This window comes from Sparus aurata, chromosome 4 (genome assembly GCF_900880675.1).
Source record: "Sparus aurata chromosome 4, fSpaAur1.1, whole genome shotgun sequence".
NCBI classification, from domain to species: domain Eukaryota; kingdom Metazoa; phylum Chordata; class Actinopteri; order Spariformes; family Sparidae; genus Sparus; species Sparus aurata.
In genome coordinates, this window is record NC_044190.1 from 8606162 (window position 1) to 8678250 (window position 72089).

The window sequence follows — 72089 nt, forward strand, 5'->3', positions numbered from 1 at the left end:
ACTGAGACATATTGGCAAACATAGCAGTGGTAGCAGTGGTAGCAGATGGGTGCATGACAAAGGTCTGAGACTGAGAGTGTGTCTGAACTGATGCTAAGGATGGACAGATGAATGTATTGATGCTGAGCGATGGAGAGATAGATGGTGGGAGAGTGAAGTGATGTGTGTGGTGGGTGGGGGGTGGACAGAGGACAGAAGGCCGGTGCTACTCCTAAAGCCTGATTTGCCCCCCCCTGGGGACCCTGCAGTGTGTAGGTCAGCCCCAGGGGGTGTGTGAGGGTGGGCCTTGGGGTGCAGAGGAGAACGTGAGGGCTCGGCCTTTAGGTTGGGCCTACCAGAGAGTGCACCAGCCGCCACGCCCTTATTTACTGCCTGAAATGTCAGTACAGATGGCCATGTGTCAAGGTGGGGGCTGCAGGCTTAAGGTTGGGGGCGGAGGCCAGATATGGAGAGAACCACGGGGTCGGATGTTTTACTACTACATCCCCATTTGAGACTATTGAAACTAGGGGCTGATCTGAATGCTCAAAGCCTCTAAAGTTGCCATGGTGATCAATGTCTAAATCAATATTCGAAGGCTTCCATTATGGAAGAGTGAGAAATTCTTTATTCTTTATTTTCATTCATAATCATATTTCAATCTGCAGGATCTTGTACTCATTAATAGATACCAGCCACCTAATAATTTGAATTTGTTTTGGAGCGACACCAAAAGTTAATGGGGTCTAAACTGCACTGAGTCTCCTCCATCTGAGTTTTGTGGAAATCCATTCAATAGACTTTGTGTAATCTTGCTTACAAACCAACCAACCAACAAACCAACAGGAACAGGTGAAAACATAACCTCCGTGGCAGAGGTAATGATACCACATGTACATGGTTAAAGAAACAAAAACATTCTATATCTTGTTGAAAAGAACAAGTTCAATACTCTTGTCACGCGTGAACAACTGCTCAAGACGGACTCATCTGTCATTAGATTCAGAATGACTAAAATAGCAAAGTATGTACATAAATAACGACCTTGGAATATTCATGGGAAATCTTTAATAAGCTTCTGTAGCCCTAAAAAATGGTGTCCAGGACAACCTTAAAGGTGCAATAAGCAAGAAGTAGCCGCTTGTCAAACTTAAGCTCCAAACAAATAGGGGGCAGCATGTCATCAGAGCGGCTGCTAATGATGGTAACTGTAGCTGCCGTTGAATTAAACATATCATGTACAGCTCAATTGACTGAGCATTACTGTCGCAATGGTCAAACAAAAGACAGACACGGGCGTCTCTGCTGCGAGCGGTCCAGTTTTCACAACTGATGAGATGACATCAACGCCAGCAGTGTTGTGCTAACTAGGAGACAAGGTTGTACGCTCGGTGGCTTGGCATTGAGTGTTCTATCAGATGGCTGCCTCTCAGGGTGGGGGCAGTCTGGACTGAACCTCCATGGTGACCTCTGATTGATTAAGAGGCCAGCGCTGTCACTTGGCTGGCTTGGGGCACCATTTGTCACCTGACTGTGCAGTCCCGTTGAGAAGCTTCGTGTCCTCTGCGTTCAGCCCTTTTTCCTCTAAATCCCCAACTCAGCCGTATCCGCTCGGGCCACCCATGTCAAAAATCTGTTCGCTCTGGTGCTCAGCCTTTTGGATTAGAGTAAACACCAAATGGCATGTTGAAACATAACGAAACACACAAGACTTGAAACACTTTCTCTTCTGTTGAAACGTTGAAACTGCATTTGTCTCGGGCTGCTTTTTGAATTTAAAGACAAACTCAATTATCTTTTGTCAAGAAATAGTAAGTAATAGAAAGGCTGTATCATTATTTTATGTTTTGACTGATGTACTCATTACCAAGAAAAAAAAAATGTAATTATCTTTCTGCTTGGATAGCAAATGATTCTGTACACAAGCCGCGTTGTGATTTGAATTACAGGTAATTACAGGTTTCTCATCACCACAATTTGACCCATGAAAGAGAGACAGCTAACATTAGCCGGACCCCCTCCTTTGTGTAATTACAGAGCACTGGGTGTGCAGAAGCTGCCGATGACTCAGCAGAGGTTCATACAACATGAATGAAAAGTTATGTCCAGGGCTAACATGAGACAGCTAGGCTAACAAGCCTCCGCTTTCCCAGTGGAAGCTCGCTCAACAGCACCGTGGTTTCTTCCAAATGTAGATTGTTATTTAAGGGACAGATGTCTTACATTGCTAATGGAACATAAGCAATACTAATACTCAATATTCAGAGGCTGTAGATGACTATGATTTGCTTCAGTCAGTAGTGCACCACATAAGCTGGCAGCACATTATAGTCAGTGTTGCCAGATCTCGCAAGAGAAACAAGCAGCCAGTTCTGTGGAAACGAGCCCAAAAGAGGCGACTTGGCTCTCAGAAAACCAAACAAACAGAATGAGAGAGAGGCCACTTGATCAGTCATATGGACGAAATGCACCTCAGACGTGGCTATTTCAAAAACACTGTAACTTGTTATTTTACATTTTTCTTTTTAATTCTAAAAAAGTAAATCTGCTGGTCAACAAAAAAAAATGAGGGATGAATAGATGAATTAATGAAAACAAACAAAAAAAATAATTTGTTAGCAACAAACCAGAAATGATATTAGTCAAGGCAAATGGTGGGACGTCTTGTTGGCTGTAAGCAGTGAAAGAATGTAACTAAGTACTTACATGAGCACCATTGTTAGGTACAAGACTTGTACTTTAACTACCATTTTCTGTGACTTTGTACTTTCGCTCCGCTTCATTTTGACGACTTCACTTTGACGACTTCACTTTCTAAACTTCAGTTACTAGGTACTTTACGGATTGCATGCTGCAAGTTCAATATAGGACACCTTTTATTTTATTAATAATTATATACCTGTATCACTTTTACCAGAGTACCATTCTAAGAAGATATCTCTGACTTAAAAGTAAGTACTTTTGTGTACTTTATACAACACTGTCTGTAAGCCTCATTGATGAGAACACTGCTGCATTTTGAATATGTTTATCATTGCTGGCATGCTGAAGAAGATCTGCATGATGTGCACGTATTTCACACTTAGAGATTCTGCACACTGCCGTTGAATTCCCCCCCCCCCCCCCCCCCCACTTGAGGTTGAATCCTGTTTTTTAATCCACTCTCTTTCTCCTACTCTTTGTTGTTTTCCCCCTGTATTTCACCCACTCATTTTCCCTGACAAAGTAGCTGAAGAAACTCCATCAATTGTGCGATTTGTGATTCGAAATGTCTCATTCACTGACTGGCACCTTTATGTATAGATATAGTTGTCGTCGGATCCTGCGACGAAGCTATTGTGCGTTTAAATAACTTCTAAGGCGGCTATAGTCGAGAGAGATGGGAGACATATGGGGAGCAAACCCGAGTAAGGAACTACTCAGTAACAAGCCTGCAAAAACCCATGCAACCCATTAATAGTTGCAAGCGACTTTACAGAAAAACAATTCCAAAGTTGCTTGTAGTGAAGGGATTTGATCACTGTGATTATGGCAACACCGGCCCTCAGTGGTCGGTAACCTGCTGTGTCCAGAGAAGTGAAGCTCTATCACACATAGGTAGATATAATAGCACAGGAAAAAGTGCAGCATGCTGAACAGTATTATTAATATGTCCTTCTGCAAAAAGTGAGCAGAATAAAAATTCCCGTTCGACTTTAAGTAAAGAACAGTTCGTAACTGTTTGGATCCAAATGTCAAACTTATATTATCGCTCCTCTGTAGGTGAGCTGCATGTCACAGATTCGATGACTTTGCCTTCCAATTTTTGTCATCAGCCGAAAATTCCTCTTAACCAAAGGTCGGAGAAGGGTGAGAAGTTTTCCAGCCAGCATTAATTCACCGGCTGAAAGAAGGACTGAAACTTATATCTGTAATTTGCAGTGAAATGACCTGTGCCCTGTTTGCACATATTGCTCCCTCAGCTTCCTTTTTTTTATGAGATTATTTTGCAAGATGAGGGGAAAAGGAGGGAAGCAAATCAATTTTTGTCACGAGTTGTTTTCTGCTCTAAATTTAAGGAAATTACAGTATCTGGTTTGCTTTGATGAAATCATGATGACTGCCACATTCACTCAAGGAAATGTGCAGAAAGGTATGAAATAAATTCTGATATAATGTAATTGTGTTTATTAGAGTTTTCTTGGTGAAAATGAGAATGCTAATCATATTCATAGCCAGTGCTGTGGGTAATTTGCAGCCTGCGATAAGCTGCCATATCAATGTGAATTGTTGATGATTGAGTGACACACGTGACATTTCCGACTCATTATTTATTGATCCCATTTCAGTTCCCGTCTAAATGTTTTAATCTGCTCGGCGATCGAGGCACTAGGAGAGCACTAAGGAAATGTTCCTGGATTTGAGCTGATGGTGACACAGTTGCCCTCTGTCTTATGTCTGAAATGGATGATAATGTGAATATAATGCAATGCCACCTTGACACCATTAGGACAGTACTGGCATCAATTAAGGACAGTAGTCCTGGCCCGAGCCTAACACTGACATTCACTTGGTGTGGGAGGGAGCCCGTTGTTAGGGGGCAAAAGTTTTATTACTTCTGGTAATGATAATAAATGCCTCCTCCCACACACTCTGCCCTTCATTACTGCATTGATCCCATAACATCTCTGCTTAAATCCATCACTGTAGCTCCGTTAATGAATGCTCCAAACATAGCAGTCAACCGCACGGATGATCCAAGACCTTGTCACGTTCCCGGTAATGGAGTTAATGAGCTAACGGAGAAGAAGTCGACGTTTTCAGGAAGGAAGGATACGACTTTATTTAGGGTCGAAGGGGGGATAGAAGCGGGATTTAACCGACTGAGCTTTAACAGGAAAGGAAGAGCGGCAGAGGTTGCTCCGTTCACACGCTCTGAAGTAGGGGTCTATTCCTGTGTGCGATCTGGCTGGCGCTCATACATAGACAGACATGCACACACCAGACAGGTGCTGTGTGTGGGACCGACTGTATGGTGAACAGCTGTGTGTAGGAGCTTGTGCTCGGCGCGCTGGGAGGTAGCTGTTGCATTCTCCGACCTTACCACCGGACGCAGCATTTGACACACACACACGCACACGCACGCACACACACACACACACACACACAAACACACAGGCAGCTGTAGGGTGCCATTCAAGGGCCCCAAAGCCAACTGCAGCCACCCACACAGAACTCACTCTCTCCGGCATGATATTTTACCTGTATTTCTAACAAAATCAGAGAATCAACAACTGGAGCCATTTAGAATTGGTTCCAAATGATTCGATCAACAATAACTGTACGCCACCAAGCTGATCCATTCCACTTGTTGATGCTGCGGTGATGAAAGCTAATAAACTTGTGACAGCACTGGTGTTACTGATTACACCAGGCTTTTTACAAGAAAAGACACTCAGTATGTGTAGAGTGCTACTTTAATGTACTGCTAATTTAAACGGAATATTTCCGACTGATGCCGCTTCACATTAAAAGTGTTTAATTGGTGAGGTTCGAGGTTCATAATGAAGTACGCTAGTCAAAGGAAATGTGTCTAGCTCTTACCGCTATTGTTAGTCAGAAATGCGTCCACAGAGCAAAACAGTCATTTTTTTGGCATTTGTTGACATAGGATCAGTGTAAAAGATGCCAAGAAATAATTTTAAACAGTAATTCCTTATTAACGTTAACAGGTAACCTACATTGACTTAATACCTGCTATCGCTTTTCCCTGACAAATTCTTCACCATCATCGACTGGGTCAACTCTCACTACCATCGTCACGTGATAACTAAAATGTGCCTCAACTTCAGTTTTTAATGTCGGACATCAGACTGATTATCGATCAACCACAAATAAAACAAGGTCAAAGCCGTGGGAGCATAATCTAATCAGTTTATAGCCGAACAATGACGTCAAATGTATGTGTCTGTGCTGCTGAAACTTGAAACAAGATGGAGTCGTGGTGGAGGGGAAGAAGTCCAGTGTGTGGCTTCATGCCACAAAGAAGGATGGCAGCAGGGCTAGTTGTAATGTCTGTAAAAAATGTATATCTCAGGTAACGGTGGAAACACCTGCAATTTGCTGCAATATCTTCCTACATGTCATGAGCTTAGAGTAGAGGAATGCTGTGTACCTTACATTGTAGGCATAAAGGCATGTTGTTCCTACCAAGCAGGACGTCTTAATAACGTAATAACATCACCACCATGCAGACAAAATTAGCTTCTTTTTTTTTCTTTGACTAAGAAAACCTAAAAGAAAAGAATGCTGTTAAAACGTTCCCTCATTTTAGACGATGGTAGACAGGCTGTAGCTACAGCTAGCACTCAGGCTACATTGATCAGGAATCAATGAGAGAATCAATAAAGAATCAGACTGAAAGCAGAATCGATAATGGCACTGCTTTCAATAAAATCTCCTCAATTTCCATCCCTAAAGAAGATGACCACATCCCAAAACTGAGGGAAAATCCTGCAGCCATATATCTGTAGTTGCTCTGTCACAGGTCCGACACCAGCTGGACCCCCGACCTGCCAAAGGGAGCACTTAAATCACAACTGTTGGCCCAAATATTTACCTCCCCCTACCTAACCAGCACAGAAGTCATAAGCCCAAGCATCAAACCCCTGTCCCACCTCCCATCCTGGCTGTCAGTCGCCGGCTAAGTCCTCCTTGGAGCTCGGAGGCTATCAGGGATTTAAGGGAAAAGCCCTTTATCCAGGGACTTTCTCTACAGGCTAAGGCCAGCGAATGTCTCATGTCAGCAAAACACCGTAAATGCCTGCAAATGGCATCTTTCCTGCTCTCAGAGGTGGCAAACAAACTTTCTGGGAGAGCAAACACATGGTGTGTAGTTTATGAGCAAATTGAATCATTGGAATGACTGTGGAACAACGGCTCAATTTGCTCTTTATGGAGCTTTGTATTTATTTTTATTCTACACCTGTGGCTGTAAGCATACATTTCCATATCCTTGCAGCCATTTTCTACTTGAGTAGGAGTACGTTGAGGTTATGCAGGTGGGATGAGATGCTGCATGCTGATTAACCCTTAGGTAGATTGCACAGGCTAATCTGGGGAATTAAACCCTCAGGAATGCCATCGGCTTTCAGATCCAGACCAGGTGTCAACACACAGTCTTCAGCTGTGTGTGTGTGTGTGTGTGTATGTGTGTGTCTGTGGAGTGTGAGAGGAAATGACAAGAACGGCCTCGCCTGCATGACAATGGCAAATGCTGGGTTTTACAAGGAGGACCAGTATGCTGGAATTCACTGGGCCGTGCTCATTTACATCAACTGTTCATGTGCATGCAGAGACTTTCAACTACGGAGCAAATGTTAATGCTCACACCCACATCATGCCTGTTCTCTCATACCAAACACACAGTTCCCCGCCACGGACTCTGCCCACTGTATCTGCTCCATTTACTGTTTTATCAGCTCCACGATTACTGTTTCCCTGATCCAGCGTGTACAGACAGAGTCCAGTAAATCTGCGAAACACAAGAAGCCTGACGAACAGTATTACTAAGAATATTGCGTAACCTCTCCTATAATTTTACTGTTGCTTGACGTATCTGACTGTGACTCTGCTCTCTGTCCAGTCGGTTGTGACGGGCCTTATTACCAATCAGCCCAAATGTGAAGAGTTGAGAGACGGAGCCAGTGTCACTTGTCCCTTTAATAAAGGTGGCATTAGGAGAGGCAGCAGGGAGGAGAGCAGCTGGAGAAGGTAATCCCTTCTCTCCAGGTCAACCAGCAGACAAGCTGTAGCAGGCCCTGCTAACTCTGGCCCAATTAACACACACCAGCAGGGAAATCTTTCCCTCTCAGACCCAGCGCACACCCAGTTCTCCAGACAGCCAGTGCAGGGTTAATACTTTCCAGCCTCCACACTTGGGGGTTTGACCGGCTCCAACATGCTTGGGCTCCTGCTTCCCAGCTTCTGTATCACTCCGCCTCAGGGGATCACGAGATAGATGTTGAGTAGATGGGATTAGATGGGATGCAAGATTATTTTTTTTCGGTGAAATTTCCTCATAAATGTGTCAGCGTTTTACGTCAGTCCTGTTTCGTCACAACCAGATTTCTTTTAACACACCTGGAAAAGTCATAGATTGAGTCATTTTGTAAAACGCAAAAATGCTCCATTCAAGAAATTCAACAGCGTCATTTTCATCAGGTCGTCAACAGCTTTCAAAGGGACTTTTCGGTCGATAGCGGCTCCAATGACAGCTCTTCACAGTGAGGTTTGTAGGTTAATCAGAAGCCCCTTTATACAGCCTGTTTGTGAAACCCACAACCAAGAGATTTACCTGTCCGATTTGTGAGATGGTTGATTGTTGAGTCTCATTCCCAGCTCGTCAAACACTGACACTGCGTGTTTCCCAGGTTGTCGAATATTGATGCTTCGGGTTGGTAGATAGAGCTCGCCTTTAACCCAAGGCATCAAAATTTGGCAGGTCGGGAATGAGACTTAAAATCTAAAACCATCTTACAAATTGGAACTTTAAAAAAAGGAGCGAGCTAACTCAACAAAGTAGCCTAAATGTCTGCAAATTGTGGAGGCAACCAAGTCCAGGAGCTCCGTACCCTCCAAGCAGAAGAGGAGATCAGCCACCACAGAACAGGGATGGCCGTATATATGCTGTATATGCCTCTGCTGATTTGTTCAGTGTGACAAAAACAAAACAAAGACGGCACTAGAGAAGAGGCTTCATTGTGTTGCATTTTAAAGGTGCACTATGTAGTTTTGGAGAGATTTTAATCAGAAGACACAGATCTTCATTGACTTGATTTATTTGATTTAACTGACCTTAAAGGACAACACAATTTCATAAATTTTTACTTTGTTTATATGTGGCGGCTCCTCCTTGAACCGGCACCTTATCGTGGTGGAGGGGTTTGAGCACCCGAATGATCCTAGGAGCTATGTTGTCTGGGGCTTAATGCCCCTGGTAGGGTCTCCCAAGGCAAACAGGTCCTAGGTGACGGGTCAGACTAAGATCGGTTCACAAGCCCCTAATGACGGTAAAAACATCAAGGACGTTCACATCGCCCGGATTGGCGTCACCGGGGCCCCACCCTGGAGCCAGGCCTGGGGTTGGGGCTCGCAGGCGAGCGCCTGGTAGCCGAGTCTTTGCCCACGGGACCCAGCCGGGCACAGCCCGAACGAGCAACGTGGGCCCGCCCTCCCGTGGGCTCACCACTTGCGGGAGGGTTCAGAAGGGGCCGGTGCAGTGGGATATGGGTGGCAGTTGTGGGCGGGGGCCCCGGCGACCCAATCCCCGGATGGTGACTCTAGCCATGGGGACATGGAATGTCACCTCGCTGGGGGGGAAAGAGCCTGAGCTGGTGCGGGAGGTTGAGCAGTACCGGCTAGAAATAGTCGGGCTCACCTCCACGCACAGTCTGGGCTCTGGAACCCAACTCCTTGAGAGAGGCTGGACTCTCTTCTACTCTGGAGCTGCCCGCGGTGAGAGGCGGCGAGCTGGTGTGGGCTTGCTTATAGCCCCTCAGCTCAGCCGCCATGTGTTGGAGTTTTCCCCAGTTAACGAGAGGGTCGCTTCCCTGCGCCTTCGGGTCAGGGATAGGACTCTCACCGTTGTCTCGGCTTATGGGCCGAACAGCGGTGCAGAGTACCCGGCCTTCCTGGAGTCCCTGGGAGGGATACTGGAGAGTGCTCCAACCGGGGACTTCGTCGTTCTACTGGGGGACTTCAACACCCACGTGGGCAGCGACAGTGTTACCTGGAGGGGTGTGATTGGGAGGAACGGCCTCCCCGATCTGAACCCAAGTGGTGTTTTGTTACTAGACTTCTGTGTCACAGTTTGTCCATAACGAACACCATGTTCAAGCATAACGGTGTCCATATGTGCACGTGGCACCAGGACACCCTAGGCCGGAGGTCAATGATCGACTTTGTGGTCGTGTCATCTGACCTCCGGCCGTATGTCTTGGACACTCGGGTGAAGAGAGGGGCTGAGCTGTCAACTGATCACCACCTGGTGGTGAGTTGGATCCGCTGGCGGGGGAGGAAGCCGGACAGACCTGGCAGACCCAAACGTATTGTGAGGGTCTGCTGGGAACGTCTGGCGGAACCCTCTGCCAGGGAGATCTTTATCTCCCACCTCCGGGAGAGCTTTGACCAGATCCCGAGGGAGGCTGGGGACATTGAGTCCGAATGGACCATGTTCTCCACTTCAATTGTTGACGCGGCTGTCCGGAGCTGTGGCCGTAAGGTCTCCGGTGCCTGTTGGGCGGCAATCCCCGAACCCGGTGGTGGACCCTGGAAGTAAGGGTTGCTGTCAAGCTGAAGAAGGAGTCCTACCGAGCCTGGCTGGCCCGGGGGACTCCTGAGGCAGCTGATGGGTACCGGCAGGCCAAGGGCAGTCGCGCAAGCAAAAACTTGGGTCTGGGAAGAGTTTGGGGAGGCCATGGAGGAGGACTACCGGTCGGCCTCGAAGAAATTCTGGCAAACCATCCGGCGCCTCAGGAGGGGGAAGCAGACCTCAACCAACACTGTTTACAGTGGAGGTGGGGAGCTGTTGACCTCAACTGGGGACATCGTCGGGCGGTGGAATGAATACTTCGAGGATCTCCTCAACCCCACGGACACGCCTTCCATAGAGGAAGCAGAGGCTGGGGACTCAGAGGTTGACCCATCCATCACCCAAGCCGAAGTCACTGAGGTAGTCTGGAAGCTCCTCAGTGGCAAACCACCGGGGGTGGATGAGATCCGCCCTAAGTACCACAAGTCTCTGGATGTTGTGGGGCTGTCTTGGCTGACACTTCTCTGCAGCATCGCGTGGCAGTCGGGGACAGTGCCTCTGGACTGGCAGACCGGGGTGGTGGTCCCCCTATTTAAAAAGGGGGTTGGGAATGTGTCCTATTTAAAAAGGGGGACCGGAGGGTGTGTTCCAACTATCGGGGGATCACACTCCTCAGCCTCCCTGGGAAAGTCTATTCCAGGATACTGGAGAGGAGAATTCGGCTGATAGTCGAACCTCGGATCCAGGAGGAACAATGCGTTTTTCGTCCTGGCCGTGGAACACTGGACCAGCTCTATACCCTCCACAGGGTGCTCGAGGGTTCATGGGAGTTTGCCCAACCAGTCCACATGTGTTTTGTGGACTTGGAGAAAGCATTAGACCGTGTCCCTCGTGGCATTCTGTGGGAGGTGCTCCGGGAGTACGGGGTCGGTGGCCCTCTGTTAAGGGCTGTATGGTCCTTGTACGACCGGAGCAGGAGCTTGGTTCGCATTGCTGGCAGTAAGTCAGACCTGTTCCCAGTGCATGTTGGACTCCGGCAAGGCTGCCCTTTGTCACCGGTTCTGTTCATTATTTTTATGGACAGAATTTCTAGGCGCAGCCACGGGCCGGAGGGGATCTGGTTCGGGAGCCACTGGATTTCATCTCTGCTTTTCGCGGATGATGTGGTCTTGTAGGCTCCTTCGAGCCAGGACCTCCAGCATGTCCTGGGGCGGTTTTCAGCCGAGTGTGAAGCGGCTGGGTTGAGAATCAGCACCTCCAAATCCGAGGCCATGGTTCTCGACCGGAAAAAGGTGGCTTGCTCCCTCCAGGTTGGGGGAGAGTTCCTGCCTCAAGTGGAGGAGTTTAAGTATCTTGGAGTCTTGTTCACGAGTGAGGGAAGGATGGAGCGTGAGATTGACAGGCAGATCGGTGCAGCGGCCGCAGTAATGCGGTCGTTGTATCGGTCTGTCGTGGTGAAGAGAGAGCTGAGCCGAAAGGCGAAGCTCTCGATTTACCAGTCAGTGTCCGGGGAGAGGGAAGTCTAGGTGTCCCTGCTAAGGGAGCTGCCCCCGCGACCTGGCCCCGGATAAGCGGACGAAAATGGATGGATGGATGGATATATGTGGCGGACCCTGCCACATTTCTAGTTTCAAACAGTGTTCTTGGACCTTATTTTCCTCTGAAATCAGTTTGTTTATTTCTTTATGGCAGGAAAATTCTAGTTTTAGTTTTACCTCTTTAATATTCTAAATATGTACGGCCTTAGCTGTAGGCAAGAATAGAAAAAACCCCCCAAAAGCCAAATAAAACCAAAATCATCTGCATGAATAAATACAAGAAGTGAGAAAATGTGTTTTGTTTTTATTGCAATTTAGGTATTTGTTGTGAAATGTTTTTGTAACTGTAAGATTTATGACAACTTTTGTCTTATTTCAATAGTTTTGCCTGACATTCCCGTCATAAAACACTGTACACACCAGAGCACTTGCTGAGGTCCAGTGAGGAGAGAATCCAGCGGTCAGACGAACTTACAGGTTGTGAACAAGTCAACAGCCCAGGCAGATAATCTAAACCACTTTTCTCCAGGTAAAGCAAAGAGGAAACGAAAAGTGATGGATGTGTGCAGGAGACAGTTCGGATAATGGTTTTACCATTTGCCTTCATTTTGTCTTGTGTCTAAAGTGGGGTTTTGTTTGAAGCTGACTGTCTGATTGCTCTTGTTTTCTGCTGCGCCAGACTACTTTTCAGCAATTCCTCTTGATTCTGGATCTCAGCACTCAGCTTTGTGAGCACAGTGTTTTTATTATTTATAGAGATGATGGCCAAAACTATAGAAATAAGAGTCGGGTTGTAATAAAACAGAATTACTCTTTAACAGCTGTCTGTCTTTACTGCCACTGAGCTGACAGGCAGCTCCACGTTGACCCTCCTGCCTCGCCTCTTGACTGCGGCTACAACGCCAACGATTTCGGAATATGTGTTAAGCTTCCTGACTGTTGCCGGCCAGGTGGAACGTGAAACGCACACCGCCGCGAACACATGGAGACAGTCGTGTGTGGCGGCGGGACAGAGATGTGCAGCCCTGGCGTCTGACCCCTCACACACTCCTCCACAACAACACTCATCCATTCCCCCCCCCCAACCCCCCCCGCCCACGCATGCCCTTCTTCAAGTGTGTCTCCAGCTGAATGGCGGTAGGGGGGCTCTGCAGGCGGGAGTGAGGGTATCAGGTGTCATTTAAAAAAAGCCGTTGTCGGGATTGGCTGAAAATGGAGCATGACTTTATTCAGACTAAATTGTAGCCTGGTGGAAGCGGCGTGGCCTCTCGGTGCCCTCATTGCAGTGGAGTGGCCATTTCTGTACAGCCCTAAGAGTCGCTTTAATGGAACTCTATTAAGTGCTCTGTTTTTATGGGATTGATTTCTCCTTCCTGTTGCTCCAAATGAATATTTCGATAGATTTCTCTGCTCCTGCTGGATGCCAGCTGCCATTGAATAAAAATAACATCTTATGTCTCCCACAGGTAGATTATATTGAAATGAAGTAAACCTAACTCGCTTCTCTGCGAAATCATCTGGCTTTAGCGGCACCACACAGCTCTACACACACACACACACACACAATACACACTTTTCTCTCTCTCTATTAGCTGACACACATATGTATGTTCACACACACACACACACACACACACACACATGCACGCAGCTGGTGGGGATTAGGATGGAGGAAGCAGAGTGAACACACAGGGTTTCAGAGTCACAACAACGGCGCTGGACTTGACCTTTGACCTGCACGGCCATTCATCTGTTGATAGCATCAGTCAGTTCCATCGGACAGGTCCAGAGTGGGTACAGGCCATTTACTCCGGAACGACAGACTCTTTACAGGGAATAAAAACCCCTATCTTTGACAATACACACTCCCCTCGATAACTGATTTAACTTAAGATAGTGATGACTGCAGAGGATAAGGCTATATGATAATTAATGGCTTCCATTAGAGGGAAAGCCCTTCCTCTGCACTTTTCCTGCTGGATGGAGTGCTGAAGTAGCTTAGCTCTGAGTTTCTGTCCTACCTGGGGCTATAGACAAGTGGTATCCTGCATGTTAAATAAAGTCTCTCCCCCCTCGGAGCCCCTCCTCTGTGGTTCCCATTCCTCAAGTTAAATCAAGTCTTTCCCCTTCTCTTCACATCTCTGCCTCCTCCTCTGTCTCCACCCAGGCATTGTTAATGGGCTCATATCTTATATTATAATATCCCAGTCATCTACATCATATTACATTTTCCTCCCAGTTTGTTGAGTACGCTGATAGAAAGGGAGCAGAGGATATTTCCTCTGATGAAGCCTGAATAATTAATACTGTCTGTGTATGCTGTATGTTATGAGCGTATGTCTTTATCTCTGTAGCGACACACTTAAGTGTACATGTGTGTGTCAGTGTACTGTTGTTGTGGGGTGTTAATTTTATCTCCCATCGGGCCGCTGGCCGTGTCGTAGATTAAGTAGTGTCATTTACCAAAGGTTACAGCTGCAGTCATGGATACCAGCAGATGATAAGTCATACCAATGAGCCTTAGCCGAGGTAACTGCGCTTTATATTCATCACTTCTCGCCATTTCTCCGTCTCACTCTCTGACGTCCTTCCATTTCACCCGTCTGCATTTCTTTTTAACCTCTTTGTTTTTCAGTCTCTCCTCCTTTCTTTCAGCTCTCTGAAATCCTGCTAATTCCCACATCCCTCTCTTGATACCGAAGAGCTAACCAGCATGTAGCCGTCGGAAGGTTATAATGCAGCCTGCCATTTTCAGTGGATCACGGTATCCTCACCACTATATCATACCCTACGCTATGGAGGTATGGAAATGAGACAGCTGCTCTCAACGGGAGCTCTCAAAACAATTGTCTATACTTCACAGGCAGGGATGCTGCTGGGCCAGTGGCCAGTGCCCTGGGTGTTCTCATTTCTCTAAGAGGTAAATGTTGCTGACTTGCCTCTTTCTCACAACAGCAGCCGTGCCCTTGTTACAAACAGAGCTGAAAGAAAGCCTTTTTTTTTTTTTTTTTTCGCTATAGCTTGTCCTTGTGTTTGCAGCCAAATGGCAGAAACAACAGGTATTGTGTGACGGTGAGGTTAGCAGGGGTTTAGAATTGGTTTCGCAGGACAGCAAAGTGGAGGGAATGGATGAGAGCTGAATGGAGGGCTGTGGATGTGGGGAGGAATTATGTAGCTTTAAAAAGGCATATGAATTTCTGGCAGGTTTAGAAAATTAATTACATAAAAACACCCGCCAGACTTGTTTTCCACATGGCGAGATACGGATCTTTCACCGGAAGGGGAGCCAGTTGTTAGAAATATAATAACTTTGTCAAGCAAGCAGCATTTGATTTACAGTCCTCAGTTCAAGAAGTGCCATAACTTTTACCAAGTGTGCAACATATTTGGCAAAGAATATCAGTCACTATATATTGATATATTAAACGCACCAAGTGGAACTTTTTAAGATATGACAGAATCCTGCGTTTAAAGGTCTTAAAATGACTAGACCTTTGTTGTATGTTTTGTTGGGTTGTGTACTTACATTATTCCAAATGTTTCCAACAAACACAGAGAAATCCAGGTTTACTCAAGGTAACGATGTGTTTCATTTGGTTGCCTGTCGCTACAACGTCTGGGAGAGACACAAAAACAGCCAGATTACTTTATATGGTGTGTGTCTGTGTTTGAATTCAGGTCATCCTCTGTGCTTCTCTCTCTTCCTTCCCCCCTTCTTCTGTAACGTTACGCTCACAGAGTTAATCAGTGTTAAAGAACATAAACACCCAACAATGGTGTTCACCTCTGTCGTTCACTGCTGCAGTCGGGTTGATAAACAGGAGTGAGATAATAATGTTAAAGGAAATCTCTTAGATCTTCTCCTGTAGGTAAACAGCTCCACATCAGACCAGAATCCGATGTGCCGCCTGGTGTTTTCACCGACCCGAAGTTTACTTTGTTCCTCCATCGCATGTCGCAGCTACAAACAGACACGTTACCTCATCGCCATCCATACTTTTTTCTTTCATTCCCAACCAAAATAAATTCATGAACTAGTCCAGATCAAGATCTGTATTACGTGAGGCAGCGGTGCTCTGACTGATTGTAGCCACAGGAGCCACCAGAAACAACAAAACATTTTAAATACCTGGAACTTCTAATGCGACTGCACCACTTTCTTGTTTCTGCACATGTATAATGTTTTCTTAGTTAAATGCAACTCCACTTCGTGAACCCCACGTTGCTAATGTTTTCTAATTCCAAACTTGGAAAGCTATATTCAAAGACTCACATGTGAGCCCCTGCCAGCTTTATTACCGCGGGCTCTCTGATCTCAGTGCCAGAGTTTTGAAAAGCCAAAACACTTTCAAATACCTATTTTAATCTGTTGTAGTGTATCAGTATAAAGGAACAAACATGGCCTCCTCAGAACTCTGCTAAACTCTTGCCTGTATCCCTACAAGACCTGTGGTGTCCTATCAGTTAATGTGTCACATATGATGCATAATGCTCAGCCCATATGAGCGCGTAGAGTCAGCAGTGATTCCGTAATAAGCAGTTTGTGTGTATCTGTTTTTGTATGTTTGTTTTTCTGTTTGCCCGCCGGTCTGAGCCTGTGTGTACACGCAGGGCCGTGACTGATGCGCGGCCGATCCCAAGACTTGGGGAAGATGTATGTGGGTGAAAAGTGAACTGAGTAACGAGCACTGCGAGTATGTGTATGAGAAAGATTCTGACTCCGTGCTTGCGAGTCAGTCTCTTGCCTAAGGGGGTCTGTGCTGTGGTTTCAAGCTTTTGAACGCAAGGAGTGATTAGGCAGGAGAGGCAGACGGAGCTGTGTGTCGGTAGCATGACTAGCCGTGTGTGAGTATAGGATGAATGCTCTGCGGTGGCTGGAGTTCCCCCTAGATCAAGCGCACACTGTTTTTCAGATGACTGTTTTTAGCAACAGCTGTCAGCCACTGCTACAGACATTAAAGACATTAGATAGCAAGCATAAAGGGCGAGATCTAAAGACTCCAAACAAAAAAAGCAGTACAAAGTCATTCCAGCCATTCTGTTTAGCATCAGCGCTTTATTATGAGGGTAGAGCTGATGTTGCTGCCTGAGCATGCCACCGCTTTAGGCTGTAACACACTGACACACCTGGCTGAGTCAGCTGAGTCAGGGCACGCGTGGCTGCAGACATGTGGGTGTGTTCATCTTTGTTTATCTGAGTTTTGGTTAAACATGGGTTTCCTTTTTTTTCGTCCTCTCTATCGACCTTTGTTACCCCTCACATACTGGATTAAAACCCACTAACACCCACTAACATATGGGTTCTGTCTTCAGTGGAAAAGGGTATGAATCATCGTTGGTTCCCAGGTCAGATGACTCTGCAGGCGTCACGGTTCATTATCGATCCCATTCTGTTTGGTAATGACTCTTCCCTCTTCTGGTGCAATGCTGTGACGTGAGCTGAAGCTCTGGAAGTTAGTGTGAAAAGATTTCCAGATTTCAATTATCATACATTAATAATTCAATTAAGAATAATATATAGTTTTTACATGTTTATATACCCTATTTTTTGTATTTGATATGCTCTTTTGTTAACATTGATATGCACCAAATTCTTAAGCTTTTATATACTCAATATTTTTCTGTACTTTATTTTTTTTGCATTTTGGATACCTTATTTTAAACTTTATTAAACACCTTATTTTTTTTTTTTATGTTATGGACCTTATTTTATACTTATATAATGTTGATTTGCTCATTTGTAATGTTTCTTCTTTCTGAATATCAGGGAGTGCTGTTCGAGTCAATAAAGTTTCTTGATACTTGAATCTGTCTCCGACCGTTACCAAAAAGTAACCCCGGTAACATCGTCAATGTGACCAACACAAAGAAACGTGCAGCACAGAGAGGCAGACTCGTGTACTGGCAGTGTGAAAGAAGTCAATAGCCCATTTTTGGCAGGATACCTGATTTAAAAAAAAAAAACATGCTTAAATGTGCTAATTTTGGTGTAGTGATTGTGTTTCTTTATTTTTCTCCTTTCCTCTACGTTGTTGTTGTGTTTCTCCTCCTCCTCAGGTTGTAATATGCCTCTGAGGGCTCTGTAGGAGGAGCTCAGCCTCCTGTCCTCTCTGTTTGTGTCCTAACAGCTCCGTCCTGCTCGACACAACTTGCTGGCCACAGGCAGCTGAGGCAGTGCAGCACTAATTGTGCAGGTCAGCGAGGTTACGCAGCCTCTCTCCCTCCTTCGTCTCTTTCTGCCTCTGCCTCCTTCGCTCTGATGTGGTTTGCTCTCTGCTCTCCGCTCGGTTACTATATAATAACGCATGACATCACGGTTTACATTGCCATGACAAATAAATAGTGCACTCTGATGTTTGATTCTGGAAACGTTGAATGCATCCCCGCTGCAGAAGTTTATGTTGTTGTTTGCCAGAGAGGTTAATCATGACGGGAATCCTTGAAAGCTTCCACACTTTTCAGCACAACCTCCGCTCATCTAAAATCATTTAGAGCTTGTTTTGTTTCCTCTCTTTTTTCCCTCCGTGTGTGATGTAGGAAATGTAGGAGATGTTTGTCTTTTCAGGCGGGTTCCGTTGTCTTTTGTGTGTCTTGTCTGAAACAGCATGTCAGCCAGGCGGGGCGGCTCTGGGAGGATGTGTGTGTGAGAAAAAGAGAGTGTGTGTGCTGAATGCAATGTAAAAAGCAGTACGCCTGCCTGCACACACACACAACAGCCTTTGGCCTAATGGGAGCTGACACTCTGACAGGCTCTCTGAGCTCTTTATCTGGGCCTCTCGCCTTCAGAATTTGTGTGCGTGCGTGCATGTTTGTGCCTCTGCGTTTGTGTGTTACGTGTTTCTGGACGCTTGTGTGTGTGCACGCATGTGCATGTGTGACCCCAGCGGTGGTAGTCGCCAGGCCCCTAGAGAGTTCTTTAACCCCCTAACAGAGTCAGACTCATTTACATTGAAATGGGAGAGTGGCAGGGCCTCTTTATGGACTGTTTGCTTTCGCTCTATAGAAAAGCCTCAACTCCACCTCTCCTCTGTCACACACAAGTGCATGCACGCGCACATGCACACACATATACACACATGCAGAGTCACACCAGATACATGGGAATTTACTCTGCTGCAGGTCACACAGTTGGTTTTCCAAACTGTTGGATTGTTATGCCCTCTTTAAGCATCTGAATTGTGCGTGTGTGTGTGTGTGTGTGGCTGAATGAGTTATGAGGGGTCAGAAAGGGCTGCTGGAGCGGGTCTGTGTGGTTGTTAGCTGAGTGTTTTTCCACCTCGCACTACAGCTACCTTCCTAATGACTGCTGGCCAGAGCAGATCTGGAGTCCCACCGGTTCCCATCAACGAACTGGTCCCGCAATTCAAATAAACGCTGCCCGAGGCACGAGATGCCAGATCAGAGCTCCTTCCTCAAAGAACTTCCTCATCCTCTGGAGAGGTGGCTCCAAATCTGACCCCGGATCAGTGTCTGTGCCGGCTCAAGGCAGACAGGGGTTCCTAAAGTTTATGGTGGCTGCCAGAGAGAGCACAGGTCTACTTATAGCAAGCAGGAAGCGAGTGGGAAGGAACCCTTTGATGATCCATACAATTATATTTCTTTCAGGAAAGTACTGTGGCTGAGGAGGGGAACGTCTCTCCTCCTCTCTCCTCTCAAGTCTATTTCACTGCCTCTTTCATACAGCAAAGACTTCTGCCCCCTTTGCAGACTTAATGTTGTGTTTTTCCTTCTATCTGCCTTCTTATCTTCCTGTAAGGGCTTTCTATAAAAAAGGAGAGCAGAGTGCGCTGTTTGAAGTCAAGTGGCTGGGTAAAGAGCAAATAGAGTCGATGTTTTCCACCTGTCTTGCTCTCTCTTCTCTAATTTCCTACTGATAAATGCTTACTTGTACCAGCTATCCCTTTCTGTGGCTGCTGCCCCCGCCTCCTCAGTGGGGATGAATGTTTCTGTTAAAGATCACAGAGGAATGCACAGCGGAATCTATATTTAGCCACTTTCTGTATGCATTTTGCATGCATATGGACATGTAAGTAGCATACTGTGTCTATAATGTTCAGATGCTATGGACTGGTAAACATACGAGTAGGCTGCCTGTCATTTTTTATCAGCCAAAGTAATTTTTCCGCTCATACAAATTGAGTTTTGCATTAGAATTTATGAGTGTGTTTATATGCTTTTAGAGCCAACACAACAGGTGGTCAATAAATAGCTGGGTTGCTACAGAGCCACTAGCGTATGGTGGGATGAGGCCATGAAATCTGCACCAGGCAAAAGTGAGTTTCTACATCTATGCCATTATTGATTTATTCCAAAAATCTTTAATGAGGCTTAAGGTAGGAGTAATTTAGCCAGAAGGAAAAAGTGAACAAGGTTGAAAGATACAGTACGGGAGACGGGGAAGCTTACAACTCACCCAGAGGATATCCTTCAGCCTGGAGCTAACACACGCCATTTTTATTAGTTTTAACCGGTGTATAAATGTTCCTATCATGAACGCATGAATGAGGCAGCACATGAATGTACAATGCCAGCAGCACTGTATATCACTGAGGCCGTGCCCTACACAGGAATGTCCATGCGTGGTTTTAGCATGACTTTTAAAGTATGTTTTTAGGATGCAACAATTAATTTTAGGTACATGTTTTAGCTACACACCACTTCCCCTTCCTGTCCGGGATGAGTCATTCTGTGCGTGAGTGAGTGTGAGTATGTGTGTGTGTGTTTGTGTGTGTGTGAGTGGTGAGTTCAGTCACCGCAGTAAGAGCAAGCCACTCTCTGCCTCCCTGTGATGAGATCCAGATGGAAAGTTTCAGTGGATTGCCCACTCTGCTAACCATTATGGTTCCTAAAATCTCCCCAAAATGCTTTTTCTTCTTTCTCCCAAAGTCTCTTGAGCTCTGAGATACTTTTATACAGAAATGGACACTTTTAGACTGACTCACTTTTGCAATTTTATGCACTGTTTTAACTGAAGTGAACAAGTTGAATCTATTACATCAAAGGGTCGTTTCACTTTGCCATCTCAACACTTACAGTACGCTTCCATTGTGCCTGAATCCTCAGGAGCACACCAAACATCACCTGCAGAGCCACTCACATCAAGAGAAGAAGAGAACTGCCTCTGGTCCTTTCAAGACTCGCCCCTGGATGTCTCATTTGCACCACCACAAACCAGATCAAAAGGTTCTCGCTATTTCCACAATCTTCGGTTGAAAAAATACTCATGCCAGGATCTTAGCATGCGCACAAACACTTATTCACACAGGGATGCGAGCGCGTGCGCACACACACACGCACACGCACACACAGTTATACTGTACATCCATCCAAACAGATTTGAACAGAGAGTTCTGAGCTGTGACAAACAGACCCACCAGGGTCCAAGAGAGAGGCCTTTCAAGTTTGGCCAAGCGGTCTACCACTCATCCCATCCATCAGCTCCCCTCTGGGTATGGGACACAGATCCAGGATCAGCTTACTGTTCACAAAAACACATTCTCAAACCAATACACAACAGTGGCGAGGTAACGGGTATCCTGGACGTCCTGGTTGGGATTTGGTGTTTTGGGCTTTCCTGCTCTGGTAGAGTGATGCCAGTTTAGGAGAACAAACACAGGACTTGCATATTTAAGTGTGACTAAGATACAACCCCGCTTCCCATTTTCAACACTAAACTTTTTTTTTTTAGTACACCCTTGCCTCTCAGAACAGAGCTTCAGAGGGATTGAAATCTTCCCCATGACCAACCTTTTAAGACCATATTACATCATCAGTAGTCGTCCATAGAGACGCGACAGGACATTGCCAATATGCCGCCTTGAGCTGTGGTGATTTCTCTTGCATTACCGGTGTTTTCACAATGCCATATGCCATTTAACTTAAAGAGATAAATAAGCATGGACGCTCGTAATTCACAACTTGAGGCAATCAATCATGTCATCAAATTAAAGGACCACTGCTTCACCACCTGGCCGCTAGTGGTGCTTTATAGGCTAGCTTTAACAGACATTTTGCTACCCTGCCAGTCTGCCCTGATTATCAGGTGATCAGTACAAAGTGAAGCAACTTTGACAGTTACATTTTGGGCATCAGAATGCGGGACTATCAAATCTGCGATTACAAAGTAACGTTAGCTAGCTAGCTAGTTAGTTATGAAGACATCAGAAAGGTAGTTGTTTTATGCTTGTTTTAAAGAAAAGGACCATATTGCATTGAAACGACAAAGGCCCCATTTCTAGCGAGGCAGTTCAGGTTCTTATTCAAAGCCAGTGACTACTCCGGAGTCAGTTCTTTGTGTTTGGACAGCCAGCTCTCACTGGTGATTAGAAACTGAAGCTACTGTAGCATGTTTAGACTCATCCACAGGAATATTGACAGACGACTTTCACTATGGACACCAAAATCAAGCAATAGTGGTCCAAAGACTACTCATGTTTGGATGCCAGTGAAGCAAAGCCAGGAGCATGGGCTCTCATGCCCATGGAAAAGCAAACAACTCCAGACAGCACTAGCACCTGCCCAGAACCAGCACTTGGTTCGCTATGGTCGAAAGGGGGTAAGAGAGTTCTCATAACCCTCGGCTTGAAGCGTAACCTCTCTTTCCCAACAAGGATCGGGACACCGTACCCCTAAGCATAGGGCTAAGTTTTAGGGGCAAGAGGTGCACAGGGATTTGTCCTAAACAAAAAAACTGAAACAAGGCGTTTGTGAAGGATTTGCCTTTATGTGTCAATATTTGCATATGTGAGTCAGAGAGGGTGACAGATGGAAACTGGATGGAAATTGTGCGTGCCTACTGAGGGGTTCAGATAAATATGTATAATTGGTATTCAGTGTGTGTATGTGTGTTTATGAGCCAGTAGTATTAGTTGGCCTGCGGGCACAGCTTCATGTTTGCATAAAAGAAAGCTCATGCTGAGAAAATGCCACCAGCTGATGAATTCTTCCCGGTGCAGCAAGGTCAGGCAACATCTACCTCTGCCATTGTCCATTCCTCTGAGGAAGAACATTATGAAATTGAACATGTAAACTTTATTGTCCCAGACTGCCTGTAGGTCACTTTCTTATCAGCGGGATCGCAGTCAGCCCCGATCAGTTAAACTTCGAGCAAAGTGAATCAGAAAACAGAAAAATGAAAACAGAACAAGACTGTTATCTGTTGTTCACAGCCAGACTCACCTGCTTATCTCCAGCTCTGTTTCTCCTCTGACTGCCTTCTGCTGCCTACTAAAAACTACAAACTTTGCTCAAACCACTTTACAGTGGTGACCTCAAATCTCAGCAGGCAGGCAGGCAGAGCGCTTGAGTTGAGTTGTTGCGTAAAAAGTGTCTATTTTTTTTGTCAGACTTCACTTATATTGAATAATTCACTGGCAGACCTATATATAGGGTTGAGACCACTGGGTTCTGTATTTTTAGCTAGCTCCAGGCTTTATGTAAGGCTCTTTATATAATCACAATGTTTAATGGCACATTTTGCTGTTAGACCTCATTCACGTCGAGCAGATAGAGGGGTCAGAGGACTCATTATCCATCACTTTAGGCACAGACACACACACACACAGACACACACACACACATACACACAGCATGGCACTCTTATCAGTGTAGTGTACGCCGTCAGATGGAAACCCTAATGAGCACAGTCTTTTGCATATAGGTGCATAATTATGTGCCTTAAAAATGTAACAAAAACCTTCCATCACTGCCTTTTATTGCGAGCTATATATACCGATCTACACACCACTGTAATATCACACCTCATGCCTGTCCTGCGCTGAGATGAGAATGAGTCACCAGCCAGCAGGCATTAAGCAGCCTGTATTGAGACTGCAAAAGAGTTATTAGTAAACACATTTATCTTCCTTTATCTGCTCCCTGTGAAAAGGAACTTAAGCCTGCATGTACCGGCACCCAGCGGTTTTTTATCTGGAGCTTAAATGGAAGTCGTGGTGACAACCACAATTAGGCAGGACAGCACAGGATGGGAGAGGGTCACACATATAGTAATTACTCTGTCACCGCAGCGAGGCCACCGACACTAAAATACTGGCTCCAGATCAGCGGGCGCACCGCTGAGACAAATATACGCATCATTAGGCAAAAATACACAGTTTTTAGACATCGCTGTGAGGAAGTGTCAGGTAACGGAAGTGATGTCGTTATTAGCCCAGTAAAAACGTGCAACATATTCAATCTGCACGTTCTTCTCACTGAGCGGATCGAGTTCTGAGTTAAATCATGATTGACTTGAAATTTAATTAAAACGAGCTCCGAACGCCCGACGTCCAAAGCAGAGCAGCGACTGTCTGCCGGTACCTTATCCTCGGCTCTCTCATTGTTTGTTATTCGGCGGCGCTGGTGAAAATATTGAAAGTTATCTCAAGAGTGAGTTATTATTGCAGCATGGGTCCAGGCAGGTCCTCGGAGCCAAAACAACAGTGTTGGCCAGAAAGTCCTCTGAAAACAAACCTGAACTCTCTCTGGCACAGGGGACGTTTATTTATCCCACAGATTGAAGCTCTATTGCTCCGGGCTGCCTGAACCAGCCCGGCTCCGTATTTCATATATTCACCATGGATAAACAACGCTGACTCTGACAGCACCACGCGTGCTGAAGTATGTCAGGATGTGTCTATGAGTGTGTGCGCGCGCAGGTGTTAGTGTGTGTATCTTTTACGTGTGTGATAAATGTTAAATCTGTGACAGAGCAGCTCTGCCTGCAGCCGTCCTTGAGAAGCAGCTCCTTTGTTCAATGATTGAATTGTTTTGTTCCCATGTCTCCCCTCCTCTCCCTTCCTCAGCCACTGTGTATCCATCTGTCTCACCCTCTTCCTTGTACTTATCCTTTGCAGTAAAGTTTGATTTCGTCCCCACCCCCACCCCCCTCCTCCATTTCTTTGTCCCAGACGCTCAGACTGTAAATAAGAGGCACACTGTACCTCCACAGACATATTGATCACACACATCAGTCAGATGGCAGAAATAGATTGTGATTTACGGCGACTAAAGGACTGGATGTGTAAGACCGAGTTTGTGACTTGCCGTGTCTGTGTGTCTGTGTGTGTTTCTTTGATGTGTGCATGTTTCCCAGTGGGCCCAATACGTTCTCAGGGATATTTACACCCGGAGTTGACTGATAACATAATTAAGGTCGTGTAGTGATCTGTGGCGGCGGTGTTCCCACTACACACACCAAACACCGGTCAGTAAATAAAGCCTTGGCCCAGGAGGCGATCCTGTGACACAACATATATTCAGCAGAGCCACACACACCCACACACAAAAAAAATAAATGAGTAATTCTACAGTCATGTCACACAGCAGAAAGGTAGCTGTTAGCTGGTGTACTATCGCTGTGCTCAGAGTACATTGCTGCTACTATGTGACAAAGCGGAGCTGATAAAGGCTGTTTATGTAACAGTGTCGATCATTTTTTAAAGCAGGAGGAGGTGTTTCTCAGGAGGCAGAAGAAGCTGAAGGAGTCACTTTTTTCATGATGAATGATACATTATGTTTGTGTTATATCACCAGACACATTTCAGCCACATTACCGGCGCAGCAGTCTACTTTTCACAGGCTGAATATGATCAAGCTCTCCATTAAAAGTTCCACTCTGACAAAATGAAAAGTATATTTACCGATAAACTGAACGGTTGGATGAATTCATTGTCCTTAGCAGATTTCAGATCAGTCAATAAAGTCTGAGTCAGGGTTGGAGCGACCTTCTTTAGAAAATAGTCTTGTACACTCATGTCTGTAGTTGTCAGAGCAGGATCTAGTATTTATGAGTTGTTGTTCACTACAAATCTTGTCAAAACAAGATATGATGTGTTGATAAGCCTCAGAGGTGTTGGTATGTGGATTTTATTACCTTTGTTACCTTCCCGCAGGCTAGCTGTTTCCCTGTATTTGCAGCCTTTAAAGGGTAAGTCCACCAGTTTTACACATTTTTAGTGTATTTAAAGTTTAACTACATGTATGAAAAAAACAGTATATAGTTTTTTGTGGCTCCAGAGGAAGCTGCATGGAATCTGATAAATTACCTCCAGTGATGTCACTCAAGTGGCATTATGGGTAATGTAGGCACCATGTTTTGAAAAGCAGTTAACTGGTGTAGCATTGTGCTCCTGATAATGTTGGATTCTTGATCGGCAGTTTTTTTTTTTTAAAACAAATGATCAAAATCAATACAGCAGAGCCAGAGGTATTGCTTTTTTTTAATTCCAATGATGCCTAACCTTTTAAAATCCTGGTGCCTACAATGCAACAGCTTCTGAGTGCCATCATTGGAGAGAATATATTAGATTACATCCAACTATGTTTTAGTTTTCACATGCAGTAGTACTCCTAAAGGCCTATAAACACACTTTAATGTGTAAAATTGGTGGACTTTCCCTTAAAGCTAACCAGCTGCTCACTGTAGCTTCATATTTACAGCCCAAACATGAGCGTGATAACTATCTTCTCACGTTACTCTCTGGAATAAAGAAAATAAAAGTAAACTGGCAGTCGGGCAACCAAAACAGCAAGGGGCATTTTTCCCCTGGTCGCAGTGGAACAACTGGAATAACTGTGGAAACTCTACACGCCAAAAGAAGTAGAACCCCCGAATTGTCACTCGTTAGTACAGATCTCTTTGGCCTTGAAGGAGGAGCAGAAGACTGGGAGATACGCAGAAGAGATGGGTGTGTTTTCCTTCAAAGCTAAAGCTCACAAACCCCTGTAAACAGACATAACCTGTTGATATGTGTTCCCTCTTCCCCTCGGAGTTGAAAAGTTGTCTGTTTCTAACTTTTCCTTTTATTTTTACAACGCGGATGATTATTTTTTCATACTACCAAAACACCTCATCTTCCCCATCTGTTACCAATCATGACAACGGGTCCTTTTGGACGTGTCTTTCTGAAGATTCACAGAATGTACCACAAGTCAGGACACTGTGCTCATTGCTGTTGGATATGACAGCATGCTTGATATTTGCACTTTTGAAATTGTTTTACAAAGCGCTGACCCAAATGCTTTGAGTCTTTGGAGCTTCCACCATTGCTGGGCTAATCGGCATCCAAATCAGTATTCAAAGGAAGGAGACGTTGAGTCGACTGCACTGAAAAAGAGGCAAAAGACTGTTGAAGAGTGAGAAATGGAGCAATTCTCACTAAAGTTTCGAACCCCTGAAAATGGTATTCAGGACAACTTCTTAGGCTGTATTCAGACCAAATCTGGCATAATGGCATTTAGCCATAGGGTTGTGTGGCGGTGACGTAGTTTCAGTCCATGGCCCGTTTGTGCGACGTCATGCTGGGAACTTTAACCCCAGCTGATCAGTTTCCGCTGTGGCTCTGCTACCAGCATGCTCGTCCCATTAGTGATTGTTTGTCTACATCGACGGATTTAAAATGATAGTGATGGACCAGGATAAGAAAACCCAACGATTACAACTATAGCGCTACACAAAGAAATGTCCACTATGTTCCTCCTTTAACATTTAGCCATGCTGAACAGCATGCCAGCCAGTCCTATAGTGGTTGTCAGCATCTAGATAAAAAATAAAGTATTTTCAACTGGTTTACGATGCCAAATACACATGACACATTATTGTACACTCCACTGTGGTTTCAGTTCAGCTCATGCTGCTGCTCTGTTCGCCGGCTTACGTGATTTTCTCGAAACATAACATTGAAAATTTTTGCATTTTTGCCGGATTGTTTTTTTGTCCCGGCACTCGATGCGGTCCGCGCTGCCTCAGCCTAAATGAATTCCCCTCATGCAAATGAATGGGAGGACCTGTAAAGACCAGCCTTACAGTTGTTTTGGTGGCTCGGAAATACTTCAATACATATTGAGGTTTTGCAGAATCAATGCTTGTAAAAACGGTACAAATTCAATGAATAAATGTCTTTATGTCTTTGGGCTTTGGACCAGACTGTTTACATCCCTCATATTCTAAATTGAAGTCAGTACAAATGTTTCATCAATGACTGTGATGTTATTTTTCCCTCAAAACAAGTTTTTGTTGACATAACTTTTCTTTTTTTCAGCATTTCCATTGTTTGGGCTGTTGAGCATACATCTGCTAAATCTAATTCATGCATGCTAAAATGTAATCTGCGTTCTCTAATTGCAGAAGTTAATAAAAGTTCTGCTTAAACTTGTGTCAATATCAAAATCTAATTTGTGTAGCACTCATGAGATGCTGTTAGTAAATGTATTTAGTGGAGTTTGTTTAGTATTGAAGAGAGCGTCACAGTATTGATGCTTTTTTCTGTCTTTGCTCTTTATTATGTGTCATCTGTGAATTCAGGCGTCGGCCTCTTTCTGTGTGTGGTTTCTCTTGAGACACAAGATCATCCCTCTCCACATGTCACATACTGACAGTTCTCTTCTCTGGAATGTTAATGCCACAGGCTACTAATTGGGCTGTGTTTGTGTGTGTGCGTGTGTGTGGGTGTGTGTGTCTGTGTCTGTGTGTGTTACAAAGTATGAAGAAGTGAAGACATCTAAACCCAGTTAACTGATGTAGAGTCTTTATTATCGCAACTTAAATGAGGTCCTGATCTATGAGAGAGAATTGTTACACTCTGCAGACACTGAGCACGTCTTCATGCAACTGGCATCACATCCAAAGCTCCATCAGCACATCAAAACACCATTTTATCATGCAAGTTGTGTAGCTTATGTCCTATAGTGAAGCGCATCCTTCCCTCAGAACAGTCTCTTTACATGCATTTAAACCGCGAGCCTCTTCATGGTGCACTTACCATTAATCCACATCTATATCTTCAAAGAGGAACAAAAAGACCCTTCATCACATGATCAAGACTGCCCAGCCAACTGCTTTCAGACTTGTGAGGATTAAAGACACTTTCCAACTACAAAACAAAACCCCCACATCTCAGCTAGCTGACAGACAAGTAGGATGGGAGCATGGGCAGAGCTCCATGAAGAACTCTTGGCTGGGGAAGCAAAGGGAAAAACTAGGCCAGAGAGGCCACAGGGGTTGTGTGGCCCACTCTCCTTTGTTACTCAAAGAGATGATTTTGCTTATGTGGGCATTGACAGGTCCAGAATGGGTTTGTCTGTCACCACAAGTGTGGATACACAATGGTGTGTCACCTAGTGCTGTTGTGACATTTGTTCTCAGTGAGAATTAGCTTACAAAGCGTGAAAGGATTCATACTGTTTGGTGAATATATATCACACAACACAGTTTACATTTGAAAATGACACACAAAGAAGACACTTATTCTGAAAAGCCAAAACAACAGGAAATCAGCTAAACTGTTATTTATTCTCTCTTGAGTGGCAGACAACAAACTAATGTGTGACACCTCTGTCACACTGGACAAGAAACCCAACAACACTCGATAACATCTGGCTTTTGTCTTCACTGTGAAAGGCACTCCCGCTTCGATTGACTCTGCAGAAATCAGGAGTGTTTATCAGCTCCAGCTCTGATTGGCTGTGATGGGAACACACCTGAGTGGACGTGCAGGCTTGTTAATACTTCCTTTATCCAGCTCTATAGAAGCAGCGCTTGAACATCGCTAAGTCAGCACTGAGTTTGAAACAGAGACTGAAGTTATCTGATCTGAACTGTGTATGTGCAGCTCACGACAGCGATCAGAAAGAAGTAAGATATCTCACTCAGACTTTTCTGGATGTAGTCAGTAGATGAGGTATATGATATGCTGTTTCCTGCTTTACTGAAGTATTCGTGATGACAGCATGAAAGCAGACCCATTTTAAAAACCTGCATATGCACACTAATTTGGTGTAAAAGTGGTATAACAGACAGCATTTGGTAAAGAACCAACTTGGTCTGTACATTATGTACTATATTATTATGTACTATAGGTATGTATATATACATATGTATATATATATATATATATATATATATATATATATATATATATGTATATATGTATATGTATGTATATATATATATATGTATATATATATATATATATATATATATATATATATATGTATATGTATATGTATGTATATATATATATATGTATATATATACATATGTATATGTATATATATATATATATATATATGTGACGACCACTGTCGTACATACAAATCCCAGGTCTGTAATAGTTTGTCAGCTGTAATGTAGGTGCTTACTACAAAACAAAACTCATTCCGTCACAACAGTGTTATGTGTTGAAAACATGTATATTGAATTAAACATGTGTGTAACGCTGCGATCCGACCCTCTCACCAAGTTAAACAGTGCAGAAACAAGAGACACAGTTCACCCTGTTACAAGACACCGTGCCATCAAAATGATGTTGAAGCTGTTTTATTGTAAGGTAATGAAGTGACCTAATGTTGATTGATCATAAATTACATTTATATAACCGCATTTACATAGAAAAGTTGTTACAAACAAAAACGATCTCAATATTATGTATCTGGATTGGCTTGGCGCTCGGTGCTCTTTTTAATCCAATGAATCACTTTATTCAAATCGAGGATTTTGTATGAGAATTTCAAATGTATTTTAGGGTGAAGACGTCATAAACATCCTGCTGAAACTTCATTTGAGAACGTAAAAGCAGCTTCTGGTTTAGTGCAGGCTGCTGAGTCACCACAGGTTTTAAATCTAAATCTGTCACCTCCTGCTCCCAGTGAACACTTCTAACGTTCTCAATGATATTTTTAACTTGTATTCAGACAAGTGACTGAGTACAAACTCTGGCCTGTTTATTAGTTAAGGATGACTGCTGCACTGAGGCGTTAATCAACGGAGGGTCACAGAAAGATTTAGAGGGAGAAGGGTTTGTTGTTGCTACAGATACACAGCACCTGTATCTGAGCAGCACATTTTTTTCTGTTTCCTGTTCTGTCTTGGGTGTGAAAATGCTGGCTTAGTGTTGATGAAATGCCAAATTGGACATTTGGTGATTTTATATCCAACCCCCCTTAGTTTGGACGTGGTCCTAGATGGACGCCATCTCTGTCTTCCTCATCCCTTTCTGGTTCACGGGTCATACTAAGCTTTTTCTACACTGCAAAAATCTAGTGCCAAAATCTGACTACGACAGCAGCGGTTGTAGTCAGATTTGTTCAACCATTTTTCATTTCTTGTGTGTTGCCAATAACGGTTCACCACATTAAAAAAGAGAACATTTACAACTTATCAACTTCATTATATGTTTTTTAATCCGATCAAGAAGACAAAACAATAAATATTAAAACAATTTCTTTAAATACGCAGCAAGTTGTATCATTGTTGGCAGGTTGTCAAAGTTGCGCAAAATGCTTATTGGCAGTGGAGTTTTTCAGGAGCTCAGCACTCACAAGTTTTGACACAGTAAAAAGAGCTGTGAGAAATGCTGATTCATTGACTTGCAGCCCTTTATTGTCCAATCAGTGCTGATGACTACCTGTTCCAACTGATGATACCTCTCAGCACAGTCTGACAGGACTGAATCTGAGACGACCAAAAACACTCAAATAGACCCAACACTAGCAGCTAACATCTTAACATGGAAGATCCGCTTGTAGAGACCGATATCTGTCACTGTCTAGCACTTTCACTGTAGCCATCATGTATGTGTGATCTGCCTCTCTCATCTCTGGTACACAAGAAAACAAGACAAGACGCTGCCTGTCAGTGGAGTCAGAGCTGCACGTTAAACCCTCTGGCCTGCTATCAACAGCAGGCTCATCTGTCCCGTTAAATTCACATCTTTTTTTACTTTTGAATACACATTTTCTCCAGCAGAAACACACGCAATATATTAACTTATTTAATTGTATTCATTGCTTGTTTCAAGTTAAATATCTGACTGTAAATCTGCAGAGCACCTGCTCACTTGTATTCTAAGTGATTGAGAATGGGCTTATATTACACGACTGCCTGAAACGCCAGTGTTTCCCACAGAATCAGACTTTAATTGTGGCGGTGGCTGTCCAGCTGGGTTGTCACAAAGCATGCGCACTTGAGACTTCCAAGTCTGCTAACTTTGGGTTTAGTGCAGAGCTAATGGGAAAAAATTGTAACTGGGCGACCAAATCTCCCAAATTCTAACAGTAAAACAAGTCATTTCGCTGGTACTGACGCATCAACAATGTCAGCTTTTAGGAAAAAGTCCCCAGTGTGTCACATGACAACATAATTTCACAGTTTGGCCACAACAAAAACTGGCTTCAAGGCCTGGCGCTCTTTGTGGGGACTCGAACTTTGCAGAGGAAGTGACGATAAAGCTAACTGTGCTAAATATTCCTCCTTCTCTTCTTTGTTGGTTTTACAGGAAGAATAAAAACCACACTGCCGTCCACTGTATCGGAGTTTATAACATCGTGCTATTCACTGACCAGTGCGCTGTCTTAAGAGAGTGAGACCAGGGCGCCGTCCCATGTTCCGAGGCTCTGCAGCGGACCCGGGTTCGACTCCCAGCCTGGGTGTGAGACCAGGATGCGCAGCTAATAAAATTGAAAATCAATGTTTGCGGAATATTGCCACAAATAAATTAATGTGTGAGAAACACTGTAACTAGATATCTATTACAAAATATATATTGCTATACCGCAGCCGTACCTACCAGCTGTAGCAGCGTTGTTTTTGGATATATTATCACGTCCTTGGATCACAATATCTTGCTCGGCATAACCCGCCCTGTTGGCTACATCCTGCCCGTTAAGAAATCTGCATGCACAACTCTCAAAGATTGAACAAAGGCGATGTCTCACTCAGTAGCTCAAACGAAGCGTTGGAAACACAGTGCGTAAAGGGATGCTGCGGCAATGCACTATATGAGAAAAGTAATGTGTTTATTGAAAATGAAAGTATGTAAACCTATTCTACTAGGACCCCAAATAAAAGTATGAACTGGAATATTACCATAATATGACCTCTTTAAGTTTTATTATCAAAACAGTGTATCTGTGCACATGTACAATGTATTTGGCGTTGTGTTGCCATGTTCTGAAAGGGTGCCGTGGTGTAGCCAATCCAATAATCTGCTCCTTATTAACCTTCCTCAGTGGAACTTCATCAGGTTCACTGGCTGCTGCAAATGTTGAACAACAGCAGCTGCCAGGAGGGTTAAGCTGCCAGGAGGCGTCTTCAGGAGGGTCTGTTGGATGGATGAAAAGCTGCAGAACAACCCCCCCCGATTCACACCCACGTCACACGGTGATCGGTGATCGGTTGTGTAAACAGCAGATGTACCTGTGGACCGCTGGGCATGTTGGTCTTAAAGTGAGGTGTGGTCAGGCGCAGTGATGGTGGATTGCTATCTTGAGGCAGCAGAAAGCGACTGCACCATAGATCAACAAAAAGCTAGTCTAAAGTCAAAGTCTGTTTCCTGCTATTTAAAGGACGCATTAGATATGCCTACACAGGCGAGTTCACACCGTTCATAAACTCTTTTTCTCTCAATTTTATGATTTGAGATGCTGCTTTCAGTTATTTTTAACATTTCCATGAGCGCAATCATGCACTGTAACAAATATTCTGGCTCATTTAATCAGCTAAACTAAAAACTTTAGTTATAAACTCTCCAAAGGAAAAGAGTACAGAGTTTTAAATAATCTAAAACGTTTACCAGCTGTTCCTGGTACGCAAATGCACATGTTAATGTAGAGATACCCATAAGGTTTCTGCTGCTGGAGGATCTACTCAGGTAAAGTCATTAATATTTTCCTCTTTATGTATTTATGATGTATGTCTCACCTCTCATTCCAGCCATTATTGATCAGGATGATCACTTTTATGACTCGTCCTGCCTGATCCACATACTGAGATCTGTGCACACACAGCTGCAGCACTCCTCCTCCTCCTCCGGTTAAATATTAGTTAATTTTTTTCATATGCAGTCAAACACAGTTGTTGATGTGACAGAACCGAGGATCACATCCCTTTCTCTCAGTAAAGAGGAGTGCTACTGTTTAATAAGTGCCAGGCCCTGGCGCACCTGGCTCTGAAAGGGAATTGGAGACAACACTCGTCGACTGGTTTGATTTATGCCCAAATCAAACCAATCAAAACAAAACACACCCATGACACACCCCTCTGTGCTGAACTTTGCCCCCAGATCATCCACATTTATCTAGAAAATGGAGTTGGACATGCCCTAATTGCACTTTCGTGCTGCACGTTAGACCACGTGCTATAGACCTGCTAAATAGGGCCCTTTATGTTTAAAGGTGCAACATGTACATTTATAGCTGACATTTTTTTTAAGTGAACTTAAATTATCATCAGAATGTGAATGAATATCAGTTTTGATGTAATCATCAATCATCGGTGTAATGTGCCACAGAGGTTAGCATGCCAACCAGCTAGCTTGACCCATTACAGTTCCTGTGCTAGCAGTGTAAACACTGTTTACAGCAAATATGAACCCAATCAAGATGTACAAAATAGTTCTCTTCAAGTGAAATATGACCCCTCAAATATCACTCTACAGGTGTTATCACTCCACCAGGGTCAACAGCTACAGTTAATATACACAGCATGTAGCTCCCATTAGAACACAAAATAAGGACGTTTGCACTGTACACTATGATGTAAATAGGAACTGTCCCCTCAGTTACGTCAATCATCACAACAATGTTCACAACAGCGAGGGAAGTAAATAAGTAAAAGAAATCACAAAAGGACCATCTTAAAGTAACATACTGAAAACTGCTGCTACTTGAACAGCTGACATCTTGAGCAGAGAGTTATTAGCCTGGTTACTCACCCCCTGTGGCCAAAGATGCTCACAGACAGCCTGCCAAGAAACAAGAAAAACACAGCCTCACTCAGCTACTTACGTCTGTTATAAGGTACAGTAACACAGGTACAAAAAAAAAAGTCCTCTGATCACGACTGTTGGTTTGTCAAACTGGGTCCTCTGGATCACTGAACCCAAAGATCTCTCTTATTTTTAAAGAATGCGCCTTTTTATTAAACATGCTTATCTGAAATTGAACACTTGAATCGTAATCTTTGTGTGGTTTGACTCAATGCAGCATGACAAGGGACAACAACTGAATTTGTAATCTAATTACAGCTTCCAACCTCCCAAATGAAGCCTTTAGTTGAGCCACAACAACACCCTATACCCACTGCATTGTTGCCCATCAAGAAGTCAAACGGCAGCTCTCTGAAGAAAGACAATAGGCCTGCCAATTGAAAGCAGTCATTCTGTGGTCTTGAAGGAGGCCCTATGTTACCACATCTAGTTTTGTGAGACCTGTCTAGGGCTCAATTCACAGAGTCTGAGGGTCTTTCATCTCCCTGGGCCTATCACTCTCAGCTGGGAAACAGGAGCTAAGGGACCCTCAACTCGCAGTACCCCGGCCCGGCTTCCCTGCCCTCAGACCCCTCCTACTCCTGCCTGCCGTACAGGCCCTCTCAAAGGAGTCTTTCAGTATTGTGCTGAGGCCCAGTTCCAGGTCAATGGGAGCCCAGAGATTTAGAGCTGCTGTCTGAGTTGGGAACAAATGGTTTGTTTGGTGAGCGGTCTGAAGTAGCTTTAGAACTTCCATCAGGCTGAAGGTATTGCTGACTTAAGTATTTAGCATTACTGCAGCAGAACTAATATGACTGTGATGACAGAGGCGCCGGTCCCCACTTTAAATCCTATCGCTCGGTCACAGGCAGAGGTTGGGTCGAGGTCCTCAAACAAAAAGTTCATGTAATGTTTCACATCATCGATACCGCAAAACTTATTCAACACGTCTCAACAAAATGCCACAAAATGTCCAGGATAAATTAAAGCTGGTGACACCTGCTGTGGCATTTTCAGAAACACAATTATACTGACCTGCGAGGGGCTGACATTTAAAAGAAACACATTTGCACCCATCAGTGGAATTACTGCAGCAAATCCGATTTAAGAGACATATAAATATATCCAGTGCTGAGTAAAGAAACCAATTTAATTGCCAGCGGCACCATCATTCAGGCTGAGTCGGTACCTGTGCGGGTCGGCTCTTATTCTGATCTGTGCCATGGCAGGAATGCCTCTGCATGTGGAAGGTCGTATCCTTGTGCAGGGTGTGCTTTGTCTTGTGCCCCATCTGCCCTGAGTGGCAGCTCGGCTTCATTTGGGAGACATCACCTCTGTACTCTATCTCTAGCTGTCTCTGCTCAGGCCTTTGTGTGAGCCCCAGCCACTGATTGGGCTGTATAATGTGACTGATGTCCTCTGGGCAATCTGCTGTTGGGACAAGGACGTGCTCAGGTGATCCAGAGGCTGATTGGCGCCCGGCTAATGGAGAGGACACTGTGACCTCTGAGGCTGTCAGGTGCCAAACCGGCCTGTTAATTATGCATCCGGACACTCGGCTGCCGCTGGAAGCAGCCTGCCACCGCCTGCGTGGCGTCTAGACATACAAACCCCTAAAAATTCACTGGCATCGCAGGCTTACCAGGCGCTGCATATGTGTGTGTGTGTGTGTGTGTGTGTGCGTGTGTGTGTGAGAATCTTGTACCATCTGGTCTCGGGCTGAACTGTCTCTCTGCGCTTTGTGTGAACATCAGAACAGGGGATTCTTCACTACTGCTCATAGGTGTGTGAAATGTCCATATTTTCCTGGGTTAGGATTTCATGGCTGAGCAGTGTTGGACAGCTGACCATAACGTTTTTATGTCTGCAATTCCCAGTCTTTCTTTCTTTCTTTCTTTCTTTCTTTCTTCCATCCTTCCTTTCTTCCGTCCTTCCTTCCTTCATTCCCTCCTTCCTTCCTCCCTTTCTTCCTTTTCTTTCTTTACTTCCTTCATCCTCTTGGTCTGTCCATGCAAATCAAATCCGTTTCTCCTGCCATTCTTCATAATTTGCAAACATTGTGAATATATCTCTATAATCTATTTAAGAGCTGCAGCAGTTAATCCATTAGTTGTCAACAATAAATGAATCGCAGAATATTTTGATGATTGATTTTTAAAAGAATAACAGTCTCTCTGACTCCAGCTTCTTAAATATGAATATTTTCTGGTCCTCGATGACTGCAAAGTCATTTTGTTGTGGTTAGTTGAAGGCTCAGTCACCAAAAGTTGCATTGTGCATTTCTGCACCTCTTCACACAGATTTTTTCTTTTTTCTTTGTTCTTTTTCTTTCTATTAACTGCTAATTATCTTATGTGTCCTGCTCTCTTCCAGGTCACCACGGTAAAGAGGAGGTCGTGTGGCTCCGGCACCACTTGGCGATGCCTCGGCCTGCTCAGTCGACTCCTGGATCCACACAGTTTACCTATATTATAATTTGTATCAGATATTCTGTCAGTGCAACTTGTAAACTTTGATCTTGTTGTTCTGTTCTGTACATCTGTTGCTCGTCTGTCCGTCCTGGGAGAGGATCCTCCTCTGTGGCTCCTCCTGAGGTTTCCTCCATCTCCTTGGTTTTTTTTCTGAACATGGAAAGCTTTTCCTCACAGGAATCGAGGGTTTAAGTAAAGAGGATGTCGTTCTCTGTACAGATTGTAAATCCCACTGAGGCAATGTGATTGTGATTTTGGGCTATATAAATAAAATTGATTTGATTTAAAGGTTTCATATGTATAATATATGTTCAGATTACTATAGGCTGAGACAAGGAGTAGATGGTTGAAGTGACGGTTAGGTGGGTGTCCACTGTTTGAGACCAGGTTTCAACCGACAAAGCCGCATATTAGGAGACATCGGGACATTTTCCATCTGTGTTTTTGGCAACAAAACTAGGTATTCTGAGCCAAGCATGATCTTTTTCCAACCCTAACCAGTTTATTTGCTGAAACCTAATCAGATTTTAGGCATTGCCACCACACAATATTGAAAGAAACATAAAGTCTCAACATATCTGTGGTTTGCAGAACATACAACGCTAACATTTACTCATGGCGCCAAGGTTTTATATAGCAATTCCTTTCACCCTGCCACCTTTCTACAGAGGAGTAAGCTAATATTGACGTTTTTACTACTTTACTCATTCTCCTCCTCCTCCTCATCACCCACCACCTTCCCTCCGTAATCCTACCTCATCTCTCTTTAATTGGCCCTCTATATGCCTGATCCACCCCATCCCCCTTTGTCTCTGTCCTACATCTCCGTATTTGTTTTAGCTTCAGATGGTCTGGTAGATAGGCTAATTTTCTCGCTCCCTTATCACCCGCTATAATCAGACAGGAGCTGTGTTCTGCTGTATTACATGTAGTAGTGGAGACGTGTTTGTGTGTGTGTGTGTGTGTGTGTGGCCTATTTGGTTATTGCATTGTTAGAGGCAACTGCCTGCCAACACTATTTCTTTTAGGCAGACAAAAGCCATGTTTTGGATGAGCCATGTTTATTGTTCGTGCTGACACTGCTTTTATGACAGAATGACTAATGAGAACACTCTGGTGTGTGTGCGTGTGTGTGTCTGTGTGTGTGTGTGTTTGTATGCGTGTTTGTGTGCTTGGCATAAACACTATTAAAAACAACAGCAATTGGCAGCATTCTAAAATCCTGGCACAGTGAAATTCATGATACGAAATGAGTGTGCTATACCTGCGACTGGAGGGTAACTGAGGGGCACCGGCTGGCCTGCATCCTACGCACCTTTAGAGAAGCCTCTTCTGAAAAACATCTCTGTTTTATTGCAAAAATGAATACATTAAAGCTCACAGCATCACGCTTAAATAGACAAAAGCTCCGTTACGATCTCTACAAGGATATATTCTTTACCTTCGCTTTTTAAGTTGATGTGAAATGGAGGGTGGAGTGATATTTGCTTCTGCATATTTACGTGTTTCATGTAAAAACGATCAGGTAGGGGGTGACTTGTTATCGTAACCAGTGGCATTAGTGTTGAAAATGAGTTAAGCCCCACGCCATGCAGCTCCATGTCAAAGTAGCTAGCTGTAGCAAGTAGCTGACCAAACATCTAGCGCAGCATACAAGACCAGCTGACATCAGGGAATACGGCACGACGGTGGTTGTATTCTTGCAACGTTTAGCTGTTAGCTGCCCGGGGCGTCATCAGTTAATAAGACTGCTAACGTTAGCTGCAGGACTAAACAAGCAAGCAGTAACTGTCAAGCAGCCAAACTCTGTAAACTACCTCTATACAGGATTTCTTGCCGCAGTTGATCTTGTAGTCTGTGTTTGGACCCCGTCACTTCACTTGGACTTGGAGCCCGGTACAGGTAGCCACTGTTAGATGTGACTTTAGCAACAACTAAAGCCATTTGTTCGTCAGGAACGACATTAGAGGGAAAACCAGAAAACGTAGTCTCCATGAAATATGATGCCGTTTCATCCAAATCAGTGAATACAGTTGTACATTTGTGTTTTTGTGCAGTAATCAGTGAAATACTCTGCTTCAGGGGTTCCATGCTTCTCGCTCACAGCTTCACTGATGTGTGGATGGCATGATGTTATTGATTGAAATTGGGTATTACAAGCTTATGTAAGTGCAAAAGTTTCACAGGAAGAAATTGTGAAATTGTGACCGATTTTTTTTTTTTTTTTTTTTTTTACATTTTTTGCATATACTGTTATGTAATGGTTAAAAAGGCCTTTGTAATTTCATCTCCACTTTAATACTGTGATGACTTACTCATAGAGGTTCAAATATGCCCATCCGTATTACTTAATACTTAATCTTACAATGTAGACATTTAAGCTTTTCAACAACACTGTAAACAGTCAATAGCAACAAGTACACAGGTCAAAGCATTCAAACCATACTGTAAATAAATCTGATCCCGCAGCATCACATAAAATAGTGTTTGTATGTAATAAGACTGCACTGCACTTGGTTAAGATATAACAGCAGGGCAGGATGTGGGCTCAGTCACGTACGACCACAACAAAGCCAATGAGCAGTAGTGCAGATAGTTTGGAGGAGTTTCTTTGAGGAGAGTCTTCAATTCATGGTCTCAGATTTGGCGTGTCTGTCCAGAACTGAGGAGGATGGCAAGGTCAGCCGAACCGTGAGGATTCAGGGGGCAGAAGAGTGGGTGCCACGAGGGTTGAAAACCATGTTGCCGCAAGAAAAAAAAAGACATAACAGCACTGAAGTAGCAGAGAGCAACATGTATTGTTCTGTGCAAACATGTAATATACGTTCATGATGTTTGAATGACTATTTTATATCACTGGTTTTCTTCGGGCTCGCACTGGAGGGGAGATAAGAGGTATGTTGTAATGCCTGAGGACGTCTGAAGGTCAGTCGCTCCCAGACTGGATGATGTCATGCAGGAGGAGGAGGGTTAATAACGCCAGCATCGGACAGAAACCGAAACACGGCTCCGTTCCCTCTTTTAGTCTTCGGCACAGCATAGCAACAGGTTTTAGATTGATAGATTTTCAGTTTTAAATCACAAAATCTGTTCAGGGATCATTTAACTACAGAAAATATCAACTGCACTGTGGGTACGTGAAGTGAATGACTAATGAGTGTTTATACATAATCTCTTAATTTCCCTCCTCTTAAAGGTCTGATATTTACCAAAGCCAGAGCTCTCGGAGAGGGGTAGCAAGATAATAACAAGAAGGTAAGTCCTGCCCTAAAGTAATGCCTGTGAAAATAGTCACAAACAGCAGCTTATACAAAGTATTCGTGTACCGTCACTGTTGGTTCATGTTATTTGTCCTGACACCGCACTGAGAGAACACGGGGGTGCACGCGAAGATTAGAAGGCAACAGCAAACCGGGGAAGGCAGAAATAACAATGTTAAAAATTCAGAGAGCGCTACAACAACAATGACTGCTGAGGTTAAAGAGCAACAAACGCCTCTGAGGGATTTAGAGGCAGTTTAATCATCATAAACCTAAATATATATTTGAAAGTGGCAACAGACAACCTTTCCCCCCCACTGTCTCCAAGTGGTATTATTATTGGTGCCGCCGTTTTAAAGACAACTGGATTGTTTCCATGTCCTTCGGAGTTGCAAATAAAAACAGCGCAGGAGAAAACGTGACTGTTGTCAGTCTTTTAGAAATGGATTGCCAGTAAACCTTTGGTTACCCAGCTGACTGCGTGCCCCGGTGGTACGTTGAAGCAGAAAACTTGTCTGTTGTCATTGTAACATGATTATGCACCACCATGGTCTCGTGGCTTTGAAGACACAAAAGCTTGTGTTCACAATTGTAAATGCGTCTATGAAGGTCAGATGACTCGATCTGCTGCTTTGTCAAAACATCCAAAAGTTATTTGGAGGTGTTAATTAATGTGTTCAGTCTCTGGCACAGTTTTATTCACTGCAGCTGCCGTTTATTGTGCGCTGATTGAGCTCTTCATAAAAACCTTGTAATAACAGTTTGGGTTTATTCACATACGGAAGACATCTTAATTAATCGCTGCACACAGTAAACTATCATTCTACAGTTTGACTTTTATTTTCTTATCCCAGAAGAACAACCTAAATCACAGAGTTCAATGTTCAGTGAATGATCTACAACCAGTTCAAGAGTTTACACCCCCTCCGAGTTTCTCTCATTTAACTGGTTCAATGAAACATAGGACTCAACACTGAACCCATTTAGAAGTGTTCTGCTGTCCATCTGTTGTTGTTGTGGGTTATTGCTCAGGCCTGACCTTTCTACTGCATTGAGATCTCAATCCACTTAGAAAAACAGAAAATACAAATAAGCAAACTCCCACACACCGCAAAAGCTCAGCATGTCACATATGGCCTGTGTCGTGGAAACGGCAGATGTATTTTGTGACTCTGCATTCGGAGACATTCAACACACATGCAAATGGAGCCAGCGTTATCTGCATTGCTCGTTATCCACTTTAATCTTGCTTTCCGGGGGGTTTCTGTCCCCCAGCCTCTTGGTTCATATTTCACTCAGATGGACATAAATGAAATTTAGGGGCAACAGGGACAAAAAGCTTGTGTTGAAAGACACTGCGATGATTAGACGATGTTCGCACAGTCTGGAGCAGAGTAGTTCATCCCAGATACCGCTTCACTGTCTGTTACCTTTTTAGATGTCTGGCTGCAGCCCAATCACCAGAACAAATACATCCTGCAAACCACAGATTTGTTGAAACTTCATACTTCTTCATGTTCACGTTTCAGTGTTATGTTGTGGCAATGCTGGCTCTGTTTAGGTTCAGGCACAAAAACCACTTGATCAAGGTGAGGAGGCATCATGTTTTATAGGGGTGTGAATCTTTAGCAAGCTCACAATTTGATTCGATTTCAATTGATTGAATTTGATTCAAATCGATTATTGATTCAAAATTGATTATTGATTGGATGAGTTGAAAGGGACAAGTTAAACAGCAATTTAAAAATCTCAAGAAGTTAGTAGTTTGCACTGGAACGGTAGATTAAGACTTCCATGACTGGAGGCAGTTGTGACCGGCTTGACTTAAAATCAGGCCTCTCTGAGTCCTTCTAAGAGCTCCCACTGTCTCAATATTGACAGATTACTGAGGGGAATGGTCCGCCTACCCTCTTTAAATTTCAAATGCTGTTGGCTGGATGATTTCAGCAGATAGATTGGATGCTGAGTGGCCAGACAGTTTCTGAGAAAATCATTTCATGGAAACAGAAAAGGCGAATGTAAGGAAATTATGTTGAAAGTGACTAGAAAGACCAGCATCCTATCAATTAAGTTAATATTATTCAGTTTCCCAGCATCCGTTGCTGCTTGTACAAGGGCAGCCCATTACTAAAACCTCCATCCATCCATCCATCCATCCATCCATCCACTGTAGCAATGACTTCTCCTTTGGGTCGTGCTGACCTGACTCTAGTCCAACATGCATTGGGTTAAATGGAGGTGAAAGATATTTCCTTTGAAACGCTCCCAGCATTAGAAGAAGCCTTTAAAAATTCAAAAGCAACATCTCTTTCCTGAAGCAGTCACCGAGTTTCTTTTATTTCTTTTTCTTATTCAGAACACACTGTAAGCATTTTTCCGTGGGACTGCTATCGTCAGTAGAATGTAGTTCCAAATTCAGAAGCTATTGTTTTAATATGAGACGTTTACATGAATTCATCTTTTTCAAATCACAAAGAAAAGTATGCATGCGTTAGATATGGGATAAAAAACACTGTTTCATGTCTGAAAAGTTGATTTAGCAGTGTTCCTACACAGTAAGCATGTTCTACAAGCTCATACACTCTTGCCTCAACACATGAAAACTATGACGTAGGTTGGAGTATGTGTGTACAGTGTGCATTGTGTAGGCATGCATTATGTATCGCTGTAGCGCCCCGCAAGTACTGGTGTTTTGAAATATACCACTCCGGATGAAGCAGCGCTGTCGTGTGTGAAAGCGTTTCCTCCGATGCTGTCTCTACCAACGTCACCGGTAGAGACAAAAATAACGCCGATAATGCGATTCAAATATTTATCCTGGGGGGACACAGGAGGAAGTGCTCCACTGCTCTCTGGCACCGCCGGAGTCCTGACGATAGCACTCATTCCTATTCCGCTCCATCCCTCCACAATATTATCTTGTCCTTTCCAGGTTTGTCAGTGTATTTAAGAAATTGTGGTAATGGCGCTGGTAAGCTTCTATCCGGGTATTTACTGCCAACGATTTTGAAATTGAATTTTTACCTGCAAATTCAGATGAATGGGAGGATAATTAAAACTGTTAAATCAATTGGAAATACATGAGAAATCACAAGCAAGGTTGCATTCAAGGACAACTGAGCATCGGGGCTGTTGCACAGATTTGCTAGGTGTGTCTCCCAGTCTCTCTCTCTCTCTCTCTTTCTCTCCCTCTCTATCACTCACTCACTCACTCACTCACACACACACACACGCACACACACACTCACACTCTGCACCTCTTCTCCAGAACCAGGCCAATCTCCTCCTGTCTGTGGAGATTGAGCTGCTCATCAGAGCCTGTTAATTACATCGTTCTCTAAAGGGATGACAAGTTAAGCCACTCTCTTTTCCTGGTTGGGTCTGAGGCCTGGAGGCGGGCCGAAGAGCTAATCTCAATAATCCATAGGGTGGCAGGACGCGTCTCTGCTGTCATCCGTCATCAATGAGTCCAGCTATCGGTTGGCGGGAAATAACTTTCTCCATCTGCTGCCGGCTACTACAAGAATATTAGAAAACATAACTGTGTCCCTGCATGGCACCTCAACTCTGTGGTCTTTCCACACTACCCCCAACTTCAGCCTCCATCCCCCACCCTCCCCTATGCTCTGCTCTATTACAGCATGAACAAGGACATAATTGCAATTTAACACAGTTACACACACAGAGGAGATACGAGTGTCTTTTGGGAGCCTGATGCCTGCATTTCGATGGTCCCTGGTCTTCGAGGCCTCCTCCCTCGGTGTGTACAACGCGGCTTACACGGGAGCGTTGATCTCTGTATGAATGGACTATCACTGTGTTTTTTATTGGGCTTTGCGGAAGATGCTTTGTTTGTGTTCAATCTGCAAAAAGGCAAATCAGGTGCTTGCTTAGTTTGACATCAGCAGTGCCCCACCTCGTCCATGTTAGATCATGCTAATGTTGCTATCTGTTTACCCACACTCCCTCTTGGTTATCATGTTATGATGATGTTTTGAGAAGGTCAAGTGATGCATCTGCTAGGCCTAACCTTTCACCAAGAGCTTTTAATTAGTGCCAGCATCACTCAGCATATGGCGGGGGGGAAAATGTGTGTTTTTGTAGGTGTGTGAGTCTGTGCAGACGCGTGACAAATGAAAGGACAGCACCAACTTGGGCCACCATGACCTGCCAGAGCAACTTCAGTGGTCCTTTGCCTCGAGCTTACAAGCCCGTGGAACTCTATGTAACATGCCCCTCCCTTAAAACCTCCCAAACGGAGTTGAGATCTGGTGACTGTGAAGGCAGCAGCCTATAATTAAAGTCATTTTCATACACATCAAACCATTCATTAAACCTTTAATTCAGTTTGTATAAGTAAATTGCAATAAGTAGCTGTAAAGCTGTCTGAATATTTTTTGCCAACATAACAGCAAAATGTTTTGCGCAACAGTTCCTTCCAAATGTAGATCAGCCAAACATTAATTACTACGTATTCCATTTGTTCTGCTTGTTATATCTGCTCTTGCAACACAAGATCAGTTCATATAGCAGTCTGACTCACTGGGTGAAGACTTGGTACAGTATAAGCCTGCCATTGGACAACTATTCTAGTGGGCACTCTCCTTCCCTTTCTGCTATCTGCATGTTAGTCCCTCCCCCTTCTGATGCACCATAAAAAAAATATATGTATGGTGGTTCATGGTGAGCGACAAATCATAGGATTATTGATATAATGGATGTTAATTTGAAAGATGACTTCTCAACTTAAAAAAAACCCTTGTAGAGCTACGACCACATATAAGCTAGATCACAGAGTGGACTAACTCGTGTTTTGCATAACTGCAGCTGTCAATATGGCCAGGCTTGTTTCAAACTTCTTCTTTGTCCGGGTGCAAGATGATGTCATTCACTAAGTGGTTTTCACACAAAATTAAAATGATACTTTATGATCTATATTTAAAACTGCGATTGTCTTGACTCGCAAAATTGTCTTAAACTGACAGAAACCACATGTGTGCCTCATGGCGCGGTTCAAACAGGTTAAAAAAACGATATGTCTCTTGCCATTAACCACCTCTTTTCTGAAATATGGTCCACTGAGGGTAACAGAAGGGGAGGGACTTTGCCTCTCTTTCCCAGGCTTTGCACCACTCGACAACTCTGACCGGTTTAGAGAAACAACAAATGAACCTTAGCAATTTTCGCGCATACCACAACTAGAATGGGTGCATCTAGACATTGACGAGATAAGAGACTACTTATACCAGCAACTAAACTATGATAAACATTCATATAGTTAGGAACCTAAAACGCTTGGTTAAGGTGTAGAGAAACTCTTCGCGTGCCCTAAATCCAGACTACCTCTGTGTTACTTCCAAAAATGATGCACTTTGATCACTGGGAAAAAAAAAAAAGAAGTTGCGAGTCAACATAATCGAGGCAGAAGTTTTTCTTCCTTTAAAATGTCATTGACAAAACACTTTAGTTATATAGAGATATGAAACAGGGTTTCCTCGTGTCTTGTATGGAAGCATTTGCGCTCAATGTTTCTTCACTTCACTTCACTAATTTGTTTCTTTCCTTGAGATTGTTGTCCGCGTGTGCGTGTGTTAATACATGTGGATGTTCATGAGTCAACTCAACGCGTGCCTTATCACCTGGTATCTTCGTGAGCTGATAACACTGTAGCCTGTATACAACTGGTTGGATACTAATTGGTCTAATGAGAGCCACAGCCAGGACTAACCCCCTGAGCAAACACAAGAGCCCAACCCAGGTCACTCCTTACTTCAAACAAACTCTGTATCAGACGAGTGTGTATAAGTATAAGTATCAGAGATTTCTGCAGTGGAATCCGAACACGGGCTTTTTCCTGATTCTCCTCCTTCCTTGGTTTTTTAATTCCAAGCCTTCCTTCCCTACCTTCACTCCTTTCGTCACCCCTTCCTTCCATCCCCTCCTTCCTCAGACATCACTTTACATGATGAAGTCCGTCCACTCCAGCCGTTTTCTCCATAGCCCAGTAAATATCAACAGCATCTGGGTGATATTTACTGGTGTGGGGAAGATGAATGCCCCTCTCTAAATGCTTCAACCTCATTGCCTCTTGGAGTATTAGTCATGTAAACAACGTCTGCTTATTAATGGTAAAAGCTTTCCCTAATGATCCACACCTCACATGAGCCTGAAATATCAAGTCAGGGCATAAAGAGCAGCTATAGATCATCATAATGAATGATGGGAGGCTGGCGGAAGGCTGGGGGAGGAGACCTGTCCCCGATGCTAATTCACTCTCTATTTCCCCGCCTGATTCATATGCTGTTTGGTCATAATACATCAAGGCCGTATGATTCTTCCATTAAAGCAGCTAGTTTTGCCTTCACTTCACTGCAGGTTATTTGTCAGCATTATGGGACACTTATGTGTTTGGTAGTGATGCCAGCTTTCCTAAAAGTCAACAGTCAGGAAAGACACAAGTCAGTGTGACTGCACGCAAAAAAAAAAAAAGGGAATCGCGTTCGCGCGTCAAGTTGTTTTCTATCCGGAAGGCAACTCCACGAGGAATGCAAGTAATTTACAAACCTAATCAAATGTGTTCAAAAGAAGCGGTATGTGTCTTTTAACGAGTGTTCTGTTATCTGGGTGACATGATCAGTCCCCCGAGAGAATCCATCACAGCGCCGTTGTCTTTATCACGCTAGATGGCTCCGAAGAAAATTGCCATGACTGTGAATTTGTTCTTGTCAAATGTTGAGTAATCAAAAGCCAGCCAGCCGTAAATAAACAAATTCACTTCACTTCACTGTGGCATACTAACTAGCTTCGCCACAATATTGCTCATAATGGGGTGTGATGATTTTCATGGCACCGCTGCACGGTCAATGACAGTTATAATTCAGTAATGAATCAGGAGTGTACCTGTGAATTTCCTGTGAATTTCCTCTAATTGCCTCCGTCACTTACCTGCCACATCCACGGGCATGTTGGTTTTAATACGTCCAATCTGTGTAAAACACCAGCCCGTTTTCATCACATCAATAGGATAATCAAAGTGCCTCAGGGAACAATGGTGAAGGGTCACGATCGGGAAGCATTGCATTAACGATGCTGTGAGAGCGTAGAATTATCCACTAGGCAGGTAGATGTGTCTTCCGAGCCTTTTAACTCTGATTATTTGATTCAACAATTAGCTCTGAAGGTTTGGATGGAGAGGCTAATGGATGGGCGGCTTAAGTGGTGTTACAGCCAGCTGTTGTCAGTGCTGCTTCTTTTTAAGCTGATGCTGTCGAGAGACAACCCCACAGGACACGGGGATGAACACGAAGTGGACATCAGACACAAGAAATTATGTGTTTGAAAATACAAACAGTCATGGAAGAAGTACTTGAATGTCGTACTTTAGGATAATTGGGTTATGTACTTGCCAACCCTCTGTAGATTTTTCCAGGAGACTCGTGTTTTTCATTGCTCTCTCCTGGTTTCCTTTCGGTGTCACAATTCGCCCGTATTTCTCCTGATTTACGACAATTTTCACACCTTTTTTCCCCATTTTAGTTTTCACATCCTGTTTCTGGCTCTGTACAGCGTGCAGTCTGCTGGAAAGTTGCACCTCGTCCTCCTCAGTGAGTGAGAAACAGACAGAGAAATGGAAGGGAGAAAGAAATACTCAGGAAAATGTGAGATATCCTGAAAAGGAGAATTGCCATGTCTAATGGAAAGTTTTTAAGGAAGTGCATTTTGAAAAAAATCTGCTCCATCAATTTGTCTTTCAATCGCAGGGGTTGCACCGATGTCGGTCACCATCACGAGGCTGATAAACAGGGCAGTGACGTTCAGAGAGTCGCTAGTGGGCAGGGGCACTATTAGGCTTGTTTATGGCAGAGATTCCAGAAAATATACATCAAAGGTGTGAAATATTCTTTATTCTTTAGGAGAATCAAAGGAAAATTAAAAGTGTTTAATATAAAAATGCTGTTGAAGCGTACTTACAGAGGAACCCCAGACCCTCGCTTTAGTTTTGAAATCCTGCCTAAAGAAGAATCATAAGTGTGGGGAAAAAAAATGTAACATATTAAAGTGTGTTAACTGGGCTCTTGAGCAAGATGAATGAAATTGCATTGTGGGTAATGTAGGCTCCATGTTTTGGTGGAATAAATATTGCGCATTGATTTTCGTCATTTTTTTTAAACAGTGTTATAGAAATGCATTGCCCGACCAGTGAACTGCTCTTCAATACGTGGTGCCTACATTACCCACAATGCAATGCAAGATTTATCAGAGCGACAAAATGAAATCATCCTACTTTTTTCACATAAGCATTCGTACTACCCAAAACCAGTAAACACACTTTAATGTGTAAAATTCGTGGAGTTACCCTTCAAGTAGAAGTAATAATGCCAGAGATGTCAAAGATACTCTGTTACAATTAAACCATACATTTAATTATTTAGAATAAACAAAAAAGTATTTTTAAAGTACCAAAAGTAGTCAGTAAACAGAATAGAGTATGTCAGCATAATTCATGTTACTGGATCATAATTATAGATGCATTCATGTGTTCATAACTTTAATGTTGAAGCTGGTAAAGGTAATTCAATTATTATATATAGTTTATGTGCTGGGTAGTTTTATTGTAATCTACAGTATTACATCACAATTTATTTGTTGATTATATTTTGTATTATTAAACTAAATCTGTAAGTAATTAGTAACTCATGTAGTCAAATAAATGCAGCGGTGGCTCTGAATTGTAGTGGAGAAGAAGTATAATGGAATAATTCAAGAAAATGACAAGTCTGTCAAAGTTTGAGTAAAGTACAGTACTTAATTTCCCCTGCTGAATACTGACCATGTGTTTACGTGTTGCTCTGTTTCTCAATCTTGTGTGCGTGAGAGTGGGCGTCCTGCAACACACACAGCACATCCAGGGATTATCCCTTTTTTTTTCTTTTTGTCAATGGCCTCCGACTAGAGCAACCTCAGACTTTACTCTGTGTTTTGAAAGACTAGGAGCCATTGCGTGACTAACCTGTAAAGGAGGGGTTGAGATTTAGTTGTGAGACATTTTTGGGTGGAGCATCGGTGGCATGAATCGAAAACATTATCTGGAGTGGCACAAAGACGCAGGAGGGCTTCCAGCTTTTCTTTTCAGTGTGATGTCTGAAAAATAATTTGCAAGAAGCTACTTAATGCCTTAAAGCTCTTAATTGCACATTATTGTCATCACAGAAAGACTATAATACAAACTATGGGCGTGGATTTTGCAATATGTGTTCTTACAAGGCAGGGAAGGTCTCGTGAAATACTGTGTTGCCCGTAGGAGGTGAAGAAGACAGTGTTTTTTATAACTTGACTCATAAAACTCGAGATAAATCAGCCTCTCAAGTCCTCTGACTTAAAGTACAATAACAAATCACTGGAATATTACTTTGTATTGTGCTTCAATGTCAAGATCAGTGTAGTGTAGTCTTAACAGTGTATGAGACCAGGAGTGCACTCACTGGGAGGGTTGTGGGAGATAGATAAACAGTAGTTGTCACTGATTGGTTGTTGGTCACGCTGGCATGGACAACCACAGCTTCATGTTTCAGATAGACTGCTGTTCGCTCCACTGAACCCGGATCTTTCAGCTTGCATATCATCAGCAGTTCTGTGGGCTGGAGAGCCAAAGTGAGCGGAGGAAATTAGCTGATATCTTTTTCGGAAAATTACTAGATATGTTTCTGTGGCGTTTCAGTTTTTTAAACGATGCTAGTCTGAGAAGTCACTGAATTGGTCATTTGGCAGTAATGCGGGCGGAGAGCTTGTTGTTGTGCATGAAATCTGGTGCACAGAAGCAGAAAAATCAAAATTTTCTCCAGTTTTTTTTTTTTTTTTTTCATTCTTTTTTCACATTAACAGAATAGTGTGCAGCTTGTAATTCACACCAGTTCTCACTTTGGTTCAGGTTTTATCAGTATCATCTGAGCCTTAGTGAATTCTGCGTTTTGTTCCAAGCAGCCACCGAATACAAGCCATTTAGTCAAAGCTAAGATTCCCACAAGGCCAGACGTCTAGCTGAGTTGACTGGTTTGTTTCTTCTAATGAGGCTACCACTCAGCGGTCAACTGCCCAGCAAATACTTCCACCGCTGATGACCGGAGCAGTGTAAGAGATCAGTCACAATTTCCACTTGTATGAACCCCAGAATTCTGTCCAAGAAGAGCGATCACTCCCAAGAGCCCAGATCAAATCACTCACTCTCACACATAGTGCATTTCTTATGACCGGAGAGCCACTTGACACAGGAGTGGTCAAGATTATTGCTTTATCGGTGGCTGGAGGATGTCATTCGAGATGCAGCACAAGTAGCCAAGCTTTAAAAGCACAGTGGCTCTCAGATTCCCACTTGTAAAAGTGCTATCAGACCTGCCCAGCCAGCTACGGCGCCTGTGCTAGCCTTGGCACTGGCACAAGGCTGGAACTGGGCCGGGCCTGCAGGCCGACTGCACATAAAAAACACAGGGACCATATCCTGAGTGGAAATCCAATCCCTCGCTCCATCCACCACCCCATCCCCCGCTGTCTGCTTCACTGGACAGGGCCTGGATCTTCTCTCGTGAGGAGTGTGTTTGGGTATGTGTGTATAAGTGCTGGTATATGAGACTGTTTATGTTACGTGAGGGCAGTGGGTACTTAGGGTCAACGTGTAAGTGTTGTTATAAAAGGAAGACTGCGTTCCAGTACTCATACTAACATGCTAATTTAGAGCCTGAATGGGCTGATATCGATACATAAAAGATGGAAAGTAAAAAGATTCCCATATCGATATACTGGCCAATATTCCTATATATGCAGCAGATATATTCACAGAATACATAAACACATTGGTGCACTGATCCCTCAAATTGCACTGATTGAACACTTGTGACAAAGAAATCTATGTAATTAAGGCGGGATATTTTATAGTTTAACGACAATTTCTTACTTGCAGAAACACATTTATTTGCAACATTTCTGAAACTGAAAAGTTGGAAATACATTTAATTTTAGAAATAGATAAATATTCTTCTGTTCTACAATAAAGATGACATCAGTGAACCGAACAATTACCTTCACTTGGAATTCAATGATTATAAATTACCCCAAGCATCATTTTCTGTGTAATATCTGTACAAAGATATATCATAAGAATAGTATAAAAAGTATAAAAGAGTGAAGCATTTCTATATCTATTGAAAACATCGGCTGACCGATATATTGGTCCGGCTGTATAATACTTAGTAATAAAGATTTTGTATGAACTAATACATAATATGTCAAATGCAGTATCCAAAAAAACCCTGATGTCCCACTGCATCCGGTCCAGTACGAAAGCCAGCATGCTTTTCCAGCAGGCTATGCTGACCCACAATCCCCTGCACAGCGGACGACACATTACATCAACTGAACCGCCAAGAGAGCACAGACAGATGACAGCTCACTGGCTGCCTTCCAGTTCGCATAGTTTTTCTTTTAACTTCAGATTTTGTGCTGGATGTATGAGCACGGAGGTGAAAGTTCGAGGCACAATGCTGTGACCAAGTAGAAGGTCCCAAGTGTGGGCGAAAAGAAAAAGCGTGCGGTTTGGGAAGCAGCAGAGGCTTCGAGCCGTCACACCTTACATATATATTCATAAACTCAGGTTTTCTTGACTTTTTTTTTTCTTTTTCAGAGCTCCTCTTGTATTTCATCGTGTCGAAAGGGATTTTGTGCAGCTCTGTCCGTGTGAATGTGTCTTTTCCAAGGCCTCACAGTACGCTGTAATATGGAAAAGCACGGCTGAAAGTGATGACACGGGATCACTTTGTCTCATCCTGGAACCCCGGCCTGACCCAGGGCTGTATCATAATAATAGCTCTGTATGACAGCCATACTGCTCCACTTAGAGCAAATGCTAGCTGACAGTTGTTCCTGCGTGAGGACCTGTGGGCTCGAGCTGCTGCTGGTGGCCTCTCTCACGCAGCTCGATTGTACTGTAGGTAACAATGCCGCTGAGTGGTACAGAGCCAGAGCCGGCGATGCTACGACCGAGGGCAGTTGTACATGGAGGCCAGAGCATCATTTGCCATCAATAATGCAGCCGGGTCACGGCATTAGAGGGGGGAGGATGAAGGCGAGAGTGGTGTGTTCAAGGTCGACCTGACATCAGTGAATATATATCACACAGAGCTGGAATAACAAGATCCATAACATATTTCTTTGTGGCTTTTCATTCACACTTTAACATGCCTTGAGTAAGAGCTCACCAATCAGATGACATGTTGAGCCAGGTGTGTGGCTGCACTACTAATCCCATACCCATACCCCCTTCAGGATGAGGGGAATCCCCGAAGCTTCAAAGGAGCGATCTGCTTCCCTACAGGCTGGCCAGGTCCGTTAGCTTTGACAGGGTCATTGTTTGTAATGGCCATTTTGTGGTTGCAGGGGACACAGGAGGGTCGAGTATCAGTCCGCCTGGCCAAACAGTCACCCCACTGTTCGCCAGCAGAGAACACACAGAGCAGCCTCAATTAGTTTCTCCAGTAATCTCCCTCCCCTGTCACATGATCCGGGCTGTTTGTAATAACACACAGGGGGCCGGGGCCGGCCCGGTCAGGAAATGAGATGATCCATGGCTGACAGCTTAGACACACAGCGGCCACTTATCTGTTATTACTATGCTGCACAAACAATCTCACTCTCTCCTGTGTGGGTATGTGTGTGTGTGTGTGTGTGTGCGCACGTGTGCGTGTGATTGCAGAGATATAAATGAAATGAAGCGTGATATCAAAGCAGATCAGAGATGAGGAGATAGTAAAGGCTAATCAGAACTTGATGTGTGCACAAGACTGAAACATAATCACAACTCGGGCTTCCAAACACAACTTGTTGATGCCGCTGCTGCTGCTGGGCCGACTGTGACTTGGGAGAGTTAGCAGGTTTTACAAGGACGCTGCTGTTAAACCTTGAGCAATCCTTTCACTATAATGGGGCTCTGTTGGCCCACCACAGGCCCAGTGTCTCTAATAATCAGCATCAACATCACCTGTGTCATGTTCTCTGTCAGTGATGTGGATATTCTGCTCCGCCCTGGACCGTATCCATCCTCTCACTGTCCTGCTGAATATGTAGGCACTATCAGTCGCGGAGCAGGGTAGCAAATGATGACTATGTGGAGTGTACACAGAGAGAGAGAGAGAGAGAGAGAGAGAGAGAGAGAGAGAGAGAGAGAGAGAGAGAGACCTCCTCTGAAAAGCCCCAGTTCAAAGGCTGAGGCTCGCGTCTCTCTCTGGCTCTCGGCAGAGTCAGAGATCAAAGCTAAACGGCGAGCAACAAATGTGTGTTTCTGTCACTGGCGATTTGTCTGTGTGTTTGATCAGCAGCCTCCCTTATCTCCCAGCCTCACTCTGCTGCTAATATGCAGTAATGGACCGCCTTTCATGAGACAAGAGATGGGGGCTTGATGTGAAGGATGTGACTGAGGTGAATGGAGCAGATGGGAAGACACTTTGCAGACAAATCACACGGATTCCTGCAAACGTGACGGCGTGCGCGTGAGACGCGGCTAGGCAGGTAGATTAGAGAGAAGTCATGTCCACCTGTACCCGTTCTGACAGCCTCGAGGACGTCATGTAGCATGCTCATATCTGATGAAGAGTCATTTTACATTATTGAAATGGAGATGCTCATTACTGTTGCACAGATCACAATCTTAAGCACTGATAACCTCCCTCATTCCCTGTGTCGCTCCTCTGTCTTATTTAGAGCTTTGCATATATTAAGACTAGAGGCAAATAGACTCCCTTCTCTTAATTATTTGGATAAAAGAAAATCCTGGCTTTGACCTGTTTATGTTAAAATCCATGTGCTGGTTGGTAAAAGGATAACAATTCCCACAGGATGGGCTGAAAGGCCTGTTTATTCGGTCCGAGCTGCCTTTGGTCTGGCAGAGGAGGAAACGGCTTGGCTTTTCCAGTCGCTATGTAAATACAAGAAGAAGTGTGCCACTGTGCTTTAGCTAAACACAGCATGGTGTTTTTACAGTGCGAGCTTAACTTCACGAGCATGCACGGCTAATCCACACAGAGGTTTGTGCCCTCGCAAAGAATTAAACACTTTCTGCTTTTCAGAAGTTCTAGAATTTCACTGCTGTTGGATGCTGTGTTTTTGTACCTCAGGGCACCGAAGCTTTCACACTTTTTGGAAGAGCGGTGTTTCAAAACTGGCCAGAACTAGACAGGCACAATGGCTTCCTGCCCCATGTCCTCCTAAAAGTGAGAATGTGACACCATCGGGCTCTCCACTGAATTACTCTCCTCACTGACTCCCAGCACCAGCATGATTAGATGACAATGACCAAACGGGCCGGTTTGTTCCGGTTTCAGCTGCCTGTCCTGAATCCTGATGCAGATATCTATGAAACACTAACATGTCCCATTTCTCACCAGATATTAAAATAGTAATCTATTTAACTTGTTGCCAGTGCTTAGTAGTGCATTGGTTTTGTATGAACGTCAACCAAAAAAAACCACAACAAACATGTATGCAACGTACGAACTTGGACGTATCTGTGGTTTGCAGAAACGTTAACTGCTAATATCACATCCTGGCTATTGGGCTGAGTAAAGATGCTTGACCCGAACCAGGTCTGGGATCAGAAGACAAAACTAAAGATAAATCATAGGCTATAGGTTAACGTTAAAAGCCATTTCAAGGTCATCTGCACTGTATGTGTCAGTAATCAGGGTAAACTGGCAGCTTGCAGTATGCTAACGGTTATCTGCAGTGCCCTGAGAAACATCAGTTGTCTCTAAATAGCTCCAGGAGGCTTACTCCTTCCTCCAAAAAAAGTGCCCTGTCCTGATGGAGACGCCCGTGGTGTGTGATTAAGCACATAAATAAACGTGTGGTACACTTAAGAGTCCCAGTTTGGCAGTTTGACAGCGTGATTGCCCTATAGATGAGTTGGATGTAGCTATAGAACGGCACAGTTTTATGTCCCTGTGTGTGTATGTCTGTAAATGTGTTTTTTTTTTTCTTTAGGAGAACTCTTCTAGTAACAAAGTGTTTTGAAAGCACCCTGCTGATAAAATGACTCCAGTTAAGAGCTGTGTTTAACAGACTAAACTATTATCCCAATCCTCTGGCCCCTACTGAGCAATCACCTTTGTGGTCGTAGTGAGGAGAGCTCCAATGACACCAGCTGGCTGGTTAGAGAGCAGACCGCAGGGTATTCGTGCCGTCTGAGTCCACCTCCTTCTTCTCCTGCCAGCTCCGCCTCACACTGTGCACAGCTGGACAGGAACTAGATTAATGCTGTTTGTGGGGCCAGCGTTAAACAAGAGTTCAATGACAGCATAAAGGAGGATGGGTTTGTTGTTGTTGAACCAAAGAGACAGTGACATGTAAATCTGAATGTGTCTGCTGATTTGCGCCCCGCGTCCAGGGTCACTGCTGGGTAATTAGAAATGGTTCGTTTTGGCATGTTCACCGTCAGCCTCTCAGGGATGCTTTCTTTTTGTTTCTTCCCTGACCAACACATTCATACCTTTTTAAATCATTGGCATCACACCAGTATTCATATTCAAATCTGGAAAGGTCGCTAATTTCACAGACTTTTTAATCAAACTGAAAAATCGGCCTAACTCGTTCGCTTAATCGGCCATTAACCAACTATAAATATCATTATCATACAAATATCATTTTCAGGAATATTCAAGATTCCCAGTGACAGTATTGGTACAGTATTTCAATAGCTGTCAGAGTGTCTGAGTATAAATTGCCCAAGCATTCCTTACCAGAAGAACAGATTAAGTTAGTTTATCTGTGCACTGGGCTCACAAAAAACACACAATCCAATATGATATGCATCTTTGTATTAAATGTTGCATCTTAGATGTACAGTACGCTCATAAATCACAACCACATTTGTTTGCTAGAAGCAGCATTTATATGGTTTATAGAAAAGCTGCTGCATTTTAGAGAGCGTGTTATCCATTTATCCACTGATTTACCCCCTAGTTACCCCCCATTACGGTCAATTACCTGTAATACTCACACATTATCCTGTAATTCTATCGAAACTGATCACATGTGCAGCACAAACTTTTACAGTAATTTGAATCTAAAGTTCAAGGGTTGGATTTTTGTTCTTTTTATCTAGCTTTTAACCGGTTCAGATACGCTGTCCATTCTCATGGAGATAACTTCTCTTGGAGGTCTATATCTATGATAACCATGACTTGACTCTACTTATATGCCTTCATCAGTCGTCTATAAGCCAATCACATCGTTCCACATCATCTAACTCTGACTGCAGTAGAGCCACATCACATTTCTCAGCAAGAGTGGCCAAACCGTACCAATAATCTATGTTTAAACTGTTTTCAGAGTAACGTGGCATGTTTTATTGCATGTTATATATGTCGAAATATCACATGAGAGATTCATAGCTTTTACTCAGGAAACATGAAGTCCATTGGATTGTTTGGGGGATCTGAATGTTGACGGAAGGGAAACAGGAAATGAAAAGGGAAACACTGATTTTTAATTATCTGGTTTGATATTCTGATGATGCAATCAGCTTAAAATGGCTCCTGTTGATCATGTCACCAGAATAATGTTGTTTTCTGGGGACGAATAACTTTTTTTTATTTAGTTAAAATGATACAAAATTGATATGCAATGTGCATCACTTTATTCAGTAATATGAGTTAAAGCGGTAATTTATAAGACATGGGCAACATTTTACTACATTTTCAACAAAGTGCGAAGATGCAACAGTGTTGATGTCATTTCAATGATGCCTATGTACTGTGTTGCAGAAGTGTCTCCTGAAGTTAGCATGCTAACCAGCTAGCACCGTCACGTCCTGTCTCATGATACCGCGTTGTGCCACAGGAGGCAGCAGTCTGACAGCCCCGGTAGTTTCAGTTACAAAAGCAGCCAGTTCTCTCCTGTTTATTTGATGTATTAATTCTGGTTTCAATTTACAATCTTTGTAGACTTTTTTCTGGTCCTTTTACTTGTGCCATTCTCAGTTTTCCATTAATGCTGCTTGTGAATCTTTTTCATTTTTCCAGTGTCATATTAAGCTGCACTTGGAGAACCTTGCGCTGTATTTCATGTTGAAAGAGACGCAGGGCACACATGACTGAAGCCGCATCTCCCTGTCTTGTTTACAATGTTTTGCTTTGAATGAATAAATGCACTGGGCGGTTTTCGTATTAGAGCGTGAAAATGGCTGGAAACAAAAAAATGATTTAAAGACTGTGATGTGAAACACAGGGATAAGTCTTGCAGAGCAGATTATATATGTAATGACAGCAGACTAATGGCAAATCTGGCAGACAGAGTGGAGAGCGGAGTTAAAAGCAGTGGTAAAAGCAGGGGGATATATTCTTCTTAAGAGAGCCTCGGTAGTCAAATAACAGGAAAAAAAAAAAAAAAACCCTGAAGACTTAAATATGTCTGTGGGGAAGGAAGTTGAGTATTTTCTTCCTCTGTGAATAACGACCTGTGCTCAGGGTAGGTCTTACATCGAGAGAGAGGATTAGCTATTTATCTATACGCCTTTGTAGGGAGATGATCTGTCGGGGACCTCTGCAAGAGAAACTGCTGTAATCACATGGAGTGTCTGGTTCCAAGAGGCGAGGGGACAGAGTCAGTGAGAGTCTCCGAGGGGATAGGGTAACAGGTGGGCTGAATGCCATTCACGAGGGTCAGACAGCACAATGCTAGCATCTCCCTTTGATGCTGATACCATCTTCTGTGTGTCTGCTCAGCCCTGCTCCCTATTTCACTGCTCAGCGACTTTACATCCAGTTGCCTCCAATTGTGTCTGCCGAGCTGCCCCCGGATCCAATAACGCAGCACCACTGTAAGACAATTACCCGCTTTAATAACGGGCGTCATTACACACCCAGTGGATAGAATATGAAATACGAATTCTGAATGCGAGTGTGTGTGCCTTTGTGTTTGTGTGCGAGGCGCATCAAATCCCATCTGCACCCTTGCCGATCATTAGAGGAAGTCTTTATGAGTTCGGTTTCATTAGAGCCTTTAAAGTTCTCCTTAATGACAATGTTTAGGTGAGAATAATTTTCATTATGTGAGTGATGACTAGTTTGTCACAGCCTGAATCCCCTGTGCTTTATTATGTGCACAGAAAACACATTAGCCGACTATCTTAACTGTGGCTCTACATAAAATCCAGGTGTCGGACGAGAGTCGGTCTAACAAAAGCATTACCACAAGCAACAAAACAAACCATTTATTACCAGGTTGGAATTTTATAGCTGGTAGAACAGTCATGCATTTTCATTGGCTTAGTGGACCAGTGCCCCGCCATCCATAGCGTGCATGAGACCATAACATAAAGAGAGGGAGCTGAGAGAAAGGACGAGTGGAGAAGGAGCTGATAAGTCATTTATGAGACATCAATTATTAATTAGCATCATGATGGCAGAACAGAGACTGAAAACACACATGGCCATCTGGACGATGAGGATGGTTTGTCAAAACAAAATGGATAAATGAAATTTTGATTACGTTTATTAGGTCTAGATCTAGTTTACACAGCCATTCACTGCCATTTGCCTCTGAGTGTCCGGGGTCAAGACAGTGATTATTATTACACTGAAAGAATGCCGCAGACATAGACATCCGTAGATACTCGGTTCAGAGTGTGGTCATTACGATATTATGATAATGTGCTCCACTTTTATTGTATAGTAAAGCTTTAATGGAGTTGGAGTCTGAGTTTATGAGAACAGTGATAGACAGAGTACCACCTTTACTAATCTTGTTTTGTGGTGCCATGGCACCAGTGCTGGTCAGTGAGTTTGTCCATATTATGTCCAAGTGACTCTGGGAGGTGTTCAGATCCTTAACTTGTGTAAAATGTATCAATACCTTACTGTGAAAATACCCAGTTTCAAGTAGAAAGCATGCTCTTAAAATGGTACGTGTAAGTGTAATCAGGAAATGCGCTTAAAATATTACATGTGAAGGTAATTAATGAAAAAAAAAAAAAAAATGGACCCTGTGACTCTTATATCATTAGATTGTTATTACTCATCAATTAATGTGTAAGCAGCATTTAAGAATCGTTTATATGCGAGACAGCAAATTAAGACTGTTTTTCATTGTGGGTTATTTAGCTGATGAAAACGGTGGGAAAGCTCTCACACCCAAACTGCATGAAATGTCTGACGAATAGTAAATAGCGACTTTGCTGTTTGTGTATTCCTGCACATCCTTACTTTTAAGAGGCTGGGACCATAGAGTTTTTGGACCTTTTTGCATGAAAAATCTGTTGTTACAATTGTTTAAATTAATTAACTGACTAATCATTTCAGCTGTCATTTTGTACACAGTGCTATCGGATGGTTAAATCAACCGTTTAACAGTATATCATATGTAGAGGCTCTCTGGTAGTTTAATTAGCAGCTGTAGCTATCACATACATGCAGTGCAGAGCAGAGCACAAGTAGGAGGTAGCATGAAAATACTTAAGTTAAATGCAAGTCCTTCATATTTAAAGTTAAGAACATTCCTTGTACAGTAAATGTACTTTGTTCCATTCCATGTGTGACTATGTACAAACAGCTGAAAGTATTTTCCATAAGTAATGCATAAACAGCTAAAAAAAGGAATCTAACACTGACAGATACGTCTGGTCTGGATTCAGCAAGCGCGGATGCAAAGTTGACCAAACCAAACTAAATTATGTCAGTTTAATTGTATGAATAAATATTGTGACAGTTCTTCTCCTGTATGGTGTTTAACATCCACTTTGAAATCAATAAACACATTTGGAACAACCTTAGTAAGCGCTGGCATGTACTGTTTTTTTGGTTTTTTTTCAATTTTTTTTTCGCAAACCACAGATATGTCGAACTTTGATGCCTGATATGTGACGACTTCACATTTCCTTATTATCCATTGTCACTTTTATTTAATTCTGGGCTCATGGTCTGGTTGGGTTAAGGCACAAAAACCACTTTGTGTTGGATCACCTGGCTCTCTCACCACAAACACAGTTGAAAACATTGTGACGTTTGGTAAGAAATACTCAAGATACATATATCTTGAAACGCTGTCTTGAACAGTGATCTGTCTCTTTGCAGCCGTCTGGCCTCAGCTCATTTGCATGCAATCTGAATGTAATATGAGCTGTATTGTAGAAATGTTCATATTTGAACAAATTCAGGGTATACAGAAAAGTGCAACGCTACCATTTTATTTTACCAAATGGGCTGGGGGAGTGATGACAGGATGCTTGCGCTTGTCTGGATGAGTCAAACAAAACCTGATCTATTTGACGATTACAGCAGAATACTGTCATTGTGCCTGAGGCACAGTAACACATACATGTTTCTGCAGCCCATAGGTCTGTTGGAAGATATCCTTACCTCGACGACGCAGCACCAGCTAGGGGCTCATACCACTTCTTGTTGCTTGGGCAGGTGTTTTACTGCTGTTTGAGAACTGGCACACACCCAGAGATCTAGAGCAAAGAAGAAAGAGAAGAAAGCGAGGGATTCTGTCATGCACTGGGTCAGAGGAATGCCTAACTATAATCATCTGTGATGGTATAATCATAGCTCAGTCAAACTCCACTCCAGGCTCATATACCCCCTCTCTTACCACTGTGCAGTGCTCTCTCTCTCTCTCTCTCTCTCTCTCTGTCTCTCTCCCTCTCTCTCTCTCTCTCTGATATGAGTGAAACTGGCAATCTGACTTTAGAGAACCAAGTCTCAACTTCGTCTGAAGAGTCTTTATCATTCCAAGAGTTTCTTTTTCAGGCTAATCTACGAGCGCTTTCCCTTTTTTAATCTGCGTCTGTGTATGAAGACTGTCCCACTGGGGCTGCCATACACTAGAAGATTAATGAACCCAATTTGCAAAAGTGACCTTTTGGCTGCTAAAGCACTGCCGCGGCTAAGCCTCTTAATGCCTGCTTTGAAAAAAATGTTGTTATAGAGAACAACTCTTCAGATAAGAGCAGGGAAAATAAGCATATCAGAAGTTGGAGGAGGAGTCTGGATTAAAGTCAAGATGATGTGGCCACCACACTTGCCCCTCAGAGGACGAGTTTCAGCAACAAAATGTGGAGTGATCAGAGCATTAAACGAGCAAATCAGAAGTTAGGATGACACTGACACACCCTGTAAGCACTTCTGACTAAGATGCTTAAACCAAGAAACAACAAGCGGGCATCACGGGTTCACATGTCATTACAAATGGAAAGGACAAAAAGAAGCGTGTTGCCAACATTCACGAAAATGAGGAAGGTTTCACTAAACTGTCTCCTCCTTAAAAATCCACAGTTCCCTCGGGCCTCGGGCATGTAAATCTTGTTGAGCTGAACTGACAAATGACTAATAGCATGAATTTGAAGAGATATTTAAAGACACTCGCTCCAACATTACTTGATGAATAGTTAAGCTCCATCATTAGCCCATTAGGAATGTGTGTTCATCACCCATCTTTGGATTTTTCTGACATTCCTTGCGGACAGACAAAATTGCAAGAACCCTCTCTGAGACACTGAGAGACTGCAGAGAAGACACGGCTGGTTCAAATCTTTATTTAGATCAACTATGATTTACAGACTTACAGATGTAACACAGAAAGCAAGTGAATGGTGTCAACACCTCTAAATGAGTCATCCTGTGCACTGAGCTGTCAATTATTCATACACAGATGACAAAACAATGATTAAGAGTATTTTGCTTTAGCAGGGTGAGGATGAAAGACATACTCATCTGTAACTTTCTATCCCATTCTTTCTAAATCATTGTCCGTTACGATATGATATGAGTTACAATATGATGCAGTACGGTACAACATAGGGTCGGGCGAATTGAATTGGCATATGACGATGTCCACAGCGAAACACTGTGATGGACGATGACATCATCGTTGGGGGGGAGGGGACAGGGTGGAGGGGTTACTATGTGTTTCTGAGTTTGAGGTGGTGTCCCCTCAGAGTCGCCATTAGCCGCGAGTTAGCTCACCTCCGTTGTCACCGCTGTTTTTTTTCCCACTGTCGCTCTGACTCACTGATATCACCCAGCGTCTTCCACCACCAGCGACACAGATCCCCTGCCAGGTTTTATAATGTCTTCGTCTCCGCACCACCTCAGTAAATGAGCTGTGTGCAGCTTCAGAAGCTTGAAACAAAGTAGCCAAAGCCGGCTAGCTACACTCACAAAGCTAAGTGAAGAAAACGCAAATAACGGCATGAATGAAAGAAACCACTGCCACCAATGTAACCGAGCATCCTGGGTTCAAAATAATTCAATACAATACGCTACAATATGTTGATATGATGAGATACCATATGATATAATACAATATATAACAGGATATTATAAGATATGATAATATACAATATGATATAATATATTATTATAACATTAATTACAAAACAATCAGATATGAGACAATATATGATACGTTTCAATACGATACAATATGATACAAAACAATCAGATATGAGACAATATATGATACGGTACAACACGATACGATACGATGCGATCTGATACAATACGACATGATTTATGATATGATATGTTTCAATACGATACAATATGATACGAAACAATGCGAATACGTTATACGTTATTATCCTGTGGTAAATTTGCCACAGACTGGAAATACTGAGCACATATAGCTGCCAAAACCCTTTGTCAAAGAATGAACTGTGGAGCCACAGAGCATTCACTGTGAATATCCAAATAGGATTTGGCATTAGTTACTATTTATACCAAAACTTCACCCGGACAGTGTGGACAGCCCTAATGGCAAGTGAACAATGTAGTGCTGACAGGCCAGTGTGGCAATAAATGGCTTCTAATTACTTCTTGATGAAGATTTGAACATCGTTTCTTGCGTGCCATTTCAGCTGCAGTCATGAAAATGTGGTGAAACATGTGGAGCAGGCATAGTTTGATATTTGCACACCACGCCCTCAGCTGAGTTAAGCCATTAGAATTAAAGATTTTTGGCACAAGGCCCAGACGAATTGTAGTTGACAAAATAAACAAATGGACCGGAGAGCAGACGAACTCAGCCACCATTAGTGAGACGCAGCAAATGAGAATTCCAGGAGCATTTTTTATGTGGCACTTTCTGCTCATCAATTTGAAAAGTCTTTAGTCTTCATGTCCTGAAACAGAAATATGTTCCGGATTTAAATTCATTTGGAAACGCTGTTCAGAATCTTAAATGCATTCGCTCCATTCGCTTTTTGAAAGCGCATTTAACTTAAGAATATGGATATTACATCGCTCAGACACGAACTTCTGAGCATTTGGCACAAAGAAAAGTGACGGCAGAAGCACTTTAAAGGAGCATTTTAGCACGAGCATCTGGCATTTTAGGGTTGGTTTAAAGGTTTGAAACGAGCAGTCTCAAGCTGTTCTCTCTACCCCACAGTCCCGCGAGCCATCACTCTCGCTGCGAGGACATATCACCCGGGCTTTTAGAGGTATTGTAAGTGCACTAAAATATGATTTAGCCGTGGAGCACAGCCCTAATTCTAAGTCATTTCTCATATTCCCTGCCATATTTATTCTGTTAAGATGAATTAAATGTATTAAAAGGGAGTAAACTGAGCAGCGGGAGCTTTGCCATGAACCAAATTATGAGACAGAGAGGTTATTTAGTGGTCTCTTTGTCTGATGGTAAATAGTAGAGTTTTACAGAGGCAGTGAATGGATTTGCCATTGAGTCTGACATTGGCAGAGTGATTGATTATAGCGTCACTCATTTGACACAAATGTATGTTTTAAAGCAAATGGGCGAAACATCAGGTCTGTCAGGAATATAGATGAGGGAGCTTTTGCAGAGGCTGTCCGATAGCAGACATAAACACACTGACAGGGAGTTTCTTTTTATTCCTCTCACTGAGATCCAGTTGTTTTGACTTCTTGGAGTTTCTATCACAATCTGTATATGTCTGCAGTGTGTGCATTGTACGTGCATGCATGCGCGTGTGTGTGCGTGTATGTGAGTAACCAAGTCTTGTCATTGAGGAGAGGCATTCTGGCAGGACAGTGTTCTGTCATAAGTGAACCTCGGTCCACAGACTGCAGCCTGTCAACAAAATACATCGTTCTGTGCTCCTCCCTGTTTCCCTGCTGCTCTCATTGTCCTTCAGTTATGTAAATGTAATGTCTGGTAAAATCTTTAAAAAAAAAGAAAAAACTTAATTGAGGAAGTGGTTTGCTGTCATGATTATTCTCCAGGAACGAGCATCAGTTGCCTGGAAACAGCACAATTGTGCTAATCACTTTTTTTCTCTTACAAATAAACTGACTTTTGATTATTCTTAAATAACCTGATTTGTGTAGGAAACAACTCAGACGCAAAGCAATATAGTCGACATCTCAAGTGAGCTGTGAGCTCCCAACCAGGAAGCTGGGGTTTGGACCCTAATTGAACGTGTTATTACACTTATTAATTTCAGTAGTCTGTCATTGTTTTTAATCGCCAGAAGCAAAAAAGCTAACATTAGGCCGTAAACAAACTACACTGCAATTGCATGACTTCAACGTCACCACCACTAAGCATCTTACTGTGCCGTACTATACACACCTGACTTTAAATTAATCAATGTACAAGTTGTAAAGTTAGAATTGGAATTGTAGAAAAGTCTGCTCATAAAGGCGGACCTCTGCGTAGATGAGTCTTTGTGTTTAATACCCCCGGCGACAACCTCATTGGTCTCATTTAGCCTTTTGTGAGACATGTAAATACTTCCTGATTCAAACATGGGGTATTTACTGACGTGTGTTATGTCATGCTCCTGCGGCACTCTGTGAAGTGAGTGTACAGGAGAGTCACATCCCGATCGGTAGCCGTTCAAAAAGTGGGCAGCCACCGTTGGGCTCTACTGCGCTTTCATGTTCATCGTTGGAACACATCAGACAGCACATGTTGAGTATTAGTGCTTTTCAGCCTGCCCACTGCAGTGTGTTTTCGGTTGTATAGAGGAAGCAGAATAATGTTTTTTTTAACTGGACAAGAGCAGTCTGTTGAGAGCGTGGTCTTTGGGTGAAGACATTAGTTACCCCCTCCTCATTCACACAGCGTGCTCGCGGGAGCTGAAGCCGTCACCTAGCAACCGGCAGAAAGTTTAGGGAAATTCCTGTGTGTGGTCACGCTCACACGAATTAGAGGATGATTCAAGTTGTTTAAGTGGTGAAACTGACTGACGCTTTGGAGCCTTCATGTCAGATAAAGCTGGATACCAGAATGGACACAGTGCATTTGGACAGGTGTCTTTTTTCTACTTCTGTCACCCTTCTGCTCTGCTCATAAGGCAATATTCTGCGATGGGAGGTAAACACAGTCTGTGCTCTGCTTATTATTTAAGTATTTAGCATCTGTCTCTCGATAAGAAAAGCTCAAAACTAATTAATGCCATCTGAGAATAGCGTGCAAAAATGCTCCTGTGTCCTCACAGTGTGGGACTTGTTCACAGTGGGGAGGGGGACAGACAGAAAGAAAATTAATTTGAGACAGGAGCCGGCAGTGAAAAAGGGAGGAGGGGCAGAGACAGACAGGGAGAAAAAGAAGTAGAGAAAGAGTCCAGGGAAGCAGTTGAGTCTGGCCCAGGCAGGGTCCCTGGGTTCCCCCCGCAGTCCTCTGTTTACACACAGAGAAATTTCGGACAATTTCACAGCTCCCCTTTCAGTGGCCATTGAAAAGGGACAGATTCCTTCCTGGTTACTCACCCTCTATCCAGTGAGAGTGGTTGCTATCATGGGAAAATCCAAACCTTTGGCATCCTCAGTGGGTTACCTCTCTTGGTCGTGCTATAGCCTCAGTGCAAACAGCAGCCCCGCGTAATGCCTGTGAAATCTGTGTGTGCGTGAGGCTCAGGGCGCATTGCTGGGATTAAATCAAACAGGACCCCTCATTCAGGGGGTCCACTCTGCAGTGCCGGGTCTGTTTGCATTCATGTGGTTCTTTCAGTAAGGTCCAGTAGGAGCGTCTCTCTCTGTTTGCTCTGAGCTGGGGAATGTATACAGCATTGTTTCTCATATGTGGGCTGACCCTGCCTGATGCCATGGCCACAAAAACCTCTTCTCCTTAATCAGACAAGAGTGCCCAAGGGGCAAGGTGGCACGCCGCCATCCGGCCCGATGGAAGGAGCGGAGTACTGAGAGGACGATAGTGAAAAGAGGAGACAGTTTTGAATGGATGTGGCAGAAAGGAAGATGCATGATAGGATGGAGGGGAAAACAACATCAAGACACGGCCTGCGCCATATTTCAAGTAGATGGAAGAGGCCCAGTCTCTCTTTATGGTGCCCTTAAATATGCTTAAACTAGCTCTGGTCTCTCTCTGCCCTCAGTCTCTCTGACAGGAGCTATGGGCCTCTTTATACCTCGCCCCAGGTGTCTCATTACACAGGCACCTTAACACACACCCAGAGAACAGACTCATATAGAGTAATGACACTCTCAGCTGGTCTAAGCTGAACTATTAGACTAACATTAGGGCCTGAGCACAAAGGCAACCACAGAAAATCTGTGGCTCTCTGTACTTGTTACAAAGTTATGGAGGCACTTAAGCGTGCGTGTGTGTGTGTGTGTGTGCGCGTGTGTGTGTGTGTGTGTGTGCATGCACTACAATTTCAGCTATAAATAAAAACTGGAGATGTTTTGGTGAATCCAACCAGCACACAATGAAAGCACATGCAGACTGTGCGTGTGAAACTGACAATCAAATTGGGTTTACCAGATGTGCTTGGCAGTCTTTCTGTATGGAGCACCAGCGATTAATCAGTGAGGTGATTTGTCGTCAACCATTAAAATGAAGGTGCAATATGCTGCCTAATGTTGCTGCTGTTAGCTAGTTAGCTCAGTTAGACTGCAGATAGTGGACCTGAATGTGTCTAGTGCTTATGTTTGCACCACTAACACAGGAGCTGTGGACCGGGGCAGGCAGGGGCTAGCTGGTTAGCATGCTAACTTCAGAGGATATCTCTGCAACACAATACAAAGACATCATAATGGCAATACCTTCAGTACTTCACAGTCGAATTCCAACTAAATCCGTACATCTTGCACTCCATCCAACCAATCGATTAATTCACAAAATAATCGACAAATTACCCGACAATGAAAACAAGCGTTAGTTGCAGCTCTAGTCCTGTAATATGGTGAAGGTTGGTTGGTTATGTATGGCGTGACTAGTGAAAGACAATCTGAGGAGTAGCTCTCAGTGGAATATATTGATCGCTCTCAGCATCAAACAGAGAAGGCAGCTGGGAGACAGCGGGAGAGCTCAGCATTGTCGAAGCCCGCTATAGTGTACTTCCTCTCATATTCTGCTCTGTTCATGTACTTCCCTCCAGCACCCCGCCCCGTCCCCCAGCACCACCTCCTCCTTCCCTCTCAGCAATGACCACTCAGAGGGCTGGAGAGATGGGCAGAGGAGGGGAGGAGTGGAGGAGAGAGCGAAAAGAGAGAAAAGGGAGAGCACTTAGTCTGTAGGGCATTAATAAGCATAGCTCTTGGCGAGCAGGCGCTTCCTACGTTCCCACACACACACACACACGCGTGCACATATTCAGTCACTCACACACTCAGTGATGGTTGGCCACTCGCCAACACCTCCCTGGGGTTGAAAAGAGGGGATGTGTAGTGCAGACTACAGCGGGAGTGGCTGTCTGAGGGAATGGCACAGAGTGTGTGCGACGCTGTGCCACTGTGGGACAGTCCATTATCCATACCCCTCGGTCTGCATTTCAATGGTTCCTGCCAGAAAAAAGGGAGCCAAAGCGTCAAGCAACAGGCAAAGGCTTCCTCTCCTGAGAATCATATGTGCCTGCACACTCACACATCGAGGATGGAGGGATGATTCATATTCAGGATGAGTGAGAGCAGAGATGTTGTTCCTGTTTTAATGACCTCCCCTGTCATTCGTCTTATCTCCAGCCTCATGTAGATGTGGCATGCAGAGCTGGCGGGGACTTGACTGGCCCGGGATGGCCTGTTTGACCCGTCCAGACAATAAGCTGTTGGCATGACCACATGCTAAACACCACCAGTAATAAATCTGGCAAATAACAGAGCAAGACCCTGTCTCGGCCCTCGCTCGGAGATGCCCATCCCTGCATGTTTGGCCACCTGGCCGCATCAACCTCACCCAGCAAGCACGTTGTCATCTTTAGTGAGTGACATGACCTGAAAATAGGCCAACAGCCGAGGCAAGTTACACGAAGACCAGAAAATAAACACACTCTGCCACAGCAGACAACAGGCAGGAAGAGAATGAGGCTCACTGAAGCAGAGTGGTCAGCAGAGAAAGTGGTCACGAAACAAGAGAGCGAGCGAGGCAGAGATTTATTTTGAGTGACTGAGAAGGTAAACACTGAGCTACCACGTCAGCCATTTGCTGTTCTTTTATCCTTTAATCACGCAAGACAGACTACTCTCCGTAAACACCATATCCGTTCAAATAAATTGTTATAAAGAGAGTACAACACACAACCAAAATCAGTGTTGGGAAACTGCTTCGAGAGCTGCCAATTAGCACCCGCTGGAATTCATACAGTGAAGCAACCCAAGGGAGAAATCTAATATGGTTAAGTAGAGTTTATGCCAACAGTGCCCATTTATCCACAGGTCATACATAAATAAACAAGAAAAATAGGATACCCCACCATTTATGGGAAAGTGCAAGAAAGCACTAAACTACAGCAGAGAAGCATTGGCAAACACTTAACTCATTATTTAGTGTTTGTAGTTTCAGTTTTTAACCGGACAAAAGATGGCCAAAACGTAGGTGAACTACTTGAATTTTGATTTAAACATAAATATCACTGTAGTCCATCAGACTACCAGTAAGCTACTGCAAAATGTAGTTGAAGCTACATTACACTGTACAGAAATGTGCATTTTGTGCAATTTGGTCCATTAAATTCACTGATAGGTGGTGATTTGTGTGATGTACTGCTGTAAAGTGTAACACACCCTCGTACTCACCGAAGCTCCAGGAACAAGTGATAGCGGTCGGAGTGGCTGAGAAAGAGACGTTATTATAAGTACCATTAAAATGATTTTTAAGCTTTTATTTCAATGTAAAATATTTGCATAACGTTGCTTTAAACTACTGTTTTTACCACATTCACTCCTCCCCAACACTCTTATCTGCTTTTCAGTTAAATATTTGCTTTAAGAGCACCTTTTAAATGTCACCAACCAGCCGAGTTCACACGGAGGCTTTAATTCCTCTAATAATCTGAATAAGAGCTCCATCATGACGAAGACACATGCCTGATTAGTACATCCCTGAACGAAATGTTCCGTTTCAAAAGGGATTTTATTCTGTTTCATCTCATCCTGTCACAGAATGAACTTCATGTCATGCCGTGTCAACATTGTTTGTGATTACTCTCTCTGTCTGCAAAATGTGTACTCCTCCTGCACATGCTCACTCCCCTGACACTCCCTGGGGAGGAACGCACCGCTTTCTCTTCCATTGTTTGTCGTTAACTGGCGCTTTTCTACCACTTCTCTGAGCCGTGTGTCTTCCTCAAGGGAGCCATCTTTGAATAGGTGATGTTTACTGATTTTGGGGAAGTCAGGAGAAGAAAAGCTTGTATTCTGTTCAATAACTCCCGGAGTAGCACATTCTGATAAAACCGATGCCTCAGAACAAAAACACAGCAGTGAAAAGAGGAAACGATAGTGCCACAAGCACAATGCGGGTCAGCCTGCTCTCGAGCGTTTGGTGAAGTGCTGCGTGCTGCGAGCTGTACATTTAAGAATCATTGACTTCTTCGCGTCTAGCGGATAAAAGGGGTAACTTATCTAATTTCAATCAGTGCTGATGTAAATACTGCCATGCTAAATGTCAATCTGATTGATTTGATTAGGACAAAAGCATTGTACTTTACAGAGTCTCCAGCAGAGTCAGTCCCCGGCGCATTCAGCTTATTGAAAAGAGAGATACAATCAGGAGGGGAGCTCCTTAGGAGAGATAAAAAGACTTAGTTGGCATCACCTCCAGGGAGTCATTTTAGTGTGAAGTGGCTGCAGAAGTCTTTAATTTATTATTGATCTCCAGGTTCCATCAGACCTGTCTGTTTGTACATTAAAGGGGCTGTTACTGTCCTTCAAAGCACCCGCTGTCATTTGAAATACATTTAGGTTAGTTTATTGTTCTGTAGGATAGATTTTCAGCCACTGGCGGGAGAGGCAATGCTTAGCTAAATTAGATCTTTGTATAGGTCATTTTCAAAGGAACAATAAGGGCTTTGTCATTTCAAGGCTGTTCTTGTTTCCATTAAAGATTTAACAGGCTCTATTTGTTTGCCTGTGTAACAGAGGTTTTTAATTGACCATGCAATACGAGAGTGAGTTGCCCACATTCCCGTCTCACCCTGTTGTGATGTGAATTGTACCACGAGTCATGTCCTATTCTCATTCGTAGCCCAGAGCACTCAATCTTCAATATCTCCTGTCATTAGGGAAACATGCAATATTCAGGAGCTGTTGGGGGAAATGTGCACGCGTAAACTCGCGATATGCAACTATGTGCCTCAAGGCTACAGCAGTGTGTTCTAAGTCCTGACCTCCTCCCCCTCAGATGGGCAGGTTCATGTACTAATACTTGCCAATCATCTTGATGAGCTGTCTACCTTGAGATGATGTCTTGCCCGGGGCTGACTGACAGAACACAAGCAGCCGAGCCTCAACAGGTGAAGCAGATGTTGAACGCGCCTAATCTGCAATAAAGAAATCGATGCTGATGGTCACCTGTGCTTTGGAAATGGATTCACTGTTGTATTATATCTCACATCTTTCTGCCTTTTCTCCCCCTTTATTGGTTTTCATCTAATGTAACTTTTTTGACTTGCCACAATATCCGGAATCTTATCTCGGGATACAGCAGGCAGACAGCAAATGTTATCCCCCTGACACCTCTGTTACACCCATAGATTGCACAAAACATGGACACAGTTGCAGTGACTTCCGCCATAAGTTTCTGAAGAACCATTGTGAAGCTCAGTGTGATCCGGCCATCGCCACCTTGGTAGTACCTGACTCTTAGCAGTGTCTAACTCCCAGCTAATTATAAATGAGCAAAGAGGTGGAACTCAGTGACGCTGAGGTAGACTGTTTTCAAAAACTGTTTTTTGTACCAGGCTGCAAACATTTTCATTGAAACTGTAAAGTTGGGCATTCGTATGCAGGGTCTTAACAGGTTTGACTTGCTTTGGAGCCGACCTCAAGTGGCCATTCATGGGACTGCAGTTTTTTGCCTAGGTGTCTAGGATAAAATGCTGGCAGCTAAAGTTTCTTCTAACACATTTACATGTCATATGTGCCGTTTTGATACTCTAAAAATATGTTTCACCTTCATGTCAAATGTGTAGGACCTGTCACCTGACTTTAACATCAGGTGGTGGAGAGGATTGTGGGGAATTTACAGGCAAGGGTTAGGGCAAAACCAGTGACCTCAGTTTAAGACTGCAACACCAAAACTACCGAACATTTTTGAGGAGACCTCAGGACATCTCCTGCTGTGTTCTGTGGCGACAAAAAAAGGGATATTTTGATGAGAATTGAGGACATCTTCAGCCATGTTTCTGGAAACCAAAACAGGAATCTTAAGCCAAAAGATAATGTTTTCCTAAACCTAACCAAGAGGGGCTTTTGTGACTAACCACACCGTGTTGTCACAACATCATAGAAAAAAATGAACCTGAAGGAACAGAAAGAACTGTAATGTTTATCTGTTTCAGGAGCATACATTGCCAACATTTATTCTGGCCACTGGGTTGCATTTTTCAG